This window comes from Cupressus sempervirens, chromosome 10 (assembly GCF_028749045.1).
Source record: "Cupressus sempervirens isolate cs-2001-9-10 chromosome 10, ASM2874904v1, whole genome shotgun sequence".
NCBI classification, from domain to species: domain Eukaryota; kingdom Viridiplantae; phylum Streptophyta; class Pinopsida; order Cupressales; family Cupressaceae; genus Cupressus; species Cupressus sempervirens.
In genome coordinates, this window is record NC_143127.1 from 969,956,089 (window position 1) to 970,028,177 (window position 72,089).

Consider the following 72,089-nt stretch of genomic DNA (forward strand, 5'->3'; position numbering starts at 1 on the left):
TGACCACTCGGTTCTTGCAAAAAAAATTGTGTAGGCCGAATAGGCCTAATGTTTTTTTCAAAAAATGCAATCCAAAAATTGCAGAGAAAATAGATCTAAAATTCAAATGAATAGATCAAAAATGACCATACTGAATTTGCAAATCGGGCCTTCGGGTGCCGATGTGCAAAAAAATTTGGCCTCAAATTCGAATATAGCCTAGGTCAGGCATATTTATAGTCAAATTTCACTGAATCAGTGCTTCAGACACAATGGAAAGGTTTTCTTTGGCTCTAGACACTCCCAATGACTATAGATGCTCCAAATCTGAATCGAGTCCTTCGAGAGATGAAGCAACAAGGTCTCCAATGGCTATGTGAAGAGAATCTCCCTTAGCTCTGATACCATGTAAGAATTTGACTTAGGGAAAAATAACCCAAGATCAAGGAACTCAAGCACAAGCACATAATAGACCAGAGTATGATTAGAATAACAATATAGTATTCAATTGATGTACAAGTACACTAGGAATGCCTGTATATAAAGGCCTCTGGAATGCTTCTAGAATGTCTAGAAGTCAGCACACTAATAAGTCTTACAACTAAGCACATGTCCACCAGGAGTGGATTATCCTCTATTAAGCACATGAGTAAGTGTGATAATGAGAGGATAAGCCTACAAAGGTGTAGCATGAAAAATAATGTTGTAGATACCATGTGCTTAATTAAGAGTGTAAATAACTATGTTGTCTACATGACAACTCAGTTAATTATTTAAACTCCAATGTTGAAACCTAATAAATAATAAAATAATGCATTGACCTAAGTAAACTTAAGTAAAGTGTAAATAGTGAATACTTATTTACACCAACAAGAGCATAAAATGCAAAATTTGCAAAAAGTGTAAAATTGTCAAAAAGTTGTTGCCATCAATTTTTGCAAAATGAAAAGTTTTGTGGAAGATAAATAGTCATCCATCTTGGATGACCTCTTAGAGGAGGTGAAAGGTCTTATTATGATATAAAACAATGTAATCTTATGTCGAGACATAGAGGAGAATGTGTGGAGAAGAGAAATGAAGGGTTTTGTATATGGTTTGTGACATAGGAATCAATGTTTTGTCAAATATTGTTGATATACTAGTATTGAATTGCAGTCTAATTATCTTCTCCTTTATCTCAAGACTTTGGTGATTCTTAAGTTTCTTTTAGGATGGAATGATAGATATAACAAATGTTGATGCACTTAATACCACTGGGTTGTTGACAAAATACTTTTTGTTCCCTATTTCAGACTATAAATGTTGTATATAGAGTATAGTACCATTTCTTTTGGTTGCATATTTTTTTGTGAGAATTAAGGAAGGATGAAAAGGTGTTCCATGATGTTTTAGACTTCCATTTTGTTGATTCACAAGATAACCCTATTTCCTATGGTGGAGTTGGTCGAGGATAGATAAGGCATCTATTGTTGTATGTGGTATACAACAAAGTAGCAGTCAAGGAACGTGACAGTGGTTTGTTGGAGTCTACACATGAGAGGGAAGGTTGAATTCACTTTTGGGATGCTAGAAGATCCATGAGAATAGTTGGCAAATTATATCATGGAAGTTGGTGGTTTGTTTCTTAGAATATCAACAATTGGAAAGTTTAATGATCTCCTCAACAACTATGAGCCTAAAGGTCAGCAATTGGAAAGCTTTTGATAAGGCAATTGTATAGTGAATGTTGTTTGTTCGAGGGTTTTGAAGAGTTATAATTTGAGTATGTTCTTTAGGCCTATTAGCCTATATTAGGGCCTCTGGGTTATATGCCTTATTGAACAGTAGGGAATCTATAACTTTGGAATTTAGTCAAGTTCAATAATGGATGTCTGAATCTGCCTTTAGTTTTGGTAGATGTTTGAAGGATTTTAGTTTCTTGCTTTAAATCCCAAGAAAGGGCTATTAGGGAGATCCTTCATTAGGTTTGTTTATGGAAATTGATGTTTGAAGCCCGCCAAGGTGTATAGAACCTTGTGAATGTTTAAAATCACTTAGTTGGATTTTGACCTTAAGATTTTCGAGTACCATCATTAACTATCAAGCTGGATTGTACTGTGAAATAAAGATAGAGCATTTACATAGGGTTTAGTGGTCATAATCACCTAAGAAGATGATAGTCTGTCGTGTAATTATGGTATGGTGATGGACAGCTCATCTAGTAGTCATGACTTCTAGGTTCTTCAAGATTTAACATTTTTAGCTCGGTGCCCTTTATTTCTATCTTCTGTCATTATTAGGAAGGGTTTGAAGCAGGTGGAGATGGATACTAACATTTGTATATTTCACACGTCTAAAGTGCAAACTATGGTGTTTATTGGAAATGTAAAGCTAGAAAGGTGGAACAATATTCTCAGGGCAGTAGACAACATGACAAGGATTGTTGTCAATAGAGTGATTGGAGAAGGAGTGTTCAAGTATGATCAGTCTTGGAGGACGAATAGTGATGTAATTGGCATTTTTATAGGGTGAATGGAGAGAATTGGTTTCAAGAAGTGGGCCATGATCTATTTATGACTAAATATCTTCCAATCAACCTGGTGTAAAGGCATTGAAGAAGCTATTATGGGTTTAGATGAGGATTTATGGTTACCTCTCCCTGAGATGTATATGGAGCACCCCCTGGGGAGCCTTAACATTACTAATATACCTAGACATCTAGCTCTAATCGTCAGAGACAGGGTGGCCTTTAACATGGCTTGGCCCTAGATGGAATCTTGCTCCCACTTTTTAATGGGTTGAGAAACATTGCTCCTATGATGGGTCATGGGTGGTTGGTTAACTACCTCAAACTGCATAAAGCTTATGTTCATCGTGGAGTGACTTTTGAGAACCTTGACAAGCTGGACTTTTGTACACCTAACATTGAGAAGACAAGTAGAGAGAAGTCTACTTTTGAGTTTCCTCCTTTCTTCAAGGTTGATAATCCAAGTGACATGGCTGAAGTCAGTATGATATATTGGAAGAAGTAAGGGCTAGTTCGGTGAAGTTGGTTTTTTGTTGTTTTGGTTCTTAGTCCCTATAGTTCCTCTTGTAGTATTTTGGGGTGAGATGTATTTTAAATTTTTCATCTTAGACGTGCCCCCTATTTTTTAGGTTCAAGATTTTCACTTAATATGTAGTGGTCAGGTTATATTATTCCAAAGCCTATGTGTTATCTTTCATGTATATTGTTCACATAATGGTATGTTTCTGATGTATATTTGGATGTGGACGGTTGCAACAATTTTTTAAATTGTAAACTAAGACAGAATTTTAAACTCCTTGTAGATCAGTCTACACCTTATTAAGCTTAATATAAATGGTTTAAGATTTGATATTTTAGGTATTGGCATGTTGCTGTGGTTTCATTTCTTTTGCTCTATGTCTTGGTTTCCCTAATTTATGCCCTTTGGGCTTTGTGTTTTAAGTGGGGTGTGGATGATTTAGTTTATTAGCAATATCAAGATGGGATGATTATAGATTTTAAGGTTTTTTCTAGGTTTAGATGCCTATGATGGTTATTTCGACCGAATTGGACTTAGTTTTGTGTGCTTATGAGATATTTTGGTTCCAACATGTTAATCTCAGTGGGGTTGTTTTTTGTGGATTATTATATCATTCAACATTCTTGATGCTTTGGTCAGAAGTATGTAAAGAAGCTCTCTATCCCCTGACAGGGTATGCATCTGTTACTAACTAGTTTTAATAACTTCATTCAATCTTTATTGTGTAACTAGAATGTGGTTTATTAGTTTGCATGATTTAACTAGAATGATGAATTTATATGATGAAGCCCCGAGTTTCCTCTTAGTTTCTATCTTAACATCTTTGCTCGGATCATTTTGTTAAGATCTTTGAGTGTATAGTGGAATATTTCTTGATAATGTATTTTTTTCTTGTTCTTTATTGTAGGACTTATTTTAGTAATATTCTATTATTTTGGATATTTAGTATGTTAGATGAAGCATTATGACTTTTAAAATATTGTTAGATATTTATCATCTAATATAGGAAATCAGAATATCTTGGAGACATCGCAAGGCTGCCATTATCTTTTTTTGTTTAGAAACTTTTCTAACCATGTTGATTGATAAAGCTTAGAAGGAGGGATGAATGCTTTGTTTGGGAGGTATGTTAGTACATAGGCATCACTCAATTCCATTTTAGGTGGAGTTTGATAAAAGTATTGATAAAATGTAACCAAATCTGATATTAATTATCAGGGGTATGCCCCTTTTCATGTTGCAATTAACGACAATGTATTTATTAGAAGTAATTTGATTGGGGTATGCCCCTTTTAAGATGTAATAATAAAGGACGTTTGTCCTAGGCTGGACTAGAGGTTTTCTTCTTCGTTCTTTCCTACTAGTGCCTGTTTGAAAGGAGTAAAGCCGACATAATTTAGTTATTTGTATTAATAAAATTAATCAAGGCCTTGGCCATTTACCGATCAAAAAAATAATATAAAATATTTTAATTCTATTTTTATCCAACTTCTTAAATTAGACTTTTAAAATAAATATTTTAAACTGGAGTTTTTTTTTTTAAAAGATCTATGGTGTTGTGAAAGATCATGGAGGGTGTAAGGTGGTGGAGGTGTTGGGTATTGTGAGAGGTAGTTGGTTAAGGTTGTGAAGGGTTAGGTAGGGACATTTGGAATAGGTGAGGTGGCATAAGGGATTGGACCAATCACCCAGTCTCTATCCTTGGATAATCCCAAGGAATAGCATAATATATGCTTGGTAGGCTTGGAAGAAGTCTACTAATCAGATTTAGTAAGTGAAACATAGTTATTGCCACCATCCTTGCATTACTATTGATAATCTTACATCCTTGGGCTATATTACCTTAAGCCCTACTTATAATATCCCCTTAGGAGAAGTCATAGACTCATGGCTCACTTTGATCAAGATTCCCCTTCTCCTCTCGTTAGGAACCTTAATGATCCTATGGTTTCTCATGACCCTAATCCTTCCATGGAGCATCACTCTTCTCATTCATGTCATGATGAGGATGAGGCTTTAAGGGTTCCTCCTAAACAAGTTCATAAGATTGCTACTAAGATTGATAAGATGCACAATTGACTTCTTGAAGACTATTTTTCATTCATTATGGATTGCAACTAATGAGAAATCTTCATTGATGGGATATTTTTCTATTTTCAATGAAGTTTTGAATGGCTACAGTCATGCTTGTGTAGAGAAAATAGATGTTAGGGCATAGACTTAAACAATGTCTTATAAGCTATCTCTATGCTCCAAGTACATTTTTTCCATGTTAATAAGTAATCCTACATCTAAAATTTGAAAGGACAATACAAGATTAATCGACAAAATGGAATCTTTATGTCTTATAATTGAAATTTGAGTTGTACTTCTCTTTTCACATTATTTGACATCAAAGTAACAATTATAGTTTCCTTTCTATATTTATATTTTAATTATTCTTAATGTGTTCTATTTTATTTTCATTTTAAACCATCCAATTGAATTCCATTTACACTTCACATTTATTGCATCATTTTCATGTAAATGCTACTATAATTCAAATAGCTTTAAAGTTTTGAGAATAGAACCTTATACACAATTATATGTTAATGATAACCAAAATAGATTGATTTGATAAAAAAAATGTGCATCCACACAGATGCCACAACTATAAAGGATACATTGATATCAATTGGCACTTGTATGACAAATGATTACAAATATGCATTTATAGACATTTGTAAGACATGTCAAATCTCTATCCCTTGTATAAAATTTCTAATATTATTGAGTTTTCATGTCGAACTTGGTCATGTAGCCTCTAAGATTGCTTCAAATGACTCCACTCTCAAGATGATCTAAAGCTAAACACATATTTGGCTCTTGTTCACAAAACCAACTAGAAAGAAGGTGTGAACCACTCATTATACTTTTAGAAATATCATCTATAATATGGTTATATGAAATAAATTAGACTCCAGTGTCCCATGGTATTTTGTACATAGAACATCTACCCACTAATTTTACAAGTCGGTCATATATAACTGATCTTCATTGTTGCAAAAAAAAATTGATAATCTTCTTAGCAGTAAAAGGATCTCATTGGATATGCAAAAAAAAAAATTTAAATAATTTTGCTACCCATTGCAATTGAGATGGCGTGTTCTGATGGATAGTTGTTGCTCTCACAACACAGTTGATGCATACCCGTTGCATTTACAACAGCTTGTTTTGATGGATAACCATTGCTCTCACAACACAATTATTGCATACTCGTTGCACTTGAGATGAAATACTAAAATCTTAAGCCATCATAATTATGACGGTTTACTATCGTAGTTGGGATGATGTGAAGATGAACTCTTGCCCAAGTTGCCTTCTTCCAAGTTACAACACTTTTAGCTATTGCAATTGTGATGGATGCCCTTTCCATCGCAATTTGTGATAGCAAAATTCTAACACTTGTCCAACATGAGCCAATTCATGGTACTCTCGCTTGGGTGACAAGTGGTTGTCGCAATTGCAATAGCCTACAATTGTAATTTGGGCCCAAATGTAGTAGTGTCACTTGCTTCAAGACTTGCATTTTATTTAACAGATCAATCTCATAATCCATGGAAATGAATTATTGCATTAATTTAGCTATCATTCGATCCCATCTGGTGATTTTGTCCTTTCCACTTCTATTTCACTCAATTAGAATCTCCTGCCACCAAATCTTCATGTGACCCTTCAATTTGACCTTTGAAAATTTGACCCTATCAAGATCCTCTATATCTTCATACTCAAAGTATTCCTCCAATTCATTGATCCAATCAATCAACTCTCCTGGGTTAAGATTTCCCAAAAATGTGGGAACGTCAAACTTAGGTCTTTTTCCAATCTTGGAGATGGCCTTAAAAAGCTTTTCTTCTTTAGGTTCAAAAATGCCTCTTCTTCAGCATTTACTTCTTCTTCACCTTCATCCTCACTTTCATCTCTTACGACAATATGTATTCCTTCGCACATTTTTTCTTCTAATGCTTGCATTTTCCTCTAGAGGGCTCTAAAACTCTTAGGTGTAATAGCTACAACTCTTCCACCACACTCTGTTTATTGAGGCATTTTTTGTACTTCTATTGAAACCCTAGTATAAATTGCCTCACAATCAACTATATGTCTACACACTCAGCACAAACCATGGTCTTGGTGCAACTGCCTCACAGTCAGAGATGTGTTTACACACTTAGGAACTCCTTCTCTGATGCCACTTGATGAAGGGTGCTCCGCTTAATTACCATAAGCATATACATAAGAAAAGAGATAACAATAATTTTGGAGAACAAAATATGGGATTCTTAATATTTTTGGAGATGAGGAATTATTGAATTTTAAAATACAATATGCAAACCCACATGTGCACCTTCCTTACAATAATTTGTAACACAAAGCGATGAACTATCACCCAGAGTTATACTAGAGAATGTAAGGGTATTCTTTGAATAGGCATTTTTACACCGCTTAGGAAGTTTCTAGACATCAAACCCTAACCCTTGAGACCAACTATCCCAAAAATTATATATAGAGTCAATCTGATACACCTTTGACAATTATTTTGGAAATTCTAGTTGGGCCAACTTCAGAAGACCATAAATTTTGAATCATATCTCTGATTGGCCCACTTTTTGGTATCCTCAACTACTGATCTATAGAGCCTGACTAGTGCAAGCTCCAGTTGACCCCATTTTGGAGCCCATCCAGAGCATCTAATGCCTTCAAAATTGAGCTTAAAGTTTTTATACCAAGATTGCACACCAAAATTCCATAATAACTCCATGAAACTCATGATATAACACTGAGCCTCAAATGGTATGTTAATATATCCAAGATGAACATCCACCTTCAAAATTAAGACATTCCGAGCTCATATGACTGACTTACTAAGTAGAAAGCCTTCATAGACAACAACTCTGCACTGGGACAAACCTTATTCAAGAAAAAAAAAAGGAATTATTTTTGGGTGTTTCAAGATTGCTATTCCACCCAAGATGCTCCTACATCACAATACCTTGAGACCTCGTTCACTCATATGGCCTAGTCTTTGATGTGAGGTTGTTAATGAGTCCATCTCCACATTAAGTACTACAATATCCTCTTCATTATCAATATTACCAACCAAACTATATAGATTGCCAATTTTTTCTCCCTTTAGTACAACCAATACTCCCTTTGTTACTTTGAGACAACTATTCTCATCATTAAACCAAAAACCTTGTTCATCAAACACTCCAAGTGAAAGAAGATTTTTCTTTAAAGAAGGCACATGTCTAACATGTTGAATATTTCTAACTACTCCATCAAACATCTTAATTATTACCTCTCCTTCGCCAATGGCTTCACAAGGGTTGTCATTCCCTATATAAACCATACCTTCATCACAAACTCAATAAGAAGGAAACTAGTCTTTTGAGGATTCATATGCAAGGAAGCATGAAAATCAAGAATACGGACATGAAGTAGAGAACTTCTCAATTTTGCAGTTAATACCTCTCCATCTTCTAATGGTGTCAGAACTTTTGCAATATTTTCTTCAGATGAAACAAGATTATCCTTGGCCACTTTTGGCAACCTGTAATCCTTTTTGACATGTCCACTTTTTCCACAATTTCAACATTTCACCTTTTTCCTCCCCTTGAATTTAGACCTATTTTGTCCACGATCAATATTGGTTCTCTCTCAAGTTCTTCCTCTAGCAACTAAGGATTCATTAGAAGAAGAAGATCCTTGAGATGTCTTCTACCTTGAATCCTTGGAGATTAAAGAAAATACCACATCATTAAGGACCAATGTCCCACTAGGTGCAAAATTATTGAGAGCCATAACTATCTGATCCCAACTATCAAGCAAGGAGAAAAGTAAATTTACTATCTTGTCTTATTCAACAATCTTAAAACTCCCACTGAAGCCAACTTGCTTGTCAATGTGTTAAAATAATTTAGGTGATCTGTGATGTATATATTTCCATGTGTCCTCAAACGATATAGTTGCCTTTGTAGAAGAATTTTATTTTCCAGAGACTTTATTTCGTACAACTTTGCAAGCTTACTTCATAAACCATGAGTAGATTTCTCCTTTGCAACTTTGAAAAGAACCAAATCTATAAGAGATAATTGGATTATAGTTCTAGAAGTATTATCCACTAAATTTCAATCTTATACTCTCATATTTCTAAGTTTTTTTGAAACTCCCATGAGATCTAAATCACAACCATCCTTTTTTGGCAAAGCTTGAATCTTCAGCTTCTGAAGGGCAAAGTTTGAACCATCAAAATTTTGCACTTCAAATATGGTAACAAAAAATCCTTTCCATTTCTCACCATTCTATGTTCAAACAAATTCTACACTAATAATCTCGCTCTGATACCAATTGTAATTCAAAATAAAATAGTGTAGAAAATTGCAAAGAAGAGAAAAAACACATAACACAATAATTTCATGGACAAGCCTTGTATAACTATACTAGTAAAAAACCATGAGCCAATGTCTCTCAACTTTATTTCTCAAGATTTTTTATAGTTACAAAAATGTTCAAAATGTATGAACAATCATGAATTTGAGTTGCATATAACAACTAAATTGCAAAGTTTGAACTATAGATCACTTGCTAAATTTAGTAAATATGACTCATACAACTACATGTAGCACACTTATCAAAATTACTATTTTTGGAAAGTCACCAAAATGTATTACCATTTATAATAATTCAACTCAAACAAACTTTCTAACAATAGAAAGTCTCCAAAAAAAATTAACTTAGAGTGGGCAACTTAATGACACACTACATGAGCTTCTATGATGACTCAACCCATTTTGATGACTTAATCACAACTAGATGATGAATATGATTACTTCACATTTCAAAACTTATGAGGAAGCATTTTCAAAGATCAAAATGGAGCTCAAAACACTTGTGATTTAAAGAAAATCTCAGAGAATGATGAGTATGTTGTCACAAAGGTTTTGAAGTATAGAACCAAGCACACTAGCAATTATGATTGAAGAGTCTAAACAAACAACTCCAATTGAGTTGATAGGTGAAGAAGGAATACATGTAACACCTAGAAGTACCTATAAAAGAAAATGTAAAAGAAAGACACATGGTTAGCCAAGGAAAAGGAAAACTAAAGAGGTTAATGAAGAGGAGAATGAATGTGAAAAATAGGAAGAGACAGGTATACATGTTGTTGAAGAAATTGATCCAGACAAAGTCGAGGAAAGTGGTAAGGAAACATATTTTTATGTAGATTTCATTTTCAATGACATAATGAAGAATAGAAAATTGAATGATGTAAATAGAAATTATGAACTTTGTAATGACAAAGAAAAGAGGAAGATGGAGGAAGCAATTGTCTGGTATATGCACAACTTTCATAAGACGTCAAGTGAATTGTATGGAACAATATCTAGGTTGATGGAAGATGGAGAGAAACATTAAAGCTAAACATGGAAATCATGGAAAGAGAACTCATGGAATTAACTTTAGAATTAAGTCATGAAGAAACTTAGATATTGATTAAAGCTAGCAGACAAAGACTTCAATATCAGGAACATAGTTGCAAAGATTATGATTGGAGACACTCAAAATGTACATAATGAAACTATTGAAACCTAGAAGAAAGTGATGGCTACAAATGAAGATATTGAAAGAGAAATAAGAGAGAAGGATGCAACCAATCTAAGTAAGATGGACAAGCCAATTTTAGCACAAACTTAGATTCCATCTGAAATTATTGAACAAGTCAAAGACAAACTAGAATATTTGCTGTGATTGGCTTATGGATTAGATTGTGATAAGATTATTACCATCAACATTTCAAATCACACTACATGATCCATCTTCGCAATGAAAGAGAGAAATATATGCAAAACAAAGTTCATCTTAATGATGGATCACATAGTGTGATTACTAATGTTGATGGAAATTTTTTAACACAATCTAATCCAAAAGCCAATCACTGTAACTGTAAAGGATTGTGGAAATTTAGTCTTTTTGATAATCTAGAACATTCCAAGCATGGAGAAGAGCATACTGGCAGCAATAAAATAATTATAAAGGATATACCTTATAAAGAAATTGATCATACACCCAAAGTTCAACCTATTCAATCGGTGATAAAACTAAGAGATGAAAGTGTAAGAGGATTGATAACCATGAAAGAAAGCTAAGTTTCAGTAGTACTAGTGAAAGGAAAACGACCAGACCTACTGCAAAGGATATCATAGATGAAGACATGGAAAATAAAGAAGATAAAAGTACTTAAGAATGTTGATATCACAAAGCTAAAAACCAAGGAGCTACTTGAGTATTTTGAGAAATTGGAGAGAAAGGCAACAAGAAATTGGTTGAAGACCAAGAAGAGGAAAGCCAAAGTAATGGAAGCAACCAGAGATAATCTAGGAGAATACATTCCTGATGTTGAATGTGATCATAATGCAAGCCTAATTGATCAGATGGACATCCTGCTAGAGTGGGGTTGTCGTTTCACCAAGAGACTGATCTTTCAATGTCCAATACAACCACTCAACTTATAGTACATAGGAGGTGATTAAGTCTTTGTCACAAATCCTAAGGGGAGTGTTGAACAAATTTCCAACAATATCCCCCATAGCATTACCAAAAATTCTAAGGATTCAAACTTGTAACCAAGCTTTGATACCACTTGTTAGAGTGGGGTTGATGTTACACCACAAGACCATTCTATCAATACTTGATACAACCACTTAATTTATAACACTAAGCCCTTGTCACAAATCCCGAGGGGAGCGTTGAATAAATTTCCAACACATCTTGATCAAAGAAATTTTAGAGAAAATTATAGAGTTGGAGACAACAACACTTAAAGTGGAAAAGGAAAATTTGGGGAGAGGAAGAAGATATAACAACATATGGATAAAAGGCTCTAGACTTGCTTTTCCCACACCATTAAAGGGTTCTAATACCACTTGATAGGGAGAGGGGATGAACTAATCACTACTTCATGCTCTTAGTTTACCACTAAGACCTAAGGTGACTTTCAAGTTCACCAAATGGACCTATAGGATCCCTATTATGCATAAATCCCCCAATCCTAAGCCTCACTCTTCTATCTTGAACAAATCCTCTTCTTGCCACTTGCTAGGTTCTCATACTAGGTGGAGAACAATCAAAATTTTAAAGTTGATCTAGGTCTTTCTTGACTAATCATCACACTCAACTTGTAGGGTCATGGAGGTAATGTAAGACCTCTCAACACACTTATTTTATTGTCCAAGGTAACTCAATACAATTTCCCTTCTTACCGATTTCACCCTTTTCCACCAAAATAGGGCTACTAGAAAAGAGCCTCAATTAGCCCTCTTGTTCCTAGAAATCAGGGTTTTCTTCAAATTTCTTCCACTAAGAAACCTAAAACTCCTTTAGAGTCTCCCATTCAATTCACTAGCACTAACTTATTTTCAATATTTTGGGCCTCAAAAATGTCGTACAGTATCTCTGTAAAAATTGAGGGTTTTAAGGGTTTCTTTACCTTTACATGGCCAGTCTGCTATTTGGATTGGTTAGGTGCTTTAGAGGATTGCTAGCACTCTTTCCTTATTCCCAAGGAGCCTTCACTCACTCCCCTTCACTCTCTATATTTTCTCTGTTGATGACCTTCAAAACCCTATTGTCTTGGAGCTTTGTAATGTCAGTGTTCCCTAGTTGAGCATGCACTAGCTCGCCTAGGGCAAGAGCTCAAAAATGCTTCCATGGCTTTTGAGGGCCCTTCCTTTTGCAAGCAAGGAGTACATAGAGTACACTCACTATCACCAAGAGGTTGTACTATTTCTACCGTGGGATAGTGAGTTACATCTTCTCCAATGCCAACTGCTTGGTTCAGGATAGTGAACTAGCAAAAACAAAAAGATTTACAAAATAATAAAAGAAAAAACTCGCACACCTAAACTACTAAAACAAAAGTATCATAAACAAGCCTATTTACAATGCCAAGGTGATATAGAAATCAAGTTAGCACTCAAAATCTTTCATTGCTCACAGATTTGTCTTTTTACATTCAAAAATCAATACTCCAATATGCAATCTGTACACTGACACCCTCTTCTGGCAACATTAGGGTTTTATAAGCTTATATACTGCTTCTTAGGTCTTTTCCCCTCACAATTAGGGCTTCCATCAACCTCCACCATGTTTGGAAGGGTTTTTGCAAAGTGGGTCAGCAATTTTGCAAAATTGTAACTTTTTGTGTATAGCAACCTTTTGCAACTTTTATGTTTACATCTATTTGACATCTTTTCTTGCCAAATTGGCTATCTCTTAGCTTTTCATTGCTAGAGACCCTTCCCTAGGCTAAAGACCTATGCTAGGACTTAAATGAAAAGGACTACCTTAAATCCTAAGGTCACTTATGACTTCATGACAAAGAATACCTTGATTCCAAGGCCATTTAATGACTCCCTATCCCCTAACCAATGTTGCCAAAACACACACCTAGGTCCTCAGACCTTTATTCTAATTACAAAATCTCTCTTAGAGCATAGCACAACAAAATTGATATTGGTTAGGGCCCTATGTCTCAAGGTGTCGCTGCACCAAGACCTATTCCCGAGGCCACATAATGTTTTCTCATGTATTATGTATTTAGTCATTAATTATTTGATGGTCAGTCCTATATTGTAATGCACATTTCCTATTATTGGAGATTGTGAACTCTAAGCTAACCTGTGTGTCCTAATGGCTATATATGTAGTATCCTTGCATCTTAGAAGGAGAATCATGGAGCTTATTCATGATCAAGAAGGTAGAGCTTGGGAGTAGCAAGTTGGTTTGTAACTTGGAATGTAATTGGTCATAACTGAAAATTCCATACATCCTAGCATGTTTCTTATCATTTTATAATGTGATTTGTCTAATCCATCAATATCCAATGCTTTATGTGAAGATCTCTTGTATATAAGTGCATTATTTGCAATTGTATCTTGTTGTATTTCGATGTGTTGAATTTGTTGGGGGCTTGCTCATCTCCTTTGGAGTTACACCTACCTTGTACTACATCAGATGGTATCATAGCTAAAAGATTGTTTGATCAAGAGGTGGATAAATTTGGAGCGAGGTTTAATCTGATTGGACTTATTAGAGAAGAAGGTTTATGCTCAAGTTATTAAGCAAGTTGTTGATCTTGAGGTTGATCTTGTTGGTAACTTGTTAGAGTTAGTTGGATTTGATAGTTGTTGATCTGATCTTCATTAAGCTTGGAGAGCTTGTAAAGACTTGAATCCCTAGTTGTGAGGTGGTAGATTGGAATTCTGGCTCATAGTTGTAGAGGACTTGTTCAAGTTTTGTTTGGAATCCTATTATAGACCTATTGATCCATGTTGGTGTACAAATTGTCAAAGTTTGAAGTACTTGCACCTTGCTGTAAGTTGGTGTATTTCCTAGAAAAATGAACCCTAGGAGGTTGGAGAATATGTTTGAAGAATTCAAAACTGAGATGAGGAATGAGAGTTGAAATGTCTTGAATGTCTTGAGAAGGAATCCTGAAACTAAGGAAGAATATGTTGAAGATCTTGAAGTCCTTGAAGTAGAGATTGCTACAAAGGAAGAAAGATAGTTGAAGGCTATGAAACAAGTGGGTAAGAGTAATAGAATAGAAGTTTCAAATTATTATAGTTATTTAGATCCTAAGAAATTGATAGATTGGGTTAATGAACTTGAGGATTACTTTGAGCTTGAAAATATTGTAGATCCACAAAGAGTTAGGTTAGCACAAACTAAGTTGAAAGGTCATGTTGCCTTGTGGTGGAAAGAATTACATAAGAATAGAGAAGATAATGATGAACCTAAGATTATAGATGAAAATTTATGGTTTCTATATTGAAGGCTAAATTCATCCCTAAAGATTAGAACTTGAATTGTTTAAAGAATTGCAGAACTTCAAGTAGAAAGATATGTTTGTGAAGGATTATATTGAAGAATTTTATAAAATTCAAATCAGATTTTGACATCATGAATCTTCTAAGCAAAAGGTTGCAAGGTATGTTAATGGTTTAAAATTCAATCTTCAGGATGAATTGAGTATGGTGAAACTTAGTTCAGTTGAAGGTGCTTATTAGTATGCATTAAAAGTTGAAGAAAGGTTAGGAAGGAAGCAAGGTAAACCTGTGACTCAAGTTGATAAGGGAAAGCAAGATATTTATGATAGAAAAATTGTTTTCAGAGATACTTGTTTTAAATATGGTAAGGATGGACTCCAAGCCTTTGAATGTACTAGTGTGAATGTTGAGAAACAACAATTGGTAGTATAGGTTTGAACGTATAGTGGAATCTTCTAATGTTGATTTGGCTTCACCAGAATTTGGGAGAGTCTCTCTTCATGAGAAGAATCATGTTAGCTAAGCATGATGTGGAACTAGTACAAAGAAGGATCTTATTCCAAACTATTTGTAAGTTTGGAGATAAATGTTCTTAAGTTATTATGGATGGAGGTAGTATTTACAATTTTGTTTCTAAAGAGATGGTTAGGAAAGTTGGTTTAGAAAGATTGAAACATCCTACTCCTTATATGGTATCAGTTGGTTTCAAGATGATAATTGGGTGTAGGTTAGAGAACAATGCTTGGTTAATTTCAGTATTGGATCTATTAAGGATAAGGTTTTGTGTGATGTAGTAGACATGAGTGCTTGTCATGTTTTGCTTGGTAGACCTTGGCAATTTGATAGAGTAGCTATACATGGTTGTAGAAAGAATATTGTCACAATTGACAAGGATGGTAAGAAATTTGTTTTTATTCCTTTGAAGGATGAGGAAGTTGTCAAAGCAAAGAATGTAAGTGTTTTCAAGACTTTTAGTTTGAGGATAGCAAAACCTATGGATGAGGTTACTACTAATGAAGGACAGATCAACTTGAAGTTATTGTATCTTGTGATCGAGAGAAGAAGTGGAAGAAAGAAATCTTCTAATAAGATGAAAGCATGCAAAAGGTATGATGCATTTTACTCTAGTAGTTGTAACACCGAGTAGCAGATCTAAGGTTTTTGATTATATAGTTGGTTGCAACAATGAGTTTAGACAGACTTTTGTATTGTTTGATGATGAGGATTTGTGGATTAAGAATGAGCATGGGATTTATATTCTGAGTTCTTTTAGATGTTCATAAGTCCTTATTGAACATAATTTTTGTCACCTTGTGTGTCCGATGCAGGTTCATCCTTGAGTTGTTGGCAATCTTGCATCACCCAAAAAGATATTTATTGGTTATTGTTTTACAATTACCTATCTAATAGTTTGATTTGGCAAACACTTGTTTGTCTTTCCCAAATTTCATGAGCTTGGCTTCAAGTTGTGGATATATCATGTATCATTCTAAGTGCACAGATTCTAATGTGACAATTGGCAAAAGTTATGCTTCATCTTCTCGGGTGCTAATTTCCTATGTTGTTTTCATTCAATGCTTGGTATTTAATTTGGCGAGGTTCTACATTTAAGAGTTAGCTTATGCACTCCTAGATCTAGGAAGTTGGTTAACGTGTGGACCTATACCTAAGGCCAGATAATGTTATCTCATGTATTATGTATTTAGTCATTAATTATTTGATGGTCAGTCATATATTAATGCACGTTTCCTATTCTTGGAGATAATGAACTCTAAGTCGACCTGTGTATCATGATGGCTATACATGTAGTATCTTGGTGGTTAATCATGAACAAGAAGGTTTCCTGTATAATACTTGGACTAATTCCATAACCAAAACTTAATCAAAACTAAATCCTGAGTCAGGAAATCATTCCTATTGTCTCAATTGCCATTAATGACAACATATGATTCTTCATACTAGATCACTTTCCAACAAGGACCTAGGCGGATAAATCATACACTTTTCATATACATCATTTCAACATTTATGTTGATTTGAATAGATTTTCTTAGTATATCATGAAGATGAGATTGTTTTTTATTGAAATGAGAGTATAGACCTCTTGAAATTATACACAATACAATACAATACTATTCATTTAGCTTGATATAAAACCTATGATGTAGCTACAATATGTTGTGTATGTTAATGTAGATAATATCTTTACATGTCTAGTTAGGAGGTAGTGCCTTTCTTGTTTGCATTTTGCATGACATTTTGATGGATGTGTCTTCAACTTCATTCGAGTTAGTGCTCAATGTGTTTGGATGAACTCCCTTGTGCTGCCTTGTTTTGGTTTGAGATGTTTCCTTTGTTCCTTGTGTGATTGTTGAGTGTGCCTTATGTTGTGTTAGATATTTGTTTGTTTTGTATGATCATGTTGAACCCATGAGAGATTTGTACCTTAAAAGTGATCTCCATAGTTATGTGGATGCATTGGAAAATTATTTATGTCTTATGCCTAGTTGTGAGAACCATTCTATTGTTGGTTGTGTACTTGATTACTAATGCTAGATCTTATAAGGCCTTTATTTTAAGTTTTGAGAACTAATTATGCTCTTGGTGTTTTCATATGAGTTTGATTCATTTATGTGATTTAGTGAGTATTCTCATATTATGATTTTATATTGGCATTGCAAGATGCATCCAATTTTCTTGTGTTCATTCTAAGATTAGTAACGTGGTTACAAGGGCATCTGGCTTATTTGGCTTATGATGTGATTTAATAGTTTCATTGATGTGGGTGCCAGTGATCACCTAATTATAATTGTATCTTGTTTAGATGTTATCTAGATGAGGGATCATTATATTGTAGTAGGATGTTGTTATTCCATAATTATCCATGTAATGTAATCAAGTAGCTACATTGTTTTATGCAGTTGATTACCGTACATTATTCTAGTTATTGCATCATTGTTGATGTAGATATTAGATTATGTAGTTATTGTTATTTCGATCATATTTGCATGATGATCTTCTTTATGATGATTATCATTGATTATTTTATATTGTGCCTTACATGCTTTTAGGTATTTCAATGGAGATTTTCACTAATATATGCTCATATTTTTGGACATGAGTTTTTTAATACTTTATATTTAAATAAAATATTTACTGTAAATGCAATGTTAATTTAAATGAGATTATGTTCACTGCTACACTCATATAATTACTATGGATTATGTCTGATGTATTTGTATGAAGCGAGATGAAGTTGTAGTCACTCACTAATGAGATCTACACGATGTCTCATACTCATTCGTTATTTCTAGCATGTATGTTCATGGGCTTTGCCTATGTGTATTACGAGCATCTACACTTGAACCATGTTGTGTTTTTGTTAACAAGTACCAAACATCATTTTGCCTACGCTACGAGAATTGAGTGCATCTTCATCCTCGACAATAGCACAAGAGATAGTTTTACCAACCATTCATTATTGAGCCAATATTGTCTATGTATGTGTGATATATCCATTATGATTAGCATCCCTTCAGTATGTGGGGGTAAATCATAATTTAATATATGCATTTATGAAAGACTAGCAATATGTTTGTGCATTTAGCATTCTTGTAATTACGTGGATGAGATTTAATTAAATGTTGATTTTTATGTGTTCAAGGATTTAATTTTAGTTACTAGCTAATTTGTAGTAGTTGAATTCCATTTTATTGGAATCAATTTAATTTATTTTTGAGAAGTCTTTAATTCACTTAATTTATTTAAGTGGTTTTAATTTTAAGCCATTTTGGGGTTTTGGGGAAAAAAAGTAACTTATAATGAAGAATTAGATTTCATTTGACTCATTTGTACATTTTGGAGAGCAATCTTCCTCAAACCTTCTTTTGAGCATTTTAGAGAGTTTCTTGTTGTGTTTGATATGGTTGTCAAATCTTCATGGGTAGCAACTCCTTGGATTCATGTCATGATTCTTCAACTTCTTGTGGAGCTTTTTTCCGTGTCTATGAAGAAATCGATTTCTTCTCCTCTTTGTGTGACGTAGAGCATCTCAAATCTCATGTTTTACTTTGTATTTCTAATTGAACTAAATTGTTTATTTATCATGGGTTGTGGATTAGTATTCCTCCACAATTTTGTAGCAAATAATTATCCAAGCGAGTATATATGCTTATTTGATGTTTTAGAGATGGAAATATATGGTGTTAATGTTATACTATTATTTTGTGGGTGCCTAAGGGAAAATGGGATCCTCTTCTTTCCACCTCATTTAAAGTTATATTTTTGCACTTATTCATGGGAACATCATTGTGTGAGCCATCTAGATGTTGTTTATTGCTGTAATCAGTGTGATTGAGTTATTGGTTATCGTAGTACTTCAACTTTTTTAGGACTATGAAATTAGAAAGGATAGAGGATATTCTAGAGAATTATGATCACAATCTAAACTTACCCTTTTGATTTACAATGATTATTTTCGACCCTGTCACTTTCTGCCCAAATATGGAATTTAGTATATTTGTGTCTTGCTAAGCCTTACTCATGTACACCCCCTCATATAGATGGCAAGGGCCACATGAGGCCAAGAGTGATGCAGGAGCATCTTGCATGAAAAAAATTATTGGAAAAAAAAAAAAAAAAAAAAAATTTCTGGAGGAGAGAGAAAAGTGACGAAAATTAGAGGAGAAATAATAAAAAATAAAAAAAGGGAAAAAAGAGAAAAAAAGAAAAAGAAAAGAGGAATTTCTATTTTCAAGGTGCGTAGGTGGCGTAAATAGAAAAATAAGAAAAATAGTTGTCATTCCATTAATCGAGGTGTGCAGGTAGAAATTCTAGAAGGTTTTGGATAAATCATGTATTTAATATTTGTTGGGTGCTTAGTTGTATTTGGGTGGGAATTTAATATTTATTTAAAGGTAGTTGTATTTATCTTTTATCCCACATTGGTTGTGTTTGTAATGTCTTGGGTTAGAAGTGCCTATTTAAGCAAAGCATATGAAAATTTCTAATGAAGCTCAAGGAGTAGCTTGAGGAGTGGAAGCTCAAGGAGAAGTTTGAGAAGTAGAAGCTAGAAGGCGTGAAGACTTCAAGGTGTGAAAACTCTAAAGGTGTAGCTCTTCAAGTAGAAGTTATTGGTGAAGCTCTTGGTGTGAAGACTCTTATTTAGGATTTCTCTTATGTTGAAGAAGTCATATCATCTTGTGGGTGTTGTAAGGATTTTTCAAGTATAATAAAATTATTTCTGAAGCATTTTTTTTTTCTTGGTCTCTATATTGTTGCTTTCTTGATTGTGAGTGGGTAAGGGTGGTGTGGCCCTTTATCAAGTGGTATCAGAGCGGACCTCCATCAAGTGGTATCAGAGCAGGAGTTCCTGAGTGTACAAGCAGATCGCCGAAGTGTGAGGCAGTTTGTACCAGGACCTTGGTTGGGCAAAGTTTATCAGAGCTTGTGGATTGCAAATCCGTGGTCCTAGACTTGTGATTGTTCGTGCGAGGTGGCAGGTTGCGATCTGACTTGCAAACAATTTAGTTGTCACAAGGAGCGTGGGAAGGATTTGTTGCAGAGGGTTTACGAAGATCTTGGGAGATGGCTCCAAGAGGATTGGACCCTAAGATGATTGCGAAAATCCATGATATAGTGGAGAGGAATTTTTCTAAGATGATTTCTCGGTTGGATGATAGATTGGCTGATCAAGTTAAGGAGGTTCGTGAGAGAAGATGGCATCACAAGGTTGAGGTGGAAGAGGTTGGTTTTGCTGATCAGTCTGTGGAGTCTGATGCAGAACCTGTAGAGCAAATAGAGGTTGTTGCTGAGGATATTCCTAACCTTGCTAATGTTGGGATGGAGGTTGGTTTTCATGATCAATTGGTTGAATCTGACATGGAGATTATGGAGCACTTGGAGGTGGATGATCCAGTTGTTGGAGGTGAGTTATGTATTGCAGAGCATCTTGTTGTGAGCAATGAGGTTGCTGGTGTTGAGAGTTTGGCATGTGTTGATGGAGATCTACATGTGGCTGTTGATGTGGGGTTTGTTGCTATGGGTGTGAATTCACTACTTGCTGATGTGAATGGGAGTTTGGTAATGAAGCATTACATTCAGTTTTTTCTTGTGCATAAGCTTGTTGATTGGATGGTTGAGATGTTGGTGTGGAGGATTTGTATGGTGGTTTTGTTGTCCCTATTGAAGTGGAAACCTTTGGTGAAGATGAAGATGGTGGTAGATCTTTCTTTTGGCGTCAAAGTGTGGGACACACTTTTCTATCTACCGGGGGAGTCTGATGCAGGAGCATCTTGCATGAAAAAATTTATTGGAAAAAAAAAAAAAAAAAAATTCTGGAGGAGAGAGAAAAGTGACGAAAATTAGAGGAGAAATAATAAAAAATAAAAAAAGGGAAAAAGGAGAAAAAAAGAAAAAGAAAAAAGGAATTTCTATTTTCAAGGTGCGTAGGTGGCGTAAATAGAAAAATAAGAAAAATAGTTGTCATTCCATTAATCGAGGTGTGTAGGTAGAAATTCTAGAAGGTTTTGGATAAATCATGTATTTAATATTTGTTGGGTGCTTAGTTGTATTTGGGTGGGAATTTAATATTTATTTAAAGGTAGTTGTATTTACCTTTTATCCCACATGGGTTGTGTTTGTAATGTCTTGGATTAGAAGTGCCTATTTAAGCAAGGCATATGAACATTTCTAATGAAGCTCAAAGAGAAGCTCAAGGAGTAGCTTGAGGAGTGGAAGCTCAAGGAGAAGTTTGAGAAGTAGAAGCTAGAAGGCATGAAAACTTCAAAGTGTGAAAACTCTAAAGGTGTAGCCCTTCAAGTAGAAGTTATTGGTGAAGCTCTTAGTGTGAAGACTCTTATTTAGGATTTCTCTTATGTTGAAGAAGTCATATCATCTTGTGGGTGTTGTAAAGATTTTTCAAGTATAATAAAATTATTTGTGAAGCATTTTTTTTTTTTCTTAGTCTCTATATTGTTGCTTTCTTAATTGTGAGTGGGTAAGGGTGGTGTGGCCCTTTATCAAGTGGTATCAAAGCGGACCTCCATCAAGTGGTATCAGAGCGGACCTCCATCAAAGAGGGATGGTATTGGCTTTTGGGCCTAGGGTAGAAGATTGATTAGGGCACATCAAAATGCCCCTTACCCTAGCTCTCCTATAGTTGGACTCCATAAATAAATTAAATGCATATTACGATTAAATTAAAGTTCCTAACCCTTGTTGATATGATCTATACTTTTAATGTCCCTAACAAAGAAGAACTAATTTGAGGATTATGTTTCAATGATTTCTTAACATGGTACAAGATCTCGACCAGATACATGATGTTACTAATTCTATTATACTTATTGTTCTACTTAGAATTCGTGATTAAGGATAAAAACTAAAGCATTTACAAAAGGGGGACATTACTGCTTTTTGTTCAACAGTGGAACTGCAACTGATTGAAAATAGTTATAATTTATTGTAAGTTGTATGGAATTGTAGTTTTTTTTAAATTTCAATCATCTTGTAATTTGTATCATAACTATCTACTATAGTGTATATGTGCTGATAAAATATCATAACCTTTTATTTAAATCTAATAAAAAATTCTTATACAACATTTTACAAACATATTTCATATGTTTTGCTAATTGTATTTTGCAATTATTAATTTTTTAATAAGTTTAAGAATCTTTAGAACTTTCTATTTTTGCCGAGTTTTCGCCGAAGTCATTGAGTTCAAGTCAAAATTGGGCTGCTGAGTTTTGTTGAGTTGCATGTTTTACGTCTAAAATAATAGAAAAAAGATTCATTGGCAATGAGGTTGGTGCTTCCATTTGCCTATAAAACGCGTCTAGTATCTAAAGAATCTATTGTCTAACTGGAAAATGGAGTTCTAATTTTTAAATTCGTCTGTTGGAGTTCAATACTAATTTGTCAGCTTAATGTCTTGATTATGTTAGCTTCATGTCATCTGGGATAGATAGACCAAGTGCTCTGTGTAAAGTTTGGTCATGACATGATGTTAAGTTGCCGAATCGGACTGGTCTTTTATCAATATTAGTTGTGCAACATTTGTCCTAAAAATTCTTGGGTTGTGGAATTTGGTTTTTATCTCAAGATTATAAACATCAGATACTAAAAATGTGATTGGCAATGATGTTGGGGTTGCTGTTTGCTTAAAATTTAACACCTGCACTATCCAACCACCTCTTCAGTCTAATTGGAAATGGAAATTTGAAGCACAATTTTACCTTTGGGGTTAATTTGTTGTCAAATTAATGTCTTTGAGATTACTTTTGATTGTGTTGGCACCATGCCTTGCTGCTTTGTTAGGTCAAGTGTTTTATACAAGTTTGTGATTAAGATCTTAATGGGGTTTTATGTTGTAACAGCCAATGTTTTATGATGTAGACATCGATAAAGGTAAATTTTATGAAACTTTTCTTCTGCATCCTTAGCTATTTATTATCTGCAGATTTCTCCGTCTGTGGATTTTTCTGCCCGAAGAATAAATATGTTATAGAAATTAAATAACACTGTTATGTTGCATTGCATGCATATTTTTTCAGGTTGAGTGTGTTTTTCGTTTGACCTTTTATATCACTGTTTTATTCTCTTGAAGTGTTCATTGTTTTGTACGAAGTAGAATGTTGTATTGTCCAAAAAAAAATAGGTCTTGAGGAATTGCTGAGTTAATATATTGTGTTTATTGAGGTGAATGGATTGAAAAAAAAAAAATAGTTGCAGTTATGTCTATAAGGTTGACATAATATTTGTAGAGCCAAATCTGAAAGATTTGAAGCATTTCCATTCAAATCTTCCCACTAAGAACTCGCAAAAAAGATATTCAAAAAAGTTTGTAAGCGAGCATTATCAGTAATTGTACTTTGTGACTTGTAAGATATTAGATCTCCATTTTTTTCACTTGGTGTTTGAATGGGATCTCCCCTTTATAAGTAATGTTGAAAAAAACGCCTCCTCAACTTGCTGCATGTTAAATTTATTATATAATCCATTAATTCATCATGAACCATTGATTAATTATCATGTCAAATTTATCTTGCCAATACACATCAACCCCCACAGAATCATTAAAAACATAACCAGCGCTTATGAGAACTTTTCAAACTGGATTGTGAAACCAGTACTCGAGTGAACCACATTAGAACCATCCATGCCTTCAAGATCTGAATCAGATTCATTAATCTTCATTTTGTCCCATTCATCATCTGAGCATATTTCATCATCTTTCTGAGGTGGTGGAACTCTCAATTCATGTACCCTATATGAGACGAGTTAGCAAGAAAAAAGATTTTTCCATAATCGGGAAGATTAGTACATCTAGGCCAATTTTCCTCGGTCGGACTTCCTAGAACTCTAACCAGTTTGCCAAGCTGATCAACATCTGAAGTACCAGGAAACAGAGGTTCTAAAATCAGCAGCTCCCCAAAGATACAGCCTAATGACCATAAATCGACTTCTTTTCCATAGAATGTCGCTCCATAAAGCAATTCAGGGGCTCTGTACCATCTAGTTCCCACACCACAAGTAAGTTCAGACTCAACCATACCTTCATTTTCCCATCCCAAATCTGAGTGTCCAGGATCTGCAAAACCTTCCGAAGTTAATTCAGTTGCAAGGCTTGAATTTGCATCCCCTTCATTTGACAGTTCTTTAGCATTAACACTATTCTCCAATCTTCCTTCTCCCAAGGCATCCACAACCATATAATCTGGATGTTCATTCGCTCTTGTCAAAATTGTAACAGGTTCCTCTAAAATCCTTGCCTGCATGTTTAGGTAAACATCCAAATCAGATCCAAGTTCTTGAATGTTGCTGAAATCCCTGAAGGAAGAGAACTAAAGAGGTTCCGTAATATCTTTTTGGCTTCAGGGAGAGTAATCATTGGGCTATATTTTTCTTACTATGAAGTTTGAGCCAAGGCTTCCAGAAGAATGAGCGATAGTGCAGGTATACTACTGGTTCGAATTTTGTGAAGTCGAGGTTTCAAATTATTTGAAGTTTTGAAATAATTGATTTGCAAAACAATACGAATCAAAAGAAAATTTGAATTGAGCAAGCGTGCTGGATACAAAATGAACTTGAAAAGTAATACTTAGCTATTTGTACAGGATGATAAAATCTAGTACAAGACAGCCAAATAGAGTATTGTTTCCTTGTATGGAATCATGACTTTGGTGCATTTCAGATTTAAATTGAATGACTGCAACTCAAAATAAAATAATAGCAATGCTAGTGCAGGTGTAGCAGGGCCTCCAATTTTGTGGAGTAGGAATTTTGAAATATTCAATTAGGGAAATGATACAAATCAAAATAAACTTTGAACTGAGAAATCATTTACAGAAAAATTGAATGTGTGCATGCTGGGTACAAAATGAACTTGGAAATTAATATTTAATTATTCCTATAATACCATAAAACTTCTATGGCCCCGTTTGGTTGGGGAAGATGAATTTGTCTCATAACCAGGTTATCTTATAACCAGGTTTTTGAAAACCTGGTTTTGCAGTTTGGAAAGACAATGGTCTGTTTGGCTGACATGGAAGATGAATATACAAATCCATATTCTGCGTTTGGTTGCCAATTTCGAAATTGGAATTGGAGATGCGATCAAAGTTGCTCGTCATCTAGAGAAACCCCACAACCATCGACCAAGAACCATCGACCAAGAACTAAGTCACAAGATTCGAGTTCGACTACCATTGAAGTTCAGATGAAGTTCGACAAGGTTAAAAAATTCAAAAAAAATTGACATTAAATTCACTTTATATAATTTACTATAATATTTTAAAAATATAAGTAATCCAATAAATGATTAAAATAGTTTAATATTACATCATAGATTTGAAATTTTCATAGAAGAATATCACATTTAAAAAATAAATACAAATAAAACTCACACAATCTAATCCAGAAACATTGCTCACATACTAATGGATTGTGGAAATCTGATTATGTTAACAAATAAAACTGATTTTTAATTTTTAAAATATTAAATTTATAAAACAAAAAATACTAATTCAACCTCATTTTTTTAAAAACATTAAAAAAAATTAAATTTATTACATTTAACATTATACATAAATTAAAATATTAATGAATAAACTATATTTAATATTAAATAAATATTAAAATAAACACATAACACCTCCAAAAAATTGCGGACCCCACAATATTATTAAAAAAAAATCATAAAACTCGAAATCCAGTTTTAGTTTTGAATTCCACCTTTTTGTTGGAAGACGCTTATCCAATTTTGATCAAAAATTGGAAGTTGAAAGTGAAAACCAGGTTATAAATTTAACCAACCAAATGCCCATGTTTTTCTCCAAAACTTGGTTTTAACCCTGATAACCCGATTTTCGCCCTCATCTTCTAGCAACCAAACGGGCCGTTATCTTAAATTTTTGAAACGAGGGACGAAGAAATGGGTTTCGAGGACAGACCTTTTTTCTCCGGAGTAGGGGATGATAGCGGGGACAATTATATAAAAAAAGGGATTTTCAAATAAAAAGGGATTTTCAAATATTTACCAGAATTTATAATATTCATATGAAAATATGGACAATACATGTTTATGTACATTATAGAACCTTGACATATATCATTTGTGTTAAATAAGTTAAATTGAGAGTTTAAATTGTTGGTTTAATTGTTTAGCTGGGAAAGTGGAGTGGAGTTGCTTTAAAGCAACTCGAACAGCTTGAGTTGGATATTTAGTAACAGCTTTATTTTTTTGTTCTTTAAATGAATATTTCAAAGTTTGTGAGGTTGAGGAAAACAAGGAATGGTTTTATATATGATTCAAAGCCAGATTTTTCTCACAAGCTAAGTAATAAGATTGTTAAAACAAACTTGTATTGGATTGTATTGTATTCTTGAAAAGAAAGTTTAATATTAGACTAAATAAAAGATCCAACATTTACAGGATTTTTCTCCATTCCATATCTATGTTATTGTTATGTGTGATTGACATCCATTACTTTTGCTCCCTCTATTAGTTTATGTTAATTAACCCAGAGCAGAATATTGATTGTTATATATGTGAATTTATTGTACATTTAAATCTATAGTTGAGTTATGAGAAATTATCTGTGTTATTGTTATGTGTGATTGACTTCTATTACTTTTGCTCCCTCTATTAGTTTATGTTAATTAATCCAGAGTAGTAGAATATTGATTGTTATATATGTGAATTTATTGTAAATTTAAATCTATAGTTGAGTTATGAGAATGAAACTAAAAGTCAAACACATTATCAAAATCCAAGCATTAATTTTATGAGTAACCAAAGGACAGCTTTCCGATTGTTTCCAAGTTTTTAGAACAGATCAAATTATGCCAAAAACACATCCCGGATAACACTATAAATCTAGTACAGGAGAGCCATACAGAACACTGTTTTCATAGACATGACTTTGGTGCGTTTCAAATTCAAACTCAATAATAGCAACTCAATACAAATAATGGCAGTGGCAATGCATGTGCAGCACGATTTTCCATTTTGTAAAGCGAGGATTTCAAATTATACAGAGAGTTTTGTAATATTGTATTAGGTGAATACTGCAAATCAAAAGAAACTTTGAACCAAGAAATTATTTACAGAAATATTGAAAGTGTGCATAATGGATACAAACTGAACTTCGCGATTAAAAATATATTATTCCTACAGGATGTTACAAGATTTAGTATAGGACAGCCATACACAGTATTGTTTTCCCTATTAGGCAATTATAACTCTGGAGCATTTCAGATGTAAACTCAATGATAACAACTCTAGCAGATACAAAAGAGAGTTGAGCTTGCTGCAACACCCAGCCCTACAACATAAAAAGAAAGCAATAAGAATATCTTGCTTACCTGTCCAAAATCGGCAACCTTGAGAACTCCATCAGCCGAAATAAGTAGATTGGAAGGCTTCAGGTCACGGTGGACAACAAAATTTGCATGGCAATCAGCGACTCCCTGCAAGACCTGAATCATCCATGTCTTAATCTCTCTCTCAGGGATTCCCTTCCCTTCCTTCTTCGCAGACCTAATTACAGAATAAAGATCAGATCGCAGAAACTCCAACACCAAAACCGCATCTTCGTGCTCTCTCCAAAACCACTCATAAAGCCAAACAACATTTGGGGACCCAGTCAACCTCAGCCTCTGCAGAGCTTCAATCTCTATCAAACTACTCTGGTAATCATGAATTTCCTTTAAGGCTACAATCAACCCGTCCTCCTTTCTCCTGCCTCTATAAACATCCGAATAAGTCCCATTCCCCACCCTTTCCAGAATTTCATAGCGGGAGGTGATATCCCTATTTCCATGAAGACTCCAGCTGCGCTGCACGTCATCATTCTCCATTTCTACGACCTTGTTGGAAAGAAGAGTTGAATCAGAGACATTTGAGCAGCAGCAGCCCAGAGGGAGCATGATCTTGCAGCTTCCCTAATTTGTGAGCATTGCCTCAGCTGGGGTTTCCGGGGTTTCGAACCTAGGCGAGCGCCCTCAAATTTGGACAGAATCCAATGCTTGCTGAGAAGGGTTTATACCTGTTTACATTTCGGCAGGATCGCATTCAAGAAATCGCTGGTAGGATCCCTTTCAAGAAAATTGCAGGTAAAATCGCAACCCAATTCGTAGAAGGAGTTTTAATGACGTTCCGAAGACCAGAGGTCGCGGATGGATCTATTTCACTTTTTCAATGGTAAATTATGAAGTATTTAAGAATTTTAAATAATATTTTTAGTCCCTGCCATGGGCAGGAATACTCATGTATTCATCCCATTCATGTCACTAATATGACATTAACACTGATCAATCAAAGTAAAGAATTTAAAAGATTATATGAAATTTCAAATGTTTATATCTTTTTCTAATCTTTTACTATTTTATAAATCACATTTTTCATTCATTCCAAAATTAATTTTTTTCAAAAATACAAATATTTTTTCCTAACAACTCCATCATGCATTAATAAATGCATTAATTACAACTTTATCTTTTCTACATTTGTAACAACTTGATAAGATTTTTTTCCAATCATTTTATCTTCCACCTCACACAACATGTTTAATCAATATTGATTCTCAACAACAATATAATTTCAATATGTTGTATCTTTGTATTTGAATTCCTGATTTTTTTAAAACTTTAATTTTTTAATAAAAATATTTAAATTATTATTATTATTTTACTTTTCTAAAAATAAATTAAACAATATTATTTTATAATTATATTTTATAATAGTGTTTGTAATATGTATAATTGATAAGTGTTACAATTTGTAAATTATAGCATTTATTATTATTATTATTTTATATTTAAACAATTTGTCATTTAGTTTAAATATATTTAAAACTTAAATATATATTTTAATATTAAATTAATAATTATATTTTACATTATTTGGTGCTTTTAGATGTCTCCGCCAGGGTGACCCTCTCTCCCCATATCTATTCATCATCATGGCTGAAGGCTTGGGCAGATTCATTAAGCATCAGGTGTCCCAGAATTCTATTCAAGGCTGGCAGTGGGGTAATGGCTTACCTTCTCTTTCCCATCTTCAATTTGTTGATGATTATGCTCTTGTTGGTCTTGCTAGGATCAAGGAAGCTGAAGCCTTTCAACATGCTTTGGACATTTATTTGGCAGCTTCAGGCCAGAAAGTTAATGAGCACAAATCTTCCATTTACTTTTTTAACACTCCTGATTCTATTCAGCACAGGATTGTTGGTATCCTACGGTTTCAAATAGGATCACTTCCTTTGACTTATCTTGGCATCCCTATTGCTGTTTCCAGGCAGCCACGTCTCTTCTGGCAAAATTTGATTACCAAGCTTCAAGATAAGGTAAATCATTGGACTCATAGATGGCTTTCTACTGTTGCCCGGGTTACTCCTCTTCAAGTTGTTATCCAAGCTCTTCCTACTTATCGAAGCATGGTTCACGCTGCACCTATTTACTTTCTCAAGGAGTTTGATGCTCTTTCTCGACAATTTCTTTGGAGTGGTAATTTGCGTAGTACTAAATGGAGCAAGGTTAATTGGGCGACTGTTTGTAGGCCTAAAAAGGAGGGTGGTCTTGGTCTTCGATCTGCTCTATTGAGTAGTCAAGCTTTGGCTGCTAAACTTTATTGGCGATGGTGCTTTGGACAACATCAACTTTGGGTTCGTATTATCACTCATAAATATTTTCATGGTGTTGATCCTTGCTCTGTTTCTGCACTTCCTCTTGAAGGTCGTGGCTCAATGGTTTGGCATACTTTGAAGACAGGTGCGATGTTGGTAAAGAGGGGTTTGTTTTGGATATGTAAAGGAGGTTCTCAGGCTTTGTTTTGGTCTAATGCTTGGGATGGATTCCCTTCCACTTTATCCATATACCCTCATCTTTAGCCTCTTTGTGACTCTTTTCTTGTCGCTGGATGGGATAAAGTGGCTCATTACAAGACTCCTTATCAATTGGGACCTGTTGTTGGTTACAGATGGAAGCATTCTTCTGATTGGCCTCCTGGAGGTACAGACATGGATCGTCAGGAGCTTTCTCAAATTCTGGCCTCTAGAGAGTGTTCTTCTTTGCTTGGTCCAGATGTTTTGGCTTGGGGCGGTACCTTGTCTGGTAAATATCATGTCTCTGCTGGGTATCAGGAGATAACTAGAGAATTATTTGGGGATGATGAGGTCCCTTGGTGGAAGCAAGTTTGGAATAAAGTTTCTTGGTCCAAGTGCAATTTTTTCATGTGGCTAGTGGCTCATAACCGTTGTCTTACCTGGGATAATCTTTGTAAACGTGGATTTCAAGGCCCCTCTTATTGTGTTTTGTGTGGTAATGGAGAGGAGTCTGTCTCCCATCTGTTCTTCCATTGCTCCTATTCTACTCAGATATGGCACCTTTGGTGGCGCGCTTGGGGTTGCTCTTGTCGGCATGCTTCCTCTTTGCCTGAGTTCTGGGCCCGCTTGGGTACTGCTCCCTCCAAGTCTTCTGTTCTCCATGCTGCTTGGATTGCTGGCCCATCTTTCACGCTTTGGCATATCTGGTTGGAGAGGAATCGTCGCATATTCGAAGATGTTCGGCTTGGTGTTTTGCATCTTTGGTGAAAAATATCACATTCTCTTCAGGAAACTATTCTTGTGAAGTGTGAGCTTGATGGGGGTATGGATCCGGTTGATCTTGCTATTTGTAATCGCCTCAATTTTCATCTGCAGGATGGGGCTGCAACTCATAGGTTTCCTTCTATGTCCAGGCAACTTCACCATCAGAGGAAGGGTCGGGTTAACCGGGATGGGCACTGGAATCCTCCTCCCTGTGGAGTTCTGAAAATTAACACTGGTGGTTCTTCCCGTGGGAATCCTGGTCCGGCTGGTATTGGCGGAGTGGCTCGTTGTAGTTCTGGGGATGTTAAATTTTTCTTCTCAGTTCATAAGGGTGATTATACTAACAATCTCATGGAAGCTTAGGCTATTTTATATGCTGTGGAACAGTGTTGCTTGTGGGGATGGAGTAAGATTATCTGTGAGTCTGATTCCCAGGTGGTGGTGAAGATGCTTTCTTCGCAAGAGCTTGAGGATGTTAGTTGGCAGCTGGCCACTGTTGTTAAGCAGATTCTTTTCTTCTCTTCCTCTTTTCAGTTCATTAGGTTCACGTATATTCCTCGTGAATGGAATAGAACTGCTGATTGTTTAGCCAAATGGGCATCTAGTCATGATCCGGGTTGGAATATTAGGGATAGGAGGCAACTGTCCTTTGAGATGGTGCAAGAATTTGATGATCTTGTTGCTCAGGATCGAGCTCCTTGTTGAGCTCTCCTTGTTCTATTCCTTTCTGTCTTAATAAATTTTTACCCTTTTTTTTGCAAAAAAAAAACATACTAAAGGAAATAACCACAAAAAAAAAAAATTCAATTCTAAAAGATATGTACATTATTATTAAGTTTTTATAAACTATGTATTAAAATTAAATAGTTATATTCTATTTTTTATTTATTACATCATATTTAAGATAACAGATTTCCACAATCGATGATAATAAGATTTATGCTTTTGGGTTAGATTATGTGAGAGTTTTTTTGCATCAACATTTCGGATCATACTCGATGATCCATCATCAGGATGAGAGTGCTAAGAATGTGCCAAAATATATTGCAGACACAGACTAAATAAAGAGAGGAGGAGAGGGGTAGAGGTAAGCACGCAAACCCAAGGAGAAGGTGTGTGTGTGTGTGTGTGTGTGTGTGTGTGTGTGTGTGTGTGTGTGTGTGTATAATTATTGTATTTTTATTTCTTCCTTTTAATACTTTTTTATCTATCAAGGATTGTTTATCCTTTTATTTTTAATTGTTGTCTAGTTCTCGTATATATATGTACAGGTACATATGCTTGTATGCTTATTTGTATATTTGCTCTTATGCATTTGCATACAGGTGTAATTTTACTTATTTGGTTATGTATTCACATTTTTATTTATTTATTTTATTTTCCACCTATTTTTAAATTTTCATTTTTTTTGTATTTTTTGTATTTGGGGCTTGTTTTGTTCTCTTTTATCTTGCATGTTTCGTCTCCCCTGGTCTTGTTTTCTTTCTTCATACCCTTCAGTTTTTCTCCTATTTTTATAGTTTATCCTTCTCCTTGGGTTTGCATGCTTACCTCTACCCCTCTCCTCCTCTCTTTATTTAGTCTGGGTCTACAACATATTTTGGCACATTCTTAGCACTCTCATCCTGATGATGGATCATTGAGTATGATCCGAAACGTTGATGCCAAAAAACTCTCACACAATCTTACCTAGAACCATAAATCTTATATCATATTTATTCATCAACGTCAAATTTATATGTATTACATCCATTTATTATTTACAAATGTACATATTAAATTATGTAGATATTATTTCATAATTTGAAGTTACTTAATTTTATGAAAAATTTGGAAATACAAAAATATTAAATAGTAAACCTTTTCTAACTGTGTAGATCACAAGTGCATTTCTAGGATGAGAATTTAACAACAAAATATGAGTTGTCCTATCATATCACAAGTGCATTTCTAGGCAAAAATTAATGCATTCACAATGTTAATTTAGAACTATTTAACCTTATTCTCACTCATCTACACCTCTACAACAATTATGCGTTAGGCAAGAACTATGACACATTGCGTCTCTTGTTAATCATGTCAAAATGTATTGTATAGTAGTAGTTGCTATATTCTATATTGTTATTATTATTATAATTCAATTGTGTACTTATATTATCTCTTTACACTAATAATACAGTTTTATTTGTTGTGGAAAAATATTTATTGTGAGAGATTAATTGCATTATATTATAAAATATAAATTAAAATATACTAACCCTAAGATCTACATTGATGTTTAAGAAAAAAAAGATTAGAATTACATATTTAAGGAGGTATAAGGGTGAACTTTCATGATGCCCAAGTATGTACAGAGAGTGTATGCACATGTGAAAGAGTTCTAGAGAGTTGGAACAAATGTTGATGTTTTTTAGTGGAAAATCTAAGCAAAAGGTTGAATTGAGTTGAGAAGAAGTGAAGGGTGATTACTTGAAGGGTTTCCAAGTGAATTAGGGATCGAGATGATAATGGAGGCTAGGCAGTGAATTAATTTATGAATAAAACATAGATATGTACATGCAAAGTGAGTTGTACTTAAGATATCAAAACCCTTATGTTACTTTCTAACCATTATAAATAGTATTTGAAATCCTTTAATCAATTAGGTTGAGCTAATAGTCATATGTAAATCCTTTAATAAGGTGACATTCCAATGGAATGTTCTAAAGTGCTCTAATAAGGCCACTCCTAACAGGGTGATTGAATCCTTTAACAAGGTCACATTTAATAGTGTGTTTCGTAACCTTTAACAAGGTTGGCTCCTAACTGAGCTCACTTCATAAGAGTGGAAATTAGTGACATGTTGCCTGTGGTTTTTCCTGAATTGGGTTTCCATATTAAATCCTAGTGTCAAACTTGTGTGGATGTTATTATGATGTTTTACTGATTAGTGTTTACAACTTTTTATACTCTGAATAGAGTGCAAGTCAAGAAAGTTTCAAATACTACAGCTTTTGAATTGTGGTATGGATATGCACCTAATGTTAAGTATTTCAAAGTTTTTGGAAGCAAATGTTACATACTTAAAGACAATAGAAATGGAAAACTTGATGCTAAAAGTGATAAAGGCATATTCATAAGATGTTCCACTAAGTACAAAGCTTATAAGTGTTTGAACTCTAACACTAACAGAGTTGTGGAATTGAAAATGTGAAAGTTGATGAATATACATAGAAAAATGAAGTTGAATACAAGAAAGAACTTGAATATTACAACTCATATGTGAATGGTAGTGCTCCTAGAACTCCACCTAAACAAGAAAACAAAGTTGCAGATCCTCAAAAAAATGGAAATGTTGAGTTGCAACAACCAGTTGTCGAGAAGTAGATTGTGGGTTTCGAGCAATAGAGAAATAATGTCAAGACACAGATAGAGGAAGGTGAACATCAGGAAGGCAATGTTGAGCATGCAGAATATGAACTAGGAACCTGAACAAGAGAGAGTAAATGAGCTTGAAATCATTTTTCAATATGAATATGTTGAAGAACAAAGAAGAAAAGAGCTTATGTTAGCAAAATATGTGAAAAGACATCATGCACCTGAATAAATAACTAGAGATAAAAAATCTAATGTTATGACAAGAAAAAGACTCAGAAACTTGATACATACTTTGTGAGTTTGAGCCCAAATCTGTGAAAGGCGATTTGGAGAATGAAGATTGGATACAAGAAATGAATGAATAAATTGAACATATTGAGAAGAAAACATGGACCCTAGTACCTAGACCTACAGAAAAAAAAATATTATTAGAACAAAGTGGGAATTTAGGAACAAGCTAAATGAAAAAGGTGAAGTCACAAGGAACAAGGCTAGATTGGTATGCAAAGGATATGCACAAGAAGAAGGTGTTGACTATGGGGAAACATTTTCCCCTATAGAAAGACTAGAAGGAGTTAGAACAGTACTTTCATATTCTACTTATAAAATATTTAAGGTATATCAAACAGATGCCAAATTTGCATTTCTAAATGGGATACTTGAAGAAGAAGTATAGATAGAACAACTTGAATGATTTGTGGATCCTAACAAGAAGAACATGGTGTGTAAGATGCATAATCTTTATATGGTTTGAAACAAGCCCCTAGAGCATGGTATGAAAGGTTGCATAACTATTTGGTGAAGATTGGTTTTGTAAGAACAAGTGACAACAACAATATCTACTTGATGAATGGCAAGAACAATGAGGTATTGTTATCTAAAATTTTTGTTGATAATATCATATTTGGAGGCAAGGAAGCATTAAGAAAATCATTTTCTGATGAAATGAAGAAGGAATTTGAAATGTCAATGTTTGGTGAGATCAAATTCTTTGTTGGCTTACAAGTATATCAAATGAATCAAGGAATCTTCATTACTCAATCCAAATATATCAAGGAGGTACTAAATTTTTTTGGGATGGAGGATTCAAGACCAGTGAGTACACCTATGTCTATTGGATATAAGTTATCCAAGAATGATGATTCTACTAATGTGAACCAAACATAATACAAATCAATGATTGGAAAACTACAATATGTTGTTCATATAAGACCTGATGTTGCATTAGTAGTTGGGATAGTTGCAAGATTTTTTGTGAATCCTAAAGAAAACCACATTATGGTAGTGAAAAGGTCACTGAGATATCTAAAAGGAACAGAAGACTATGGATTGTATTACAAAAAGAATGATAGGTTTTAACTAAAGGTATTCACTGATTCTAATTGGGTAGGAAATGTTGATGATAGAAAGATCATAAGTGCTAGTGCATTCTTTCTAGGAAAGAGATTGATCTCATGGACAAGCAAGAAGCATAACTGCATTTTCCAATCAATAGTTGAAGTTGAGTACGTGGCGATAGCAGTGAATTGCTCAAATATCATATGGACCAAGCAATTGTTGAAAGGTATAAAGGAAGAAATTACTGATCTAGTGTTTATTTACTGCAATAACACAAGTGTTATTAACATATCAAAGAATCATGTAATGCACACAAAGACAAAGCACATTGCTATCAAGTATCATTACTTGAGAGAGCTCATTTAAGATAAAGAAGTAAAAATGGAATATGTGAATACTAAAGAAAAAATTGCTAATATATTCACTAAATCTTTATCTAAGGATGCTCATGAACATCTTAGAGGTAAACTAGGGGTGATTCCCCTAGATAAAGCAACTTAAGAAAAGATGGTTCCTTGCATCAAACGTGTTGATCAAAATATCTTACAAATTGATGCAAACAATTATACTTTAGGAGTTTCCTAAAGTAGTAGTGAGGAAGAAGAATAAAATGATGGATCAACCATACAAAGATGATATATGAAGAATTCAGAACTGACATGAAGGTATCTACATGAGAAAGATGTATAAGTCAAAAGTGTCTTGTACATTATTGTCAGGGAGGGCGAGATTATAGATTACCTAAGTCACCATGAAGAGATAGAGATCATGAGGGACAGATTATCATAAAGGTTATCTATCAAAAGAAGGTCAAAATGATAGAGGGAGATAGTGAAAGTTGGTAGAGATCCAAGTAAGAGGGAGTGATTGATTAGCGGGAGTTCATACAATTTACTTGAGGTATTGCCAGAAGATATCAATCAAAATGAAACTAAGAATATTAATGAATATCTGATACATTGAGGGTGTTTCTTGAGAATGTACAAGTTTTGGATTGTATGATTACTATAAGTATTTTTTAGGTGTTTCCATCAATGTCAAAGAGGGAGATTCTTGGAAACTACAATTGAAACAATTGTTGTGTTGTCATTGATGTCAAACCTATTGGTGAGACAGGTCGCTATCTGATCCAAATGTCATATCTATTTGATTGATGAAGAGGATTTGAGATGTTGTTCATAACAAAAGAATCTAGAGGATAGGTTGATTAAAAGAGAAAATTACACATAGACATTTGATTAGTTGGACTTTGACAAGATAGATTGATTGTTTAAATCATGTTACAAGTGGATAAGATAGTAATGAGAAGATAGATTGATTGTATAAATTGTGTTACAAGTGGAGAAGACAGTAATGCTCAAGTCTTGAAAGTGTGAACAAAGATAGATCAAATGCATAGGCCTGACCAAGCAACAGAGTAAAAGACTAAAGAATTTTGAAGTACATGTCAAATGATGCTAGTGTCAACCAAGCCATAGTAAGTGCCAAGAAAAATCAATGTTGACCAAGCATCAATATCGACCAAGTGATAGTGCATGTGTTGAGCAATAAATTTAGTGATGATCGAGTAACCCAGTGATGACTGAGTGTCAGAACATAATGTTGGCCGAGGAACAACATTTTAACTATTTATGAGAAATCATAATTTCTAGCCAACTATGTTGATTTATTGGAACATGGAAATTGTTTGAAGATAACGATCGATGAGTTAGATCATTTGATATCATAAGAGGATTAGGTAAACAACATAAGGATGGATTTCAAGATAAGTTTCTAGAAAAGAAGAGATAAACAAATGGCAATCAGATACATTGTATTTGAAGGATCTAATCGTAAATCCTAAGATCTACAGTGATGTTTAAGTAGCAAAATATAAGAATTACCTATTTAAGGAGGTACAAGGGTGAACTTTCATGATGCCCAAGTATGTGGAAAGAGTATATGTGCATGTGAAAGAGTTCCAGAGAGTTGGAGCAGATGTTGATGTTATTGACCAGAAAATCTAAGAAGAAGGATGAATTGAGTTGAGAAGAAGCAAAGGGTGATTGCTTGAAGGGTTGCCAAGAAAATCAAAGATCAAGATGACAATGGAGGCCGAACAATAAATCAATTTATGAACAAAACAGTGATATGTTCATGCAAAGTGAGTTGTACATAACAAATCAAAACCCTATTGTTACTTTCTAGTTGTTATAAACAATATTTGAAATTCTTTAATCAAGGTTGACCTAACAATCATATGTAAATCCTTTAATAGTGTGATATTCTAATTGAATGTTCTAAAGTCCTCTAATAAGGCCACTACTAATAGGCTGATTAAATCTTGTAGTGCCTACCCCTAGTTTACTTTTAATGTTATATTGTCGAAGTCTTTTAGGCCAACTTTTATGGTTGTGTTATGATTTGGTGATATGTGGTTACCATATTTGATTGATGTTATTTTATACTCAGTTATTTATTTTATGAGCTACTTGATACTCAGTTATTTCATGTGTTCATGGTTATTCTTTTGATAATGATGCTTTGTATGTTTCATATAATAATTTTAGTTGTTTCATGATGACAGTTAGATGGATGATGTATATATGATTTTTATGGTTACTTACCTCATACTTGCATGTGTATGGTGTACATGTATGTTTCACTATATTTTTGATGTTTTTGATGTGGTTAAGGGAGGTAATCATAGTCACTTGCTAGTTAGGATCTACATGATGTACCACTCCTCGTCACTGCTTGTTTGCTTTAGATATATATGCATATGTACATGTTTGACTTTTATGTAGATTGCAAGTATTGGGCATCAACTTCCCTAAATTTCCAAGATGAGTGTGCCATGTTGCAATATCTTTATGGTAATGAGGGAAGATATTTCTCGAGTCCAAATCCTAATGCTGAGCCAATATCCTAGAATATAGGACAAGTATTTGAGTTATGCACCCTTTCAAATTCAACAAATGTCATGAATTCGAGATTTTGACCCTTAAGTTTGAGTTTGTACTTTGTCTTTTAGATGAGTTTTCTTTTTTAAGTTTGTGGATTTGCTGTGATTTTTAGTTATAATTAATTCAAAGAAAGATATTATTAAATGATTTAATTTAACAAAAAAATTATAAAGAAAAAAACAAATTTTGATTATATTTAAGCAATTGAGAAATTAATTAAATAGAGGAAATAAATTTAAAGATTTAATTAAAAGTCCAATTTCGGCGTAATTATATTAATTTAATTTAGTAATAATTAATTTAGAAGTTTCATTATAATAATAACCTCTAAATATTATTATTAGTTAAATTAATAAATATACTTTCTAAATATGTCTTATTATTTAATAAAGTCAAGGTGAGAATAATTTAAATAAACTTTATTCTAATTAAAAAAGCAAAAAAATACATGGAATTAAATAAATTAAAATAATAAAAGAAAATGCTTTTGCATGTTCATAAAATTGAAACCCTTAGAGGAGAAAATTCTTTATTAGAAAATTAGAGCTCATTTTCTCAACACATAGGTTTGGAGGAGCAGTTTTCATAAAGGGTTCCGAGAGATGGGAATTTTTTCATTCTTCAAGCGTTTGTTGGGTTTAGCATCAAATCGAGGTAGGAATTTTGTTGAGATTATGACAGTAAATCCTTTCAAATTACCTTTATCTTCTTTGTGCCTATATTATGGATCTTGGCTTATTTTTGAAAATCAGATTTTAGAATAAAACCCTTGTGTATGAAATTATTGATCTCTGTTATTAAAACATGTCTATGAAGGAAAATGTTTTGGAACCCTCGTGATAGAAATTGGTTTTTCGAAACAAAACATAGCTAGGTTGACTTGGAATATTAATTTGGGGTTAAATGGATGATTTTAATTTAAAATTTAGTTTATCTTTGTTCAAAAATAATAATTTATCCTAGGCTTGTACTGGAATTTCTTTTTTTAAATTATATATTAAAAAGCAATGTTTTGTTTTTTTATAATAAATAAATAAATAATATATGTAAGAGAGGTTGTGACTTCCCCCCTGGATGCAATGGTAGCAAGCATTGCCAAGACAATAGACGTTGCCAAAGGGTGCTGCTGAGGTAGCCCACCCCCTAATTGGGGGTGATATTTTGATTAGCATTTTTTATTAAAAAAAATTATAATAAATAAATATTATTAAATAATAATAATTAATACAATAAATATTAAATTAGTTTAATTAACATTACTTAAATTTAATTTAATTATATTTGAATTTTGATTATTTTTTAAATAGTAATTAAATGTGATTGATATTTAATATAATGGTTTCTTTACATTGTGACTTTAGTTTAAAAAGGGACATTCTTCTAAAAAGTATTTGATTATCAAACTAAGAGAATAATACTTTATTATTGGAAAATAATGGTTTCAACTATGAAAATGAGACTTTCTTTTTTATCAAACTAAAATGGAAAATTTTATCAACTAAGAACATTTGCAAACAATAAACTCTAGTGTTAATCAAAATCAAAACTTAGAGTATTATTATAGAAAACTACAATGATTAAATATCTACACTTGTTTTAATTACTTAAAGAGATGCTATGTTTATTTCACGTTGGGGTTTGGGTAAACCTAGTTTTGACTAGATCATTATGTTTACCAAAGCTTTGGGAAGTGATTTGTTTGTGAAGTTGTATTGTAATGTCATGATTACTATGATTTAACCTTTAAGGTATTGATCAGCATTTATTATGATTCCAATTTCTTGTATAGGACTAATGTGGTCATTATGATTTTATGAGATTCTATATTATGAACTTAGGGTAGGTTATCTTTATGTATGTTGGGAAGTGGCTTGCAATGGAGGCCAGAGCCCTAAAGAGGTTGCATGGGTAACCCCTTGTAGGTTGTTTTATTAAGTGATAATATTTCAATAAATGGGTTAAAAATGAATTAACAAGAGTCAGTGTAGTACCTTGTTCATTCCTCAAGTGCTAGTACAAGCTAGGATGGGATTAGAGAGGATGCTTGGTTGCGACCTTGCCTCATTAGTATGCCTTGCCTCTAAGAAAGGATATTGATACCGCATAGAATCTCTAAGGGGCCAGAGTCTAGAGAGGCTACCAGGATAACCTTGGAGTTGGCTCATGCGATGATACTTGCCCACTTACATAGTAGGTTTTCTACATATCTTTGTTGCCTCTAGGATTAGATGTTATTTGTGTACTTGGTACCCTTTTTAGACACCTAAAAATCCTTTAGAAAATAATATTTTTATTTTCTAAAAAAAAAGGTTTCTGATGACATCATCATTTATTAATTAATTAATTATTTAATTTATTTATTTATTTTTATGCCATTAAATCCATTTATCCTAATTTAAAATATTTAATTAAGGAATCCCTCCCAAAAATGTTTAAATCTTATTTAAACATTATTTCCTTATTTATTTATTATTTAATTAATAAATTGGCCAAAAATCCAAAAATAAATTAAAAATTTATTTTTTGCCCAAAACTTGGCCAATTTCCTTAAGACCACCAACCTCTTCCAAAATCTTCTAATCCTTCTTTAATTTCGATTAAAGGCTAATCCCATCATTTCCTACCCCTAATTCCAACTCCAAATATTTAATTAAGATTAAATATTAATCTTCATGTTTATTAAAAAAGTTTTAATAAATATCTCCTCAGCCCAAACTCTTGAAATAAATAAAACTTTATTTATTTCCTAAAAACTTTATTTATCCTCATCCTAGGAAGTTCTAGACTCTTCTAGAAAGTCTTCATCCTCATCCAAAGCCTAGACTCTTCTATAACATGCCAATCCTTATCTTTGACCTTAATCCTAATCCCCCCATAACCTTGTCACATTCTCTAAACATGGCTTAAGACTTGCTAGCCCAAGCCAAAGCCAACAAATATCTCCTCCTTCACCCACCCTCATGAAATGCCATCCACTTGCCCATCTCTAACAAGCCTAATCTAATCTTAACCCAAGCCTAATCCAAGCCTTAATCATTTGCACATTCCTAAGTCAAGCTTAAGACTTTCTTAATCCAACCCAAGTCAAATATCTCAACTCTCTCACAAATATCCCAACCATAAAACTTTATGAAGCTCACAAAGCCATAAATGATTCTTACAAGCTCATTCATTGCTCTTACAAGCCATTATGAGGGTCTTTATGAGCTTTGAGCCTCCTTTGTTGACCCCTCAACCCTTCTTGCTCTAACTAATGACCCTGTGACATGTGTCACTCCTTGATTGGCTGTAATGAAACACAATCCATGTGCTCTCCTCTCATTCAATCCAAAACTTCCATAAGCTTTCTCCCATCCTTGCATCCTAGCCCTTGATCCCTCAAGCCCTTTGCCTATTTAAGGAATCCTCTCCCAAGCCATTTTAACACAATCCATGAAGTAAAGTCATAATGTCATTTTAAGAAGCCATTTTACATCAAAACCATACACTCACACCCAAATTCCAACTCCATTTGAAGCCCTTTTTGAAGCATAAGCTTGAGCATACATCCTATCTATTTAGACAAAGCCACTCAACAAGAGAGCTTCTCATTGAGAGAGCCCATTAATGGCTCATATTCTCAATTGAGAGCTTATCTTAGTCTATCTTGAAGTTCATGAATTTTTTTTAGTTTGTAGAAGCTTTATTTAAATTTGGTTTCTATTAGCATACTAACATTGCTCATACACACCCTTGAGATAGATTTCTATCAGGATTCCTCTTGTTACGACTATTGGATTTTTATCTGTTTAGAACTTGAGATTATCTCCTCAACATAGTTCAAGTGGGCCATTTAGGTTCCATGAGGTCAAGTGGTAGTGTTTCTTATACCATTGAGATCCGACAACTAGATGTTCTTGTTGGATGTACTTGTGTAGTTGTTCCATTCTTCTAATCTTGTGATTTTGTTCTTTGGTCATATGTTGATTTACTATACTTTGATTATTTGAGATCTTATGAGATGTTTTACTTTATCATGATGTATATTCTTATAGCATTTTATACCTTGTGACTTGTACAGAGGATGATTATGCATTTGGGTTACGTCATGTGGCATCTTATTTACTTGTATATTATTTCGTTTGATTTCGTACTTATGGGTATTCTATGAGGTAGACTTTGTTATCTATAGAATTTGATCTTAATAAACTTATGTATCTGATTCAACGTTATGAAACCCTTGAGAGATGTAACTATTATTGTATTGCTTTGTATGTATGTGAGTTATTGCTTCCGCTATGTTATCTCTTGTTGATCTTTAAAAAAAAGTTTGGAAAACTTAGTGACATAATAGGTTAATTTCTTTTGGGTTCCCTAGTGGGGTGTTATATCTGGTATCATAGTGCGAGTTTCTACATTAGGAGCTATGGGTATATTAGAACGCCACTAGAGGACAACTAGTTAGCTTAAGAAAAACTTAAACAACTATATGTATGTATTAAAGCTTGAACACCTTGAACTTCATACTCGAATCCTTAAACCTAGAAAAAGGAAAAACTAGAATAAATTTTGATTTAATTTTCAAACATGTTTCTTATGATTATGCTTTACAGTAGTATTCCCTTGTTGATTTTTTTTGGCATTTCGTTGTTCTTGCTTGGATGTTGTAGGTGGATGGTATTTGGGACTAGATTGATTGCAAGAGGCCATAGCTCAGGCCAAGGAAGAGGTCATGGGCAAGGTGGAGATACCAACTTGCATAGGGTTGGTCATGAGAGTCCTATTCAGAAAGAGAATGAGGGTGAGAAAAATGGAGAACAACATGTTGATTCAAAAGAGGTTAATTTGAGGTAGATGATGAGGATTATCCTAGAGCACCTACCCCCTCCAAAGGGTGTTGATCAGGAGGAATCACATCATGTTGGAAATGAAAAGAGGCAGAGATCTAGGAGTCCTTAGGGAGATCCCCATGGTGATCGATAGAGGTTGGCCAAGGCCATACATATGAAGGACCTACAACCATCCAAGCTTAAACCTTTCACCAAGGTAGATACTGGTTATGTTGTAGAGAAATGGTTGATTTCCTTGGACAGATGTTTCGCAATGCAAGACTTTGACTCCAATGTCAAAGCAAGATATTTCATCACACATCACATAGTGGAATATTGAGGAAAAGAAGCTAGGTGTGGATATGAATGCTATTACCTAGGAGTTGTTCCTTGAAAACTTATGTGATCACTTCTTATCGGGATAGTGGAAACAACAGAGGGCTGATGAGTTTCATAATCTGAGGAAATTTACCATGACCATGGTGGAGTACAAGAAAAAGTTTTATGAGTTCATGTCATATGCAGGAATCAGTGATAGTTCACCACTAATGGTACAACACTTCATTCAGGGTTTGAATAACCATTTCATTAGGCATGTAAAGGTATTCTAGCCTATGACTCTTAAGGATGCGGTGTGTCAGGCTATTCTTGTGGAGTGGAACATTACTTTGGGACATGGTGGTTTTATGGGGGCACCTGCTAGTGGACATGCATCATCAAGGTCCAAAGGCACACAAAACCAACACACAAGTAGTAATAGGAAGCATCCTTACTCTAAGGGAAACCAAGGTCAACAGCAACAACAACATCATAAGGGATCTTATCCTCCAGCACAGAGTGGTGGTGGTGGTTCCAATTCTCAGAACTTCCAAAACTCTCAATGTAATAGGCACAATTAGTATAGTCAACCTATGCATATTAACCACTCATTTGCCAACAGAGAAAGTCATCAGTGGTTTAGTGCACCTCTAGTAGGGAGAGATTATGGCAGGGGTATAGGGTGTTTCTTGTGTGTATAGTTTGGGGATATTGCAGCCAACTTCCCACAACATACATCTTAGTATTTGGGACCAAGGACAGCAACATCTAAGCCTATAGTTGGTGACACTGGGAGATCACATAGAGTTTTTGCTACGGTAGATCACCAAGGTACCATAGTTGAGACTGTAGGAGTGATCAAAGGTACACCCCTTTCCATCTTATTCAATTTAGGTGCTTCAAATTCCTTCATATCACCTTCTATAGTTGTAAAGTGTGAGATTGAGGTGGTTAAGCAAGACATAGGTTGGTAGGTGGAACTAGCTTTAGAAGCTAAGATACCCACAGACTCTCTAGTGCAACAATGTGAGTTGAACCTAGGAGGATCATTACTTCAGTAGACCTTTGATTTATTCCCCTTGGTTCATATGATGTAGTGTTGGGCATGGAATGGCTAGGCTCACATAGAGCTAGCATTGACTACAGGAGGAAGACTATTCAGTGTAAGGATGACCAAGGTAAGGACTCTGAGATTGTAGGCATCCAGAGACCCATATCCCTTTGGATGATCTCTACTATTCAATTGAAGCAAAGCATCCGTAAGGGTTTTCAGGTGTTCACCATTATTGTAAGTGAACTTGAGGAGGAAGGCCCTGAAGGGAAGACCCTAGATCACTCTATCCTATAGGATTATACTGATGTTTTTCCCAGTGAGATTCTAGGTATGCCACCTAAGAGGGACATTGATTTTTGCATCAATCACATCCTAGGAGCAGAGCCCATATCTAGAGCTCCTTATCGAATGACCACTTGGGAGTTGAGTGAATTGTGCCTAAAGCTAGAGGACATTTTGTCTAAAGGTTGTATTAGATTGAGTGTTTCTCTATGGGGAGCAGTAATGCTCTTTATGAAGAAGAAGGGTGGAATGTTATGCTTGTGCATTGACTACAAATAGTTGAACAAGGAAATGATTAAGAATAGGTACCCTTTACCTAGGATTGATGACTTGTTTGAATAGATCAAGGGAGCCAAAGTGTTCTCTAAGATTGATCTAAATTTAGGGTACGATTAGTTGTGCATTCAATATGGTAATATACATAAGACAACCTTTCACACTCGTTATGGACAATATGATTTTACAGTGGTTCTTTTTAGTTTGATGAATGTTCCATCAATATTTAGGAATGGAGTATTTTGTTCTTACCTAGACTGTTTTGTACTTATTTTCTTGGATGACATATTGATATATTCAAGATATCAAGAACATGAGGAACACCTACGGTTAGTCCTTCAGTGCCTTAGAGACAATCAACTATATGTTGATTTGGAAAAGTGTGACTTATTTTAGTCTAAGGTACAATACTTAGGACACATCATTTCAAGAGGTGGTATCTCAATGGACCCTATGAAGATCTAGGTGATGGTAGATTGGTCTGCACCCACTACTATGTCTAAGATTTGTAGCTTTATGGGTTTGGCCAGATATTACTATAGATTTGCTCAAAACTTCTCTAGAATTTCTTACCCTATCACTTCCCTCCAGAGAAAGGGGAAGAAGTGCATTTGGACAAAGAAATTTGAGGAAGCATTCTAGAAGCTCAAGGAGCTTTTGACTACTACACCAATTCTAGCAATACCTAATCCAATGGGTGATTTTATGGTGTGTATCGATGCTTCCCTAGAAGGGATTGGAGCAATCCTAATGCAAGATGGATGTTTGATTTGCCTATGAGTCTTGCAAGCTCAAGGATCATGAGTTTAACTATCCCACACATGATCTTGAGCTAGCTTCATTTTTTCATGCTTTAGTGAGATGGAGACACTTCTTGTTGGGGTATCATTTTGAGCTTCATAGAGATCATTAGTTTGCAATATATATTCATGCAGCCTAATCTGAATGCAAGGCAAATGTAATGTCCCCACTCCTTATGACAACTTTCCCTGTAGAAATTATTAACAACATAGTCTATTAAATTCAATTCTGGTGATTGATAACTAGGAGTTGCCAATATTTCTACACATCCTTGAGGATCCCTTAATCCAGCTTCCTAACCCTCTAAGAGGATCCCCTATGTTCATGAGGAATGACCTTCGATTATTTGGCTTCTTCCCTGAAACTACCTTTCAAGTCAGAATTCATAATCCTATGGGAAGATCCTCTGTGTTCCTTAGAATGATCCTTGGTTAGCTAGCCATCATCCTTGAAGGATATTCCCAAGAAAATCTACGTTTTTTTTTAAAGAATTCATATTAGATAAATTTTATCTACTATATTAAAAAGAGACTACATTTATTATTATATGTATTTGATATCTTTTATAAATCTTAATTATGATTCTTAAGACTCCCCACATTAGTAAACATATAACTAAATTAATAATAATGCTATTATTACATACTAGTAATAGTACCATTACCACACATTAAATATAATTAAATATTTTTTATATGCTAATTATAACTAAATAATAATTCAAATAACTAACCATTCTTAACACTACTATTACTCCTACCTAAACATATGGTATACATACTTACATTATTCAATAATTTACCACACCATCAACTCACCTTTGTGGGGTCAGGGACACACATCTTTAAGCGTACCTCAACTTCATACTATATTCCTTTTACATGTAACCTATAGACTTGTACGCCAATGTTTTTGCCTAAGCACATGATATTTTTGATGACTTGATTATGTGGCAAACAATTCATCAATTGTTATTACTCTGATCTCCTTCTTCATGGTCATCGGTCTCGTCTTACTCAAGGGCTTTAACTTTAACAGTGTATGCTTATGTGTAAGGGTCTTTGACTGACTATGTTGGATGGAAATATTTAACGTTCTCCTTGCCTCATCCTAGGAAAAATATATTTATGAAACCTTTTTTTATATATCTTTGATCCTTGGCGCAACTTCTTATATATAGTCTAACCAATCATAGGTCGTGCCCCTTGGCATATGTAATTAGGTTTAGTATTGGTTATTATTATAGTTAGGATATAATAATCAAACATCTATTAGATTTATTTATTGTTCAATATTTAACAATACTATTATTCATTTAATTATTTACTTGATATTTATATAAATAAATTAGTCATTCTATTCTTTAATCAATTATATAATTGTTTCGAATTGATTATTATTGTTTAATAGTGAATTTCATATTAGAGGGGATATTACATTAGAGGTGTTAGATGGAATTTTTGTGCAAGTATGACTTTGAGGTGAAGTATACTCATGGGAAGGAGAATGTGGTAGCCGATGCATTGATTCATTGGAGACATGAGACATTAGCATTGACTCTTAGTGTGGATTTGAGGAGTCATATACTTTAGGCACTTCCTACAAATATTTGGTATCAAGAGGTGAGCCTTGAGATAGATTCAGGAAGATCTTTAGAGGGCATATTCTAGGCTATGTCCTAGAGTCAGATGACCTTTTTGTGTTATACAAGGAGGATTTATGTACCACTATTAGAAGAGCTTCATACATTGATCCTATCCGAGGCCCATCATGCACCTTACTTAGCACATCTAGGTATCAAGAAGATGCATATAGACTTATGAAAAATATACTTTTGGACAGGGATGAAGTGTGATATCATTGATTTTGTGGCTAGGTGTCTTCAGTGCCAAGGGTTAAGGTAGAGCGCCAACACCCTACAAAAATTTTACAACCTAATCTCATTCCTTCATGGAAGTGGGATATTATTTCTATGGACTTCATTGTAGGATTACCTATGACTTTTCATCAACATGATGTTATCATGGCCACCACTAACCAATTGATTAAGGTGGCATAGTTCTCACTTATGAGGTCATCCTACATAATGGCTTAAGTATCCAATGTCTTTATATGGGACATTATGAGTTGCACGATATTCTCTAGAAGATTATTTTGGATAGGGATCCTATATTCACATCCACATTTTGGACATCCTTACAACATGATCTTGGAACATAATTGAACTTCAGCTCAGCATATCACCCTCAGACAGATGGTCAAACAAAGAGAGTGAATCAGGTTCTCGAGGATATGTTGAGGATGTATGTTATGGATCAAAAAACTCTTTGGGAGGATTATCTATATCAAGTGGAGTTTGTATATAATAGTGGTTATCATAGTTCTATTGGGATGACACCTTTTCAGGCCTTGTATGGTCATCCTTGTCATACACCATTGAGTTGGGACAATTTAGAGGATCTCATCCTGTTGGGTCCTGAGATGCTTTGAGATATTGAGAAATAGGTAGTACATATCCATGAGCATGTGTCTATAGCATAGGATAGACAAAAGAAGTATGTCGATGCTCACAGGACAAATAAGCAGTTTGTAGTGGGAGAGAAGGTATTGTTGAGAGTGGGTCTGCAAAAGAGTCCAATCCATTATGTAAAGGGTTCGAAGTTATCACCTCATTATGTGGGGTCATTTGAGATTCTTGAGAGGAAAGGTCCAATTGCCTATTGTCTTGCATTGCCACCTAGCTTAGCTCATGTACATGATGTTTTCCATCTTTGTGTTCTTAGACAATATATTCCTAATGTAATACATGTTCTTGATTGGAATGTTATAGGTGGAGGATGAGCAGTTGGCTTTGGAGCCAGTGCACATTCTTCAACAACAAGATTTGACCCTTAGGGGTCAAACCATGGAGAAGTTAAGGGTCCAATGGGACCCTACTAATGAGTCACTAGCTACATGGGAGGATGTATCTTGATTATGAGATTTATATCCCTACTTGTTTATAAGCTTCCAAGAATACGCCTAAATCTAGGGGGTGGATGTAGTCCTTATCCCTAGTTTACTTTTCATGTTATATTGTCGAATTCTTTTAGGCCAACTTTTATGGTTATGTGTTATGATTTGGTGGTACTTGGTTATTGGATTTGATTAGTTATTGCATACTTAATTATTTATTTGATGAGCTACTTGATACTTGATTATTTCATGTTTTCATGGTTATTCTTTTGATAATGATGTTTTGTATGTTTCATATAGTGATTTCATTTGTTTCATGATGATAGTTAGATGGATGATGTATATATGATTTTTATGATTACTTACCCCATACTTGCATGTGTATGGTTGTATGTTTCACTTTATGTTTGACATTTATGATGTGGTTTAGAGAGGAAGTCGAAGTCACTTGCTAGTTGGGATCTACACGATGTACCACTCCTCGCCATTGCTTGTTTAGTTTAGATATATATGCATATGTACACATTTGACTTTTATGCAGATTGCAAGTACCGATCATCAACATCCCTAAATTGCCAGGATGAGTGTGCCCTATCGCAGTTTCTCAATTGTAAAGAGGGGAGATAGTTTCAAGTCCAAAGCCTAATCCTAAGACAATTGTCCTAGAATATAGGACATGTATATGAGTTATGTACCCTTTTGAATTCATCAAGTGACATGAACTCGAGATTTTGACCCTTAAGTTTGAATTCGTACTTTGTCTTTTAGATGGATTTTCTTTTTTAAATTTGTAGGTTTGCTATGATTTTTAGTTATAATTAATTCAAATAAAGATATTATTAAATGATTTAATTTAACAAAAAAATTTATAAAGAAAAAATTAAATTTTAATTATATTTAATTAATTCAAAAATTAATTAAATAGAGGAAATAAATTTAAAGATTTGATTAAAAGTCTAATTTTGGTGTAATTATATTTATTTAATTTAATAATAATTAGTTTAGAATTTTTATTTTAATAATGAGCTCTATATATTATTGTTAGTTAAATTAATAAATATACTTTCTAAATATGTCTTATTATTTAATAAAATCAAAGTGAGAATAATTTAAATAAACTTAATTCTAATTAAAAAAGAAAAAAGTATGCACATGGAATTAAATAAATTAAATTAATAAAGGAAAAGGTTTTTGCATGTTCATAAAACTAAAACCCTAAGAAGAGAAAAATCTTGATTGGGAAATTAGAGCTCATTTTCTCCACACAAAGGTTTGGAGAAGTAGTTTTCAGAAAGGTTTTGGGAGACAAGATTTTTTGTATTCTTCGAGCATTCGTTAGGTTTAGCATCAGATTGAGGTAGGAATTTTGTTGAGATTATCATAGTAAATCCTTTTAAACTACCTTTGTCTTCTTTGTGCTTGTATTATGGATCTTGTCTTGTTTTTGGAAATTAGATTTTAGAAAGAAAAAAACCTTGTGTATGAAATTATTGATCTTCGTTATTAAAAAAGTCCATGAAGGAAAATGTTTTGGAACCCTTATGATAGAAATCAGTTTTTCGAAACAAAACATTACCATTGTTGATTTGGAATTTTAATATGGGTTAAATGGATGATTTTGATTGAAAATTAAGTTGATCTTTGTTCAAAATAAATAAATTTTATCACAGGCTTGTACTGGAATTTATTTTTAAAAAATTATATATTAAAAAGGGTCATTTTATATTTTTTATTTTTAAAAAATTATTTAAAAGATATGGAAGAGGGGTTGTGACTCCCCCCCAGGGCTGCAATGGCAATAAACACTGCCAAGGCAGTGCAAGCTGCCAAAGTAGCACGACTGTTGAGATAGCCCACCCCCTAATTGGGGGTGATATTTTGATATTTTGATTGTCATTATTTTTCTTTTTTTTAAAAAAAATTATAATAAATAATATTATTAAATAATAATAATAATAAAATAAAATAACATAAATAAATATTATTAAATAATCATAATAATTAATATAATAAATATTAAATAGTTTAATTAACATCACGTAAATTTAATTTAATTATATTTGAATTTTGATTATTGTTTGAATGTTAATTAAAATTAGTAATTAAATGTGATTGATATTTAATATAATTAAATATAATGCTCTCTTTGCTTTTATAACTTTTGTTTAAAAAGGGTCATTCTTCTAAAAAGTATTTGATTATCGAACTAAGAGAATAATACTTGATTATTAGAAAAGTATTGTTTTAACTATGAAAATTTGACTTTATTTTTTATCAAACTAAAATGGAGAATTTTATCAACTGAGAACATAAGCAAATGATAAACTCCAGTGATACTCAAAATTGAAACTAAGAGTATTATTATAGAAAATTGGAACAATTAAATATCAACACTTGTTTTAATTAGTTAAAGAGATGTTATGTTTACTTCTTGTTGGGGTTTGGGGTAAACCTAGTTTTGACCATATAGTTATGTTTACTAAAGGATTGGGAAGTGATTTGTTTATGAAGTTGTATTGTAATGTCATGATTAAATTGTGATTTAACCTTTGAGATATCGACCAGTATTTATTATGACTCTAGTTGCTTGTATAGGACTGATGTGGTCATTATGATTTTATGAGACTCTATTATGAACTTAGGGTAGGTTATCTTTATGTATGTTGGGAAGTGGCTTGCAATGGAGGTTGGAGCCCTAAACAAGTTGAATGGGTAACCCATTGTAGGTTGTATTAATAAGTGATAACATTTCATTAAATGGGTTAAAAATGAATTAACAAGATTCAGTGTATTACCTCGCCCATGCCTCAAGTGCTAATACAAGCTAGGATGGGAGAAGAGAGGATGCTTGGTTGTGACCTTGCCTCATTAGTATGCCTTTTCTATAAGAAAGGATACTAATGCTGCATAGAATCACTAAGGGGCTAGAGTCTAGAGAGGTTGCTCGGGTAACCTTAGAGTTGGCTCATTCGGTAACACTTGCCCACTTACATAGTGGGTTTCCTTTATGTCTTTGTTGCGTCTAGGATTAGATGTTATTTGTGTACTTGGTACCCTTGAGATAAATTGCTATCCCGATTCCTTGACCTAGATCTTGTTATGAATGTTGGATTTGTTATCCATTTGGGACATGAGAGTATCTCCTCAGTGCAGTGGGAATGGGTCATTTAGGTTCCATGAGGTCGGGTGGTAGTGTTCCTTATACCATTGAGATTCGACAGTTGGATGTTGTTGCTAGATGTACTTGTGCAGTTGTTCCATTCTTTTGATCTTGTAATTTTTGTTACGTGGTCATTTGATGATTTAATGTACTTTGATTATTTGAGATCTAATGAGATGTTGTACTTTATCATGATGTATATTCTTTTAGCATATCATACCGTATGACTTGTATAGAGGATGATTATGCATTTGGGTTATGCCATGTGGCATCTTATGCACTTGTATATTATTTTATTTTATTACGTACTTATGGGTTTTCTATGAGGTAGACTTTGTTATGTGTCAGATCTAATCTTAATAAAACTTATGTATGTGATTCAACCTCATAGAACCCTCAAGAGAAATGTAACTGTTATTGTATTGTTTTGTATGTATGTGAGTTATTGCTTCCGCTACGTTATCTCTTGTTGTTTTAATCTTTAAAAAAATCTTTGCCAAACTTAGCAACATAATAGTTTAATTGATTTTGGGTTCTCTAGCGGGGCATTGCAAATCCTTTAACAATGTGTTTTGTAACCTTTAATAGGGTTGGCTCCTAACAAGGATCATTTTACAAGAGTGAAAATTAGTGACATATTGCTAGTGGTTTTTTCCAAATTGGATTTCCACATTAAACCCTAAGGTCAAACTTGTGTGAATGTTATTATAGTATTTTACTGATTAATGTTTACATTCTACAAGTCTGTTATATTTAGAACAATGGACATCTACTTGATGTTGTTGATAGCTTATAGTAGAGACCAAGCAATGGACTGATAAGATATAAAGTTATTAAGTGTTTTTTCTTCAATTGGTACATTTGAACCTTGGATAACTGATTCACCCCCCTCTCAGTTATTCTATATTCTAATGAAACATTGTCATTTTGAAACTCAGAGTACCACAACTTTTAGTATAGGTTGAATGAAACCATTAAATCTAATATGTAATGAATTTGGACAGTTATCAGCAATAGATTCCAAAAATGGAGTTAAATGGATCAATGCACTATGATGTGGATTAAAAAGAAAAAGATAGTTTGTTATATTATTTGTCAAAATATTCACACTTAGTAATTTTTTATGTGTAGATGACTGGAACCTTCTCAAAAAATTTGGATACATCTTAATAGTTTTTTTTTACCTTCACCAACAATCTCCATTCATCAAGACCAACACATATTTACACAATTGATACTTCGTTGCTACAAAACATATAAGATTAGAAATTGAACACATCTTTCATACATAGTTGTCATCAATGCTCCAAACCAATATTCATATTTGAAACCATCTTCCCTCTAGTAATTGATGGAAATACTTATGAATAATAGGGGCATCCAACTATGATACCTTCCCTTGGTTAAGCTTTTGTGTTAACCTCTATACATCATTAGTATATATCCTCTCATTTTTACATTGTAGATTTTCTCCATGGCAAGTAGTTTTACAACTTAAAGCTTCAAAACTTGTAGTTTTGTCTTTCTTTCATTTGCACCTTTCTTTCTTAGAGGTATCAAAACATGTCATCATAAAATTACTTCTTGATCAATGTGAATCCTTGGGTCATTGGTGATGTGGGAGCATCCTTGGGTTGTTGGAATCGTGCACCATCAAAAACCATTTTCTTTACTTTTGTTTCTAGATTCTAGTCTTAGTATTTGAGGTGGTGATCATTGGATGACATGTTCCAAATTATACAATATTGATTTCTTAACAAGGAACTATCAAGGATCATCTACCTAAGGTTGCATGTCTTTATGTTTCATATGTATAGATATCTAATTCATTACTTTCTAATGGTGTATTCTTTATTGGCTCGTTAGGCGATGTGTGGTGATTTTCTTATGCGAAGTTCATCCTTGCTTGTAAGGATTTTGTTGGTATAACTTATTAGTTGGATGATTATGATGTTGATTACTAAGATGATCATACAATACATATCAAAACATGATTGGAACAAGGTAACCAGTTATACTATTGGCATTAATGTGGAACTATTTGGCATGTCTTATCGGGTAACAATGATAGATAGTTGAATGATTTGATTGTTTATCAATAAAGGTAAAAGAAATGAGTAATTTGGTTGTTGGATATGATTCATGAATATGTTTAGAAGACGTGGTAAAGATAAAACTTTATAACAAGTATAGGTAAGCATGATTTAATAAGTTGGAAGTGATGCAAACAGAAAAAAATTAATAGCTAAACAGAATAGATAAGTAGGTAAGAGAAGTATCTCATCGGTAAACTAAGAATCTTATCTGAAGATCTTGGTCTTATTGGTAAACTAGAAAGTGTATAGGAAGATTGGATATATTAGAATAAAGGAAATAAATATATCAGTACAAAGGAGAAAGATCTTATTGGAATAAAGTACAGTTATATAGGTAAATGACAAAGGTTTATAAGAGCAAAGAAGGCCTATAAGTGAATAAAAAATAGTTGATGAAGATTCAAGACATAATTCTAAAGTCTAAAATATTATTGGAAAGTTTGAATTGTATTGGATAGCTAGATGGTTGAGGCGTGATTTAATACATGAAAAAATGATCAAGGTAATACATTTTAGGAAGGATTCCTTGAGAAGATTCTACAAGGATGAAAATGGCTTATGAAATAGAAGGATGATGTTATCAAGAATTGTTAAGTTTAATTTGGAGCATTGGACTTAGGTTTAGGGTTTGTGATCAGAGAATTTCTACTTTATGATAAGACAAAGAAGATGGTTGGTATCATATGGAAGATAAATATTGTGCCTAAGTGTTTTTTTCAAAAAGAATGAAGGAAGAAGGAAATTGTGATCATAGAGGAAGGTACAGGATCGAGTAAGGATCATAATAGAGGATGGAAAATGGTATGTTAGTATGTTGTGGAATTTTATTGGATCTAATTGAGTAGGATAGTGTGAATTATAGTTCATTTGTTAGTTGTTTCTCTCTGTAATCACCAAAAAAATTTCATCTAGACTATTAACCCCCTTTCCAATAATTTTACATAATTTATTAATCACTCATCTTTGATCAAATCATCAAAAATTTATTTAGTAGATTATAACCTATGGTTTGACCACTTTATCCTAAGTTTCCTATTTAATTAAAAGAATCATCCCCCTTTTAATTAAATAAAGCTCCCACTTCCCAATTATCCTAAGTGTGCACACATAAAGAATTATTCCTATTTTAAAAATAAAATAAAAAGCATTTTGTCTCACATGAGGCACACACTTTCCAAGATGGGTGGAATATTCATTCTCTTCCACACATCTCTCACCTTTTTGAACTCCACCGTTGATCTTGATTAGGTAAGATGCTTGTGCACTTGGATCACTCAAGATGCATCCTCCACCCTTGATTAAGCCCCTCTTAACTTTTGATCTCAATAGTCCATTTTTATTTAAAAGGAGGGCTCTCTCCTCATTCTCAACCTAGGTCTTTTATGCTAACGTTATGCTAGAGGTTTTCTTGGTGATTTTGGAGCACTCATTTTGCATTCATCTTGCATCTTCATTCTTTTTCTTGCATTGTAGCTTCATGGCATACTAGCTTAGATTTCCTTTTATACTCGTAACTTAGATCACATAGCTTAATTAGGGGATCTGTAACTCATTGTTAACTCTTGCATTTCATCTTAGTTTAGCTTTCATTTTGCATTGCATTTTCATTGTGATTCTTTGATGCTAGAACTCTTTCTCTCATCTTTGAATTTCTCATTCTATGGTGCACCTTGCAATGGTTGCATAGCTAGGTTCATTTGAGAGCCACAACACTACTATTTTCACCTTTGCATGTCATAGATAGAGAGCTATAAGCCACCTCTTGAGATGCTCTCTTTCATGGGTATTATCAAGAATAAGGGTTTGTAAAAGTGTGACAATATTTTGATATACATTTTTGTTGCCCATCATCGGGTTGGACAACCTTGTCTAGCTCTTTATCTTGCATTTTCATCACATTTTTAGCCTGTTGTTTTAAATTTTCAATATTTACAGATAGAAATATTGTTTGATAATTTTCCATTATTGTATGATACTTTCTACTATATGGATACAATACATTTCTAGTGTTTCCATCATATTGGTTTGTGTTTTTGTCACCTCGTTGTTTTGCAAAGTATTGCACTATCTAATATAGAGTATCGCACTAGGAAGAATTATCACCTGGCTGTACAAGGAAGTATCATATGATATTGTTGTAGACAAAAGTATCACCTGACCTATTTCACTTAACTAATTTGGTTTCCAGATTGCATCTTCATCTTTAATTTTACATTTCATATTTTTGGTTTTCCTAACAGTTACTAACAAGTGGGTTTCCAACGTGTTTTTCTAATTTTACTAATCATTTTGTGCCCTAACCTTGTTTTGTAGGTGCTCTTTCTTGCTCATTTTCTAAAAGACATATCTAAAAATTGCAAAAAAAAAGGGCTACTAATATCTCAACAATCAATATCATGTTTTCATCTTCACTTTTCAAATATAGATTATTGTTTTCACTTGTTCTAACAAATCCAATCTTAATCAAGTATGAATGCAACCTTTCAAACCATTCTATCAGTGCTTGCTTCAGTCCATACAATGCTTTATTTAATTTTCAAACCAAGTGATTTTTCTTTAGCTCCACAAATCCTTCTCGTTGTTTAATATATACCTCTTCTTCCAATATTTTATTTAGAAATGAAGACTTAACACCCATTTGATATACCTTGAATTTCTTGTAAGTTGCAAATGCCAATAGATTTCTAACTCCTTCCAATATTATAATAGGTGCAAAGGTCTCAACATAGTCAATTCCTTCTTCTTGGATATATCCTTTACAAACTAATCTAGCTTTATTCTTCACAAATTATCCATTCTAATCTAGTTTTATTTTGAAAATCCACTTGGTTCCAATTACATTCTTGTCAACAGGTCTCAGCACAAATGACTGTATTATTCTTCTTAATTTGATCTATCTGTTCATTCATAGTTTTTTTTCTAATCTTTGTTATCAAGTGTAGCTTTCACAGTTCTTGGCTAAAATTTGGCAATCAAACATGCACTATCCTTCAACTTACTTATTGTCATGACTCCAACACTTTTGCCTCCAATGATTTATTGAGGTGAATGGTTCCTTCTCACATAATTTTCTAGGAGAGATTCTTCTCTATGATCTCTTGCATTATCATTTCTCGCTTGGAGCTTAGCATCCTACTTAGTTTGTTCTATATGTGGCTAAGGTAATGCAGGTTATTTCTTGATAGTCTTTTTTTGGTGCTCAGGTACTACACCAGGTGTATCATCATATACATAAACAAGCATGTTGTAATTATTAGGTTCCTTTTTTCTCTCCTTATTGTTCTTATCTACAAACTCATCAATTCTAACATTGACACTTTTAATCATTTTTTATGTTTCTTTGTTCAAATATTTGTAAGCCTTGCTCTTAGTAGAGTACCGTAGAAAAATACCTTCATCGCCTTTAGAATTGAATTTCCCATTCCTTGCATATTTTTTAATATAAAACCTACTTCTAATTATTTTTTAAATAATTTACATTCAATGTATGAGCATACCAGAGTTCATGTGGTGTCTTGTTTATTCCTTTCTTCAACTAAACCCGATTGAGAGTATATATCACAATGCTTATGGCTTTTTCTCCAAAACATTTGTAAAACTTTCTTTTCAATTAGTAGTGTTCTAGAACAATAAAAATTGACCTATTTCTTCTCCCAGTAATATCATTCTACTATGGTGTCGTTGGTGCAGATAGTTGCCTCTTAATTACATGCTTAGCACAAAAGTTAGTGAATTCAACAAACATAAACTCACCACCTCTATTAGATCTCAAATATTTCAATTGTTTACTAGTTTCTTTTTGAACTCTAGCTTTATACCACTTGAACATATCAGATACATGTAGATCTAACTTCATGAACATGATATATAGTTGTCATCCTAGAATAATCATCAATAAATAGTATGAAATATCTATCTCCATAATAGCTTTCAACTCTTATTGGACAACAAAAATTAGTATGAACTAATTCTAGAATATCATTCGAACTATGTGTTCTGCTTGAAAAACTAGACTTGGTCATCTTACCAATTTGACATTGTTTGCACATAGAATTTTCAAATTTATGCATATTCGGTAAGCCTCTCACTCTTTTCTTTTTACTTACCTTGACCATATTCTCAGAGTTAACATGACATAGTCTCTTATGCCACAACCATGCATCTTCAAAACTTGCAAATAGAAATGTATCAATTTTAGGATCTAGGTAAAATAGATTACCTCTTTTTTTCTCTCCAGTACCAATCATATTTCTATTATCATCATAGATCTTTACTTTTATGTTCTAAATTTTCAGCTTGTGATCTGTATTATTCAATTGGGAAACACTCAACAGATTATACTTTAGTCCTGGAACCCAATATACATCATCACATCTGATTTTATCATTTAGCATCAATTAACCTCTACTTTTCATAGGACATGGAACATCATTCCAAAGTTTAATAGTTCCATCATTATATTCATCAAGTTTATCAAACTTACTAATATCACTTGTCATGTGATGTGAACATCCACTATTAATAATATATGTATCATCTTTACTAACATGAGAAATAATAGCTTTTCCTTCCTCATATCTTTCCTTGTTAGGGTCTTCCTTTCAAGAACATATACCACTTCTACTCCTTTCTAATCATCATGTCTAACTTAGTGTGCTCCTCCTCATTAATGTAGCATGATTTCTACCCTTTGTCTTTGTAGTTCTTGTTCTTTCTATATTTGTACTTTATTTTGTCATTTTTGTCACTCATGTTCTTGTTAGGACATCTAGTAGTGATATGACCAACCTCATTGCATATAAAACATATCAAAGGTAGTTTAACTTTCAATTATCTTTACCTCTTAGTAACCTCGTTACAAGTAGTGCTTCTATCACATCCATATCATCATTTAAATCTAAATCACTTTCATCCTTACTGATCTTCTTTCTTTTAACTAACAATCATTAGTGAAGTCTTGAAAGCATTCCCATTTGTAGGCATTCTATTATCAAAGTTACTTAATTCAAATGCAGTCAAACAACCAACTAAACCATCAAGAGTAAGATTACTACTAGGCATAGATCTAAATCCCTAAATTGTAGATACTCTTATAAGATAAATAGGTGAGAGAGTTATGATAAATTTACTTACAAATTCTTCATTAACAATGACTCCTCCAATATCTTTGATAGTACTCACAACTTCTTTGATTTGGTTCACATACTAAACTATAATGTTGTCCTCTTTCATCCTTAAGTCATCATATTTTCCTCTCAAACTTTTAACTTTAGTTCTCAATAAATTATGATCTCCACCATCCACAAGTATCAACTTGTCCCACATTTCTTTAGCAGTAGCACAATTTTTGACATCACCAAATTCAACTCATTCAATGCAGAAGTAATCTCAATCATTAGATTTTTGTGTTCTCTCTTATGGTTCATCTCATCAACTATCATAGGAAAAATAGGAGTAGTGTACTGGTTTTCGAAGTAGTATAGGGCATTGTCTCCAATCCTAGATAGATATATCCTCATCCTACTTTTCCAAGAAGAGAAATTCTCCTTATTCAACTTTGGTACCTCTCTCTTATACATCTTTGGATCTTTATCTTAAGCCCCTTCAAACTTCTTCATTCAAACGCTTATCTTTGATACCAATTGTTAGATTATTGAGAGGGGGGGAGGTGAATTAGTTATAAACAATTATCCTACAAGCGTTAACAATAATTTTGTACCAATTCAAACTCCTCAAACTTTTAGATTAATAACTCAGTAAACAAATCTATCATCATAATTAAAACTTATAAAACTTTTGCATCAAACTACCATCTAGCACACTACCACATTTGATACCAAATTACCATGGGAGGTTCATCACAATTTTGGCGTCACAACCTCTCGTCATCGCAATTCCAATGGCTTACCATCAAAATTGTGATGACAATAGGTTACAATGCCAAAATTGTGATGGACCTATCATGGTAATTTGGTATCAAATATGTTGTTCCTTACTATATTAAGTATTAGAGTAATCATCTAGCTTATACCGAGTTGCAATAGTAAATAGTTAACATGAAATAAACTTGCAACACATTAAACATTCGCACATTTGACAAAATTATTTAACATGGAAACCCTATAAAGAGAAAAACCATGTGGTGTCATGCCCTAAATTATACTAGCTAAAACCCAAATTTTTTAAATAAAAAAAATTTTAATGTATTTATTTATTTAGTTACTTTTTATAAGACATTTCATTCAATCATAACCATTATGTGCATAAGATTATATATACACCCCATGGTCACATATCATATAATCTTCTTGCAATTTCATACTCTAGGAAATCATTCTACTAAGTCTTATACATTATTTATTTTCTATTACTTCTTCTTTTTTCTTTTAATCCGATTGGTTATAAATTTAAGTATTGATCTTTTAATCGCTTTTATTTTATTTAATACTTCCTTTATTTATTTATTCTAACCACTAATATATAACTAGTCAATAATTTCTAATTTTTCAACAACTAACAAAGGTTCATTTGGTAGCATGATCTATATATATTTCTTACTAAATGTTCTCAATCATTATTCAAAAATTTATTAAATTTAAGAAAACTATTTACTTTAATTTACATCCCATAATTTTACCCTAAATCCAATCTACTTATCCCTTATTCTCTATCACAATTAATTATGTTTACTTATTTACCTAATCCTACATTTATTCCATAGCTTTTCTTGCCAACACCACAACCAAACAAAACAAAATAAATAAACTAAAAGAACATAGTCTACCCTCTAACCCTACCTTTCTACTTTCCCCATTCCCTAAATACTAGCTAATATTCCTAACCGAGAACTAACCCCCTCCTTCTAAAGCTAGCGGCTAGCCCTTTATGGGTTATTAAATCAATGTTTCCCCACTTCCAACATGGCCTAGCTTCTAGGTTCACGTGACCACTTAATGATTTGTTGATCTGTCTTCCCCCTAGGCAATGTAGACGTATAGGTTAAGATGACATTCCTATTTAATAAAAGAAAAGTTTTCTTTTGTTAAACTTTCTCTACTATGGACTTTGGCGCCCAACCTCCCCACGTGAGAGGATATAGCACATAGGATGGACTCCCAAGGTGGTCGGCCTTGGGATGTCTTCTAAATTTTTTTTTTCTCTTTAATTTTTTTTTTGACCTGTTGAATGTACACTTCAGGCGGTATAAGGCAAGTATCATGTGAGTTATGACATGACAATTCAGAAATTGTTTTTTTTTCTTTGTTTTATATATTTATTTTCTTGGAATAAAGAACATAGCCCTTGTTAGTGGGTCTAATATATTTTCTTTTTTTATGTTTTCTAGGGTAGTCTAAGAATATTCCTTTTATTATTTTAATGGTTTGTATTCATAGGGAGGAATTAATTTTCTCCCCATACAATTTCCAGAGAGGAGAAATACACTCCTACAGCAAGGCTAACCCAAAATTGATCTAAGTATATACTTTTCTCAGCTATCTCCTTTTTTCTTTGAGTTGATTAGTAGTATCATATAAATTCTAAGAGGACATAATTGAATAGGATAGTGTTGTCTACTTAGCAACTTTATTTAACCTTCCAGGAAATTTTAATGCATAAATGATTAAACATATCTAATAAATTATCAAGCAAGATGATTTACTTCCAAGTTATAAAATGCTCAACCAAACATCTTCTCCATGCAACATTTGCATTTTAAACCTTACCAACTATATTCACAATATTATTCTACATGTCGCATATAAGGTATATATCTACAACATACCCAAGATAAGAAACCTTCACAACACACAAAATTTATCATAGAGAACTTCATTACAAGTGAAATATAAGCATACAATTTTTCAACCTTTCTTCCAAAAATTTCAAATGATAACAAGGATAACATTACACTCTACATTTTATATTAACTCTTCCATTACTCATAAACTTCAAATGGTCATTTCTTAACAAAGAGACACACATGGACAACATTCTCAAATTCTTCCCTCTACATATTCATAGGGTATCAATGACACATTCTCCTTTCATCACAATGTGGCATTACAAGAGATTTTCCAAAATCATGATCAATGAGAAACATGAACATTGAAAAGAAAACATGGACATTGAGATACATATACAATGAGCCTTCTTTACACATTTGGATCTTCTCCACCTTGACAAGGGTGAAACCCTAATACTTCATGGCATGCATCCTCACAAGACCTGCACATAACACACAAAAATAGGAACCATGGAGGCTCACCTCCCAACCTAGGCTTCTTTGAAGCCACCCACCGAGCAGGGGAAACAAGAACCAAACAGGTTACACACATACATTACAAAATTTTGTATGAATACACAACACAAACACAAATCAACACCCTTCCATGTCTTGCACAATGATTCACCATTGGAATCATAAAACGTTGGGTGAAGGTGGGCTCTTCAGGGAGGAGAATTTCTAACAACATAAATATCATATTGCCAATGCATTTTGCCTCTCAAGGCCACCACAACATAAACAACATATTGCCACTACATTGCCTCTCAAGGCCTTCAAAAACAACATTCTTCTCCTCATCCGCCAAACCTCCTTATACCTCCCAAACAACAAGATTCATGGCCATGATGGAGCCCATGCTCCATGATAATAAAAAACCTCATCATGAGGTAAAAAAAAAAGTTCTTTTCTCACCTGCAATGTCAAGCCCAACTTGTGCCCTTCACCCAAGGCTTCTTTGCCCTCCCAAGGGTGAGTGAAGCCTTCACACCCATAGTCATAGTCAATTCTCACATTCAAACAAGAAACAACAACAACAAAAAAAAACCAAGAAAGGATCTCCAAAGGCACAAAACACATTCACATCTCCACAACACAATGACAAAGATCATAACACTAGATTCACAATAAAATGCATAATCCATAGATAACTCTTCACACTTTTCAGATTTTCTTATCCATACTAAGAAAAGAACAAAAGAACATGTTTGAGCCACCAACCTTGGTCCAAGCTAGGGTAAGGATAGTTGTAGTAGAGCCCCCTTAATCTCCCTCCAAAACTTAGTTGTCTCTCAAATTAGAGAATGGGTGAACAACCCACTAACTTGTCACTTCTCCCTTAAAAGACTCTCCACTAACCCTTTTTAGTAAGAAACATCAAGCCTCCCTATCTTACATTGTTGCTCCTCCAAAATAAGAAGGTTGACCAATTGGGGTTGAGAGGGTTCTATCATAGAAAATCTCAAATTTCGAATTGGTTCAAGTTGGCTTTGTTTAAGGGGTTCCCAATGCTAGGAAAACATTAAAATACTTAAATTTAGGGCCCTAACCTACTATACTACCATTAGGGTGGCTTTTTAACAATAAAATAGCACCTTAGGTTCCCATTTAGACCCCCTAAACTCCTTGTCAAGTTTGAATTCGAATTGTAATATGATGTGACCCATCCAAACACTCTCTCCCAAATGGGTGTACTCAAGCATTAATTTGAAAAGAAGGAAGAGGATCAAGATTGAGTAACCTTGAGATCAACACTATAGGTGACATGTCATCAACACATAGACTATACAAGTGTCAAGTGACACACATAAAAATACATTACATTTTCCTTGGCATGCCTTTAATGCATCTAATATATGATTAAACATACTCACAAGCAAGCAACCATACAATTATGAAGAAAAATACTTTCACAACGAGGCTTTTGAATCTTCCAAAGATTCACCTTGGTTAAACTATGTTCACAAGGTTTGGAACTTGTTTCCCCAAGAATTTACATGGTTCCACTTTCTTGCACACTTAGCTCAATGTCAGTAGTCCAATGAAATAATATAAAAATACATGTAGATAAGTGCAGAATAATCCAATATCATTTAATCCACACTAACGTATTCAGTTAACTTCCATCTAATTATTTCCATAAACTATTCAAACATTTCAATATCAAAATATGTGTATCAACATTTATCTTTCTTATCATAATTAAATTACCATTCTATAGACTATCACAATACTTGTCTATCATAACCATGAACACTAAGTTCATTCTATTAAATCATTTAAGAAAATAAATGGATCCTAGTATATGTATTTAAATGGAAATCACTAATATGCAGACTTTTTTACTAATATCTTTTCAATCAAGTTAAAAATAATGACATTCCTAGCAATATCCCTTCATTACATTACGAGGGGTTTGTGTGTGAGTTTCTAGGGTTAATTCCTCAGACTATTAGAATGTTTCCATAATTATGTCATCATAATATAAAACCAATTTCTGAATGTAACCATATGTCTTGATGTCCTCATTATCACATTACATTTATCTACATATCATAATCCTCATCTTATAAAGCATCATAATCGAATTAACGTTTATCTACAAATCATAAATCATCATAATCAAATTAACATTTCGCATTAAAATCTAATAGTATCAAATCATAAAATTGTATCCTTATGTGTTCAATCATTTCATACAAAATAATAGGTTCTTATGTAACATGATTAGATTAACATTTTGAACAACCTCATAATCTATTCTCTATCATAGTGATAAAATATTAAATTCATGACTATTAAGTTACAAGGCATGTGAGTTGGGTTCATTTGCATATCTAAATCTATCCTTTGGTGCTAATTTTTATTTGAACATTACAATTTGACATTCAGGTATTTATGTAATTCAGTTTCCATTAAAGCAATTGAAATAACTTAGAATATGAAATGAAATAATTAAGTATGACAATTAAGTTCTAATAAGTGTGAATCATCAAAATGTTGATATTAGAATGACATAACCCTATAGTCTCAAAACTATATCAAAACATCAAATTAAAAGTGCCACAATGCAATTATGTCATCTATACTGCAATGGATCGGGTGAGGCCTCACATGTGGGAACTGAAAACCCAAATATTTTCACTCTTCTAAAATGAAATTTGTTAGGAGCCAACCTTGTTAAAGGTTACATACACATTTTTATGTGACCTTGTTAGAGGTTTTTCACCAAAAATCATCTCAACCTTATCACTCCTTGACATTTCTAAAGAGTGGTCTTCTCTAAAGGACTTACAAACATTACTATTAAATATTACCATATAGGATTTCAAAGACTTGTTAGGTCCACTCGGTTAAGAGATTTTTCTGCTACAATGGTAAAAAAGTAATAGTGAAATGATTTGTTAGGTTTTAGTACTACTTGGCTTGTTGAGATCTCTACTTGGCTTAATCTCTCTCTTTTTATCCCTTTCTAGTTGAATCTCAAACTTCACACTTCAATTTAGCACTTCATCTACTTGATCTTCACAATATTTCTCTTCTCGGTTCACCTTGTTTCTTCTTCTACTTAAATCACCAATATTTGCATCAACAAAAATTGGCAATATAAAACATCTTGTTCATCCTTATAAATTGAAAACAAAATTCCTTTCAAAATCTTCCAAATTTTGTCAGTTAATCATGATCGTTGATCTCTATCAACTTCAAATTCGTTGAAGTTAGATGCTCAAGAAACAAACTTCCACCTTGAACTTTGTGCTTCATTTAAAATTGACAATTCTCCTTCATTAGATCTTCTTTGAATTTCTCCATTTGTTGATCTCATAACTAACTTCGTCCTTATCCTTGAAACTTCTCAAACATTCTTAATTTTCACCAAATGTAAAAATTAGACTAAATATTTTCAAAAATTGTTTTGCATGTTCATACTTAGTGAACATTACAACTTTCCCAGTCAATACTTGACTTGGTTAACACTGAAATTATGTGATTAATACTAAACTTCTTCACTTCTTTGTTAGGTGCTTAGTGAAAAATGCAGTAGCTCAGTTAATACTGTATTTCCTTCCTTTACTATCTAAATTTTCTTGCGTATACATGATTTCAAACACTTAATCAAGTTATGTAAAATAATCAAATCAAAATTATACTATCAGTGTCTAACTCATTCAAATGTCCATTGAATACCATATACTTATCAACACTTAAATCAACATACTTTTTCCAGATCCTCTTCATCAATCAAATCATATTGCACTTTATTGAATTATCATAATGTCTAACCAATTAAGGCTTGATATCGATGCCAACATAACAACTGATATGACTATTTCACATGCATTAACAAAATTATCATTTGGGGCTAACAATTGAAAGACAAGAAAGAGGAAGGAAAATCCAAGGGACTTGGATTATATTGTCTTTAGGAGTATGATGAAGGGGCACCCATGTGATAAAGGGCATAAGAACTATTTTTCCTTTAGTTATAAATTTAATAATTTTTATTAGAATATCTATGTGAAAAATCTAATCAAATTAAGTCATGTCGTCAGGCTAATAAGCCAATTCTACATTGTAAATTCAATTGGGTCATTTTGTTCATGTTGTATAACTGAGAGGGATGGTGAATCAGTTGTCTACATGTGCTTTAACCAATTTTTAACTTTAAAACCTTCTTAGAAACTAGTCTTAATAATCACATTTAAGCATTTAGTAGACTACAACAGTATGCATATGAAAATCATAAGACAACATGCAAAACATTCAATCACACTTTGATACCAATATTTATTGTGGAAACCTAATTTGGGTAAAAACCACCATGTGGATTATAACCCACAAATAATTCACTCTTCTTAAGTGAGCTCGATTAAGAGCTAATCCTATTAAAGGTTACACACACATTTGTTAGATGTGACATTGTCAGGGGATTCACCAAAGATCAACTAGTTCTATCACCCTACAATGATTGGCCTTATTAAAGACATGTTACATCAATTAGAATGCCACCTTACAAAGGACTTAGGAATAGGAATCTTAAATCCACTTGGTTAAGATATTTTTTGCTACAATGGCTAGAAAGTAATAGTAAAATAATATGATAAAATGTGTGACTACCTTTGCTATTCAACTATCATTTCTGCTCTTTTGTCTTCTTCAAACTATTTCTTGTTGGTTGATCAACACGCAGTAATCATCTCTTTGCTTTCCTTCACTCAATTCACTTCTTTCAATCCTGTTGTACTCGATGTGCCCTTATGCATTCACTTGGCTATCAGCAACATCAACCTTCTTGTTCATCCTTTATATAGACAATTTTGCCACTAAATCACATTCATTAGGTTTTCCTTGAATTACTCTGATCCATTTGATCAAATCTCAATTCATGTTAATTAAATCTGCCTCTCGAAAAACCATTTTATGAATCATGCTAGCTCAACCTCACCTTTCACTTGAACTTTTCTTGGATCTCAAACCAGTCATTAAATATTCATCATTAATTTTACTAATAAACTTTATTCCTTCCTTAGAATCTTCCAAATTATTCCAAATCATTACTCGATGTCATCCTTCAATCAATTTTTCAAAGATTGTTCTTCTTTACCAACCTATGTTCTTGTTCAAGTGAACAACTCCATTTCCTTGGTTAAGACTTAATTACCCAATTAACACTAATTTTTTGGTGACATTGCTTTCTCAGTGAGATTATTTATTTGGTAACACTAGAACATCATCGGTATAATAACACCTTTTGATTTACTTCAACCAAACAAAATCTTTTCTTACCAAGAACCATTTCTAGCTTAGTAGCACACAATGATTCCTTTTATTTTCACTTCACAACTTCACTCCTTTATTACCGACCAATGTAACTGACTTGTGCATAATCCTAACACTTCATAAAATCATGTAAAATAATCAAATCAATATTACCTTTTCAAAGATTGGTTCAAAAATTTCCCATTTAAGCTCATACAGTTAAATCACTTCTTCATCACATCTTCTATCTTTACCAACCATTACTTGACTGAACATTGCATATTTTAGATTGATATGGAAACTTATACAAATAAGTCAATAAGCTTGACATCAATGCTTGTTAGCCTCAACTGATAATGTTGAAGATAAGGGAGATAATGCATGTGAAAGAGTCATACCAGTTGTTATGTTGTCATTGATGTCAAGCCTGGATATGTAAGACATTATGCTATTTTAGTAAAGTGTCAAATCATCTGAAGGATGTAGTATTGATTGATGAAGAGGATTTCTAAAGAAAATGGAATGGAAGAAAATATTGATAAGTATGAGTACTTCAATGGGCACTTTATGAGTTAGACTTTGATAGTATAATGTTGATTTGATTGTTTAGTGTTGATTGATGAAGAGGATTTCTAAAGAAAATGGAATGGAAGAAAATATTGATAAGTATGAGGACTTCAATGGGCACTTTATGAGTTATACTTTGATAGTATAATGTTGATTTGATTGTTTTACATGATTTGGTCAAGTGTTGAGATCATGTATAAGAAAGATATGTTGGTTAGAAAAGAAGGAAAAAAGTTATGAAGTTGAAAGATAGAGAAATGGTGAGTTACACTAAGCTATTCAATGAGGTTGGTAAATGAAAGACTAATAGTCATTGAGCACATGCCAAAAAAGTAAAGGATGAAAAATATTAATTGAGAAAGAATAGTATTAACTAAGCTTAGTACTGACCAAGTTAGTGTACTAGTGTTAACCGAGCAAAGAAGAGAAGAATAGTTTCTAGAAGATTCAATTGGAGGTTGACATTTGATGAAAATATGGATTTTTTGAGAAGTTTCTAAGATAAGGACAAATACATGGGCTAAAAAGGGAAAGTGAGAAAGCATGCTCAAAGAGAAAATAATTGGAAATTGTGCAAGGATGATTATATAAAGGAAGAAAATCCCAAACAAAATTAACAAAATATACATAAAGACCATTCTACTTTCTTTAGGGAAAAATTGAGAAGTCAAGTGTGTGGGGGATTAAAAGATCAAAGGAATGGAATAATGCATATATGTGCATAAGGATAAATAGTTGTCTGTTATAAATTTGATATGATTTTTTTTTAAATCTATTTTGTAAATTTGTGTCATTGTTATCTGAATTTGTTAGCTAAGAATTTTTTTCGTATTAGTTTTGTGTTTGATTGGTATGGAGCATTCCATCTTACATCAATTCAAATCTTCCCAACATAGTTAGAAATGATATTAGTGAAAATTTACAATATAAAATATGAATTTCTAAAGATGTACGACCCCCTTAAAAAACACAAGAATGTTGAGACTATCAAAAAAAAAACCTAGCATTGTCATTCTCACTAATCAACCCATGCAAGTATCTCAATAAAAGCAACATACCTCTTTACTACGATTCATAAAATATAAGACCCATAATCCTCATTAAATCAAAGGATGTCTCACTTATTGATGCTTGATCACAAGGATAATAATTGGTGATACATTAAAATTATTATTCATTTTTTGATCAAATTTATCCACAACCAACTCAAGATCAAGTCTCCATATTGATCATAGCCAAGAACAATATTCTTAACAACTCCTTCATCCATCTAATCCAAAATAAAATATCCTAGCCACTAATGCTGACTAGGCTCATTTTATTTGAACTAGCAAATAAAAAAACTAAAAATCCCAATAGGTCTAGGATGTTTAATGATGTAGTCATATCTTTTTTACCAAATAAATCGTATTATAGATTACATATGCAGAATTGTGAACTATTAATAAGAAGGATTAGGCCCTAATGAACATGGAGTCCTTGAACCATTCATTTGTATGCAATATAAATATCAAAGGACATCAAATGAAAATATCTTAATGATTAAAATAATGATTTCAATGCTACTAGAACACAAGTCCAGAGTAACTTTCACCAACATAAAAATGGGCCCCTCTCATTGTTCATATAAAGAGCTTTTTTGACCAACAATTTCATTGATTATTCTATTTTGGTGAAAAATAGAAGAGGGTAAAATAGAACCTAGGCTTCTACTTTTCATGCAACAACATTAACATGTGTGTGGGGAGAAGGAGAACTTTCAAGTGTGATCCCATTTTGAATTTCAATTAGATTAGCAATACCAAAGTAAAGGAAGGGATGTCGATAATGAATTAGAATTGAGAAAAGGAGTAGGATGGAAGGACATACTCTTTGTGGCATGTGTGATGTGAATGCAAATGTAAGATTAAACCAGTTGAATAAGTAAGGTATGTATTGTAGATATTGATGCCAAATGTATGTAATCGGCCTAATTAAGATATGGAATAATGTTAAAACTATAGATTGAATGATCAAGCACAAGATAAGATATTTGAGCATACAAATGTTTAAATCTACCAATAAAGTCACTAACTTTCCTTAAACATTTTTTTACAATGCATTAAATAAGTTAGAGAAATTTGGGGACCATTATTGTTTTGAAATTGCTGGATGAAAGCATTGGAAAGTATTTGAAAGGAATCAATGGAATAAGGTAGTAAAGAGAAATACCATTACAAGGCTCTATCCCTAAAATTATGTATGAATGACTTAGCGATAAGTCTATAGTTGTGAGAAAAATCACTACATATAGTTTGGAAAGTACTAACATGAATCATGAGATCACCCTTACCATTGTAAGTATCAATACGAGGTATCTCAACATGTTGTTGTATAAAAAAATGAAGAATTTCTAATGAATTGAGATAAGAAATGTCACATGTAGGGATGTTCTACTTAAATTGAGTGAAACGAGATAATTGTTGTTGCAAAGCAATGATGATTTGGACTAGGCTACTAATAGTGGTGTTAGAAGACACAATATTAGGCATAGACATAGTGGATGTGTTAGGAAGATTATAGAAAGCGGAATGAAGATGCAAAGATGTCGGCAGAGGATTGGAAGGAGTGGGAAGAGGATTAGAGTGCTGAAAGGAACCACATTATGTGAAGGTAATGAAGAAGGTATGGAAGTAGATGGTTCAGTTGCAGGAAGTGAAAGGTTAGGAATACCAACACTTAGAGGAGTGGAGACTTGTGTGGAAGTTATCATGAGAGGTGGTGCATATGTAGGGATTCTAGGAAGAGTAGTAGGAATGGGAATGAAAGGTTCAAAGGTCATGGAAGAATGAGTATATCCTAAATCTTGAGTGCATTCTTTCCAAATCTTAGCATGAGCATTAATAAGGTGAGATATATCATGCAAGATAGAGATTTTATTGTCAACGTGAGTGGTAGGCTTCTTAATAGCCTCTACAGAGGCAATACTATTGGGGTTTTGAGTAGCAATACTATCGGGGTTTTGGTTCTCTTGCACAAACCAATTTTCCAATTTATCAAACTCATGAGAGAGCTAAACAACTTGTGAAGGAGGGACTCTCAAAGCTTCATCTTCATCATGGAAAGAATGTGAAGAGTTGTGTTCCATGGTAGGATTGAGATCCTAAGGAAAAATATAAGTGTCATCATGGGTCCTAGGAAGGAAATCATAATCATGATCAAAAGAGGCTACGAGTTTACAGCTTCACCTAACGAGAATGCTATAGGTTGGACATGAGGTAATTAAGATCATAAAAGGGGAGATCACAAAAGGAAACTCTAATGAGATCTAACCACATGAATGTCAATGTAAGAATGAGCATAAAATTCTAGAGTTCTAAAAGTCTAGTTGAATTGTTATACACAAAAAAACAAGGTCTATAATTCAATATCAAAAAAACTTGAATTCCAATATCTATATGTTCCAGTATACAAAAAAAAAATTACGTCACAAAATAGTCTTGAAAATTTAAGGGCCTTAAAATAGATATTAGTGACTCTCAACCTAGAATTTAGTGATCCACACTCCCAAACTTTTGAAATCCATTTAGATTGTCCAAAATATGGCAATTACAAATCCCCATAATCCAAATATCTAAACAAAAGTT

At 33.3% G+C, this 72,089-nt stretch overlaps 1 pseudogene across 1 annotated transcript; it reads right to left on the reverse strand.

The window, feature by feature from the left end:
- Positions 1-23,820: 23,820 nt before the first annotated feature.
- LOC149537215 (cyclin-dependent kinase F-1-like) lies at positions 23,821-28,445 on the reverse strand (annotated as a pseudogene). The gene is made up of 2 exons (XR_016358054.1): positions 27,740-28,445; positions 23,821-24,645 (listed from the first exon to the last, which is right to left on the reverse strand). The product of XR_016358054.1 is annotated as a cyclin-dependent kinase F-1-like (transcript).
- Between the last annotated feature and the right edge of the window lie 43,644 nt (positions 28,446-72,089).